Genomic DNA, 72,089 nt, shown 5'->3' with positions numbered 1-72,089 from the left:
GGAATGAACTAAAAAAGTCAGCAACTTTGTCTTGTTTCAGAGCTAAGAAAAAAGGCTTTCAGTTTTTCCCCATTTAATAAATATCAACTTTGAATTTATCATATATGGCTTTTATCATGTTATGTTCCTTCTATAGTTAGTTTTCTTGACAGTTTTTATTATGGGGCAATATTGAATTTTATAGGATGCTTTTTTGGTATCGATTAAAAGGATTATTTTTTTGTCCTTCACTCTGTTAATATAATGCATGATAAATAATGCTTTGTTTATATTGAGCCATCCTTACACCTCTGGGATGAAACTCACTTGATAATAATGATTGACATTTTTAATGTGTTGTTGAATTTGGTTTGTCTGTATTTTGTTAAGGATTTTTGCATCTATGTTTGTCAGGGATGTTGGCCTGTAGTTTTCTTGCTATATTGTGTCTTTGGTTTGGGCATCCCTGTGACAATGTCCTTATAGAAAGCTTTGGAATTACTTCTTTTTTTCCCGTTATATGTTGAAATAGTTTGAATAGATTTGGTATTTGTTTTTTAAATATTGGGCAGAATTAAGCAGTGAAGCCATCAGGTACTGGGCTTTTCTGTGTTAGGAGACTTTTTATTACTATCTTTATGTTGTTAATTGTTATTCATCTGTTCAGGTTTTGGAGTTTTGATAATTCAATGATGGTAGATTGCCTGTGTCTATAAATGTATCCATATTATCTAGATTTTTGAAATTTATAGATGTATAGTTGCTCATAAGAATCTCTTATGATTCTTTGAATTTCTGTGGTATCTGTTGTAGGGTTACCTTTTTTATCTCTATGTTTATCTATTTTGAGTCTTGTTTTTTTTCTTAGTCTGGCTAAAGTTTTGTCAATTTAGTTTATCTTTTCAAAAAACTACCTTTTTAAATTGACCTTTTTAATTTTTAAGGCTCTTTTATTTATTTCTATTCTGATCTTTTTTTCCTTCTACTAATTTTGAGTTTGATTTGTTCTTTCTTTTTTGTTCTTTAAGATTCATTATTATGTTGTTTATTTAAAGTGTTTTTTTTTTTGATATAAGCATTTGTTGCTGTAAACTTTTCTCTTTGCATTGTTTTTGCTATATCCCATAGGCTTTGATATGTTGTGTTTTCATTTTCGTCTGTTTCAAGAATTTGTTTATTGTGATAAAAATGTCCTTCTTAATTTCTTTATGATCCAATCATCATTTGGGAGAATTTGATTCAATCTCCAAGTGTTTGTATAGTTTCCAAAGTTCTGCTTTTATTTATTTGGATCATTCATATTGTCTATCTCTTAAAAATTTGTAGTTATTATCTCTGATAGGTTTGTCTTTTAGTCTTCATACTAAAGATATGAGTGGTTTACATACTGCAATTATAGCATTAGCATATTCTTTATTTGTCTTTGTACTTATTAATATCAGTTAATTTTATATCTTTTGATGATTTTTTGTTGCTATTAATGCCCTTTTAGGATGAAGAACTCTTTTTAATATTTCTTGTAAGATAGATTTGATGTTTAAAAAAATTACACAGCTTTTGTCTGTCTGCGAAAGTTTTTATTTCTCCTTCATGTTTGAAGACTAATTTTGCTGGATACAATATTTTAGGTTGAAAATTTCCTCCCCCTTTCAACACTTTAACTATGTCATACTATTCCATTCTGATCTATAATGTTTCTGCTTAAAGTCTGCTGCCATATGTGTCAGAGCTTCTTTATAAGCATTTGCTTCTTTTCTTTTGCTGTTTTTAGAATTTGTTCCTTTTTTTTTTTGACTTTTGAATTTGATTACTATATGACTTGAGGCAGCCTTATTATAGTTTACTCTTCTAGGTGTTCTTTGACCTTCTTGTAACTGAATATTCATATCTTTCCCTAGATTTGGAAAATTCCGCATTATTATTTGTTTTAAAGTTTCTACCCTGGTCTGTCTCTCCACATTCTCCCTAAGTGTATCTTAAATTTGCCCTTTTGAGGCTATTTTCTAAATCTTACAGATATGCTTTATTTTTAAATTATTTTTTTCTCCTCTGACTATGTAGTTTCATATAATCTGTCTTTGAGCTCACAAATTCTTTCTTCTGCTTTATTAATTTTGCTGTTGAAGGACTCTGATGCATTTTCAGTTTGCATCAATTAAACTTTTTGGTTCTGGAATTTCTGCCTATTTTTTGTTATTATTTATATTTCTTTGTTGAATTTATCTGATAGAATTTCAAATTTATTTTCCATGTTACCTTGCAATTCATTCAATTTCCTTAAGATAGCTATTTTGAATTTCCTGTCTGAAAGTACACATATCTCTGTCACTCCAGGATTGGTCACTGGTTTCTTATTTTGACTGTTTGATATTTCATGTTTTCCTGGGTGTTCTTGGTGCTAGTAGCTGTTTGTCAATGTTTAGACATTAAAGGGTTAGGCATTTATTACCATCTTTGCACTATGGCCTTGTTTGTACATGTACTTCTTGAGAGGCCTTTCTGTGAAATCAAAGAGGATGGAGTTTTGTGACCTAAGTGTCTCATCACTGCCACTGTTTAGCACTAGGGAAAGCAATGCTGTGAATCATGCCGACTCCTAGCTATATATCCTTGGTGGACTTGGGTAAGATAAGAAAAAATTCTCTGGGCGATTGCAAGAGAATTTTTTTTTTTCCCAATCAAAAGGTGTCTCTCTCTGTGGTAAGTTTCTTGAAGTTTGAGTAAATGTTAAGTGAGCACTTATGTGGCCACCACAGCTGACTCTGTAAAGGGGTCCTCTTGAAGCCTTACAGACCAGCATAATCCTATGGATTACAGAAGACCTGTAGCCAGTACTGCCAGGCTGCCAGTGGCATTTATTCAAGGCCCAAGACCCCTTTAATCAGTAGGTGGCAAATTCTGGATCTGTCCACAACTGGATCTGTCCCCTTAGGGCTACAAATTTCCATCTAGCCTCGGTTGGGTCTAGAAATGCCATCCCTAGGAGCAAAAGCCTAGAAATTGAAACTTCAAGATTCTGCTCAGTGCTTTATTTTACTGTGGCTGAGCAGATATCCAAGTTGAAGAATAAAGTGCTCTGTATACTTCCCTCTCCTTCCCCCAAGCAGAAGGAGTCTCTCCTGGAGTTGCACTGCTTGGAATTGGGAAAGGGGTGACATAGGCACTCCTTTGGCCACCGTAGCTGATGTTGCACTGGGTTGTGTGCACACCAAGTGCTCCGCTTTTAAGTCCAGCACAATACCAAGGCTTGCCTAAGGACTGCAGTCACTGTGGTCTGCCACTCAAATATATTCTGGGTCCCAGACAACTTAGCCAGTGGTGAAGCCAGCTGGGACTCAGGTTCCTCACACCGGGGCAAGGAATATTTCTGTGGCCCAGAGCATACCTAAATGCTCTCTCCATGCATGTCAGTAGATTTATTCTCTATGTTATGTTCTGCTGTGAAAGAGCAGCACTGAATTCTAATTCCAAATCCCACATTCACTTTTCTCTCCCTCCCCAAGGCACAAAGAATCTGTCTCTACACAGAGCTGCCTGGAATTAAGGGAGTGGTGATAGGCAATGCAAGGCTGTCTTTCCTACTCTCTTCAGTGCCTTCTTTATTGATATTATGTTCAGGTTAGGTACTGTGATTACTCATTGGACTTTCTGGTTTTTATGAAGGTGCTTTCTTGCATGGATGGTTGTTTAATTTGGTGTCCCTGTGGTGGGGGGACAATCGCTGAAGGCAATCTTGCTCTACTTACCCCCAGAACTGGTAATTTTTAAATTCACCTGAAAGAAAATCCCAGCCCCGATGAGTTCACTAGTAAATTGTATTAAATATTTGAAGAAAAAATAAATAAATAGATAATAAATAAATAAATAATAGACCTGCTAGAGTTTGGATCTGTGTCCCTGACCAAATCTCATGTGAAAATGTAAGCCACAGTGTTAGAGGCAGGACCTGGTGGGAGGTGATTGAATCAGAGGGGCACATTTCTACCTTGGTATTTTGTCATAGTCATGAGTGAGCTCTTATAAGATCTAGTTTAAAAGTGTGTGGCATCTACCCCCTCACCATCCTCCTGCTCCAGCTACGTAAGATATGCCTGTTTCCCCTTCACCATCTGCCATAATTGTAAATTTCCTGAGGCCGTTCCAAAATTGGAAGCTGCTATGCTTCCTGTACAGCCTGCAGAACCATGAGCCAATTAAACCTCTTTTCTTGTAAATTACCCAGTCTCAGGCATTTCCTTAGATCAATGTGAGAATAAACTAATACAAAAACCACAAAGAGATATCATCTCACCCTGCCATTAGAATGGCTATTACCAAAAAACAGAAGAATAACAAATGCTGGCAGGGATGTGAGGAAATAGGAACTCATACACTGTTGGTGGAAATGTAAATTAGTACAGGCATTGTGGAAAACAGTATGAAGATTTCTCTCAAAACTGAAAACAGAACTACCATACAATCTTGCAATCTCACAGCTAGGTATATATCCAAAAGAAAGACAATCAGTATTTTTAAGAGATATGTGCAGTCTGTTTATTGCAGCAGTTCTAATAATAGCCATGATATAAAATCAGTCTATAAACAGATAAATGGATAAAGAAAATGTAGTATTTAAAATGTGTATGGAAAAGTAAAGGGCCTTAGGTTGCCAAACTTTACTATCTAATTTCAATATATATTTGAAAACTCTAAGACTCTAGATCAAGCATTGCCAAAAGACCAAAAGGACCACGTATTATACATTTTAGCTTTTTTGGGTCATATGGTATTTGTTACAGCTAATCAAATTTGTCATTTTAGTGTGAAAACAGTCATAGACAATAAATAATTAAGTGTGTGTGACTATGTTCCAATAAAAAATTATTTACAAAAACTTTCACTGGGCTACGTTTGTCCTGGGAGCCCTAGTTCACTAACAACACACCTGGACAATATGGTCTTGGTGTAGGATAGTTACATAAATCAATGTGATAGAATTGAGTCCTGAAATGTACCCTTGCAGTTATAATAAACTGATTTTTGACAAAGATTCCAAAGTGATTTAATAAGGAAAGCATAGTCTTTTCAACAAACTCTGCTGGGAAAACTGAATATTCATATACAAAAATATCCTTAACCCATATATTATTCCACATGCAGAAAATAACCCAAAATGGATAAGAGAGTTAAAATAACCACAAAATTCCCAGAATAAATTATAGAAGAAAATCTTTGTGACATTGGATTAGGCAAATATTTTAAATATATGATTTTAAAAGCATTATCTTTTAAAAACTGATAAATTTGCATGAAAATTTAAAATATATGATTGCCAAAAGAAAGAAAGAAAAGAAATAATGAAAGGAAGGAATGAGGGAGGGATGGAGGGAGGAAGGGAAGGAAGGAAGGAGGGAAGGGAAGGCAGAGAGAAGGGAGAGGGTGGGTGGAAGGGGGAAGGAAGGAAAGGAGGGAGGAAGTAAAGAGAAGGAAGGAAGGAGGAAAGAAAGGAAGAAAGAAAGAGGGAGGAAGGAAGAAAGGAAGGAAGGAAGGAAGAAAGGAAGGAAGGTAAAGAAAGGTGAAGGAGGAGGAAGGAAGGGAGAGAGGAAGGAAGGAAGGAAAAGAAAAGAGGGAAGGAGGGAGGGGAGAGAAAACAAGCAAAGGCAAGCCACAAACTGGAAGAAAACATTTGAATTTATGCTTGGTCAATCATTTATTTACAAAATATGAAAAAACCTCAAACTCAAGGAGACAAATGATACAACTAAAAATGAGAAAAATATATTAATATTTTACCAAAAATATAATAATAATAATAGCATATGTTCAACATTATTAGCCATTAAGGAACTGCAAATTAAAATCACAATAACATAACACCATATACACAGTGGATGGTCTAATTAAAAACACTGATAACACTAAAGGTTGGTAAGGATGCAGATATACTGGAACCCACTTACACTACTGCTGAGAATATGAAATAGTATAGGTACTCTCATTGTGCTGATATAACAGAAGACCACAGACTGGGTAATTTATAATGAACAAAATTTATTGGCTCACAGTTCTGGAAGCTGGAATGTCCAATATAAAAGTGATGGCAGGTTTGGTGTCTGGTGAGGGCCTGCTCTTCACTTCCAAGATGGTGCTTCGAACACTGTATCCTCCAGAGAAGAGGAATACTGCTCTGCTCATGTAAAAAAAAGTGGAAGAGCCAAGAGAGAGAACCCTCTCCTGAAAGCCCTCTTACTAAGGCATTAAGTCCACTCACGAGACTTGCTATGGTTTGAACATTTGCTGTCTCAAAAATTCATGCCAAGATTTAATTGCCCTTTTAATATTATTAAGAGATGGGGCCATTAAGAGGTGATTAGCCCACAAAGACACTTATTAATTAATGATGTTATCAAAGAAGTGGGTTTGTTACAAATGAGTGAGCTCAAACACTTCCCTATTTCTCTTGCCCTCTCTTTGCCCTCCTGCCTTCCACCATGTGCTGCTACAGCAAGAAAGCTCTCACCAGACGTTGACCCCATAATCTTAAATGTCTCAGTCTTCAGACAGATATTATAAATTACTTGTCTGTGGTGTTGTGTTGAAACAGTAGAAATGAACTAAGGCAATGTGAAGTTTTCATGGCCTAATCACCTGAGGCCCCACCTCTCAAAACCATTACATTGGCAATTATATTTCAGCATGAATTTTGGAGGGGACAAGCATTCAAACCAAGGAAGTTACCTTGGAAATCAGTCTATTAGTTTATCAAAGCATATTCTTACCCCAAAACTCAGTAATTCCATCACTGGTTATCTACCCAATAAATTAATATACCTTTTCACACAGACTTGTATGTGAATGTATGATACATAATATAGTACATAATTCTTGCATTATTTGTAATAATGTACTATTATTGATAACAACCCCAAGCTAAAAGCAATTCAAATGGTGGAAGAATAAACAAAATGTGGTCTGCTAATACACTGGAACACAACTCAACAATAAAACGGAACAATATGAATAAGCTTCAAAACCGTCATGCTAAGGAAAAGGAGCCAGATATGATACACTACATATTACCTAGTTTCATTTTTATAAAATTTCCAGAAAATAAAAATATTGAGACTGAAAGCAGATCAGTGGTTCCCTGGGCCTGGGAGTGAGAGTAATGATTACTGTAAACAGCATAATGAATGTTTCTACATGATAGAAATGTTCTAAAATTGGATTTGAAAGATGTTTACACAACTCTGTAAATTTACTAAAAAATAATTAACTGTATTCTTGTATAGTTGAATTTTATAATTAGTAAAATTTACCTCAATAAAGTTTAAAGAAAAAGAGATCAAAAGCACCAGTTAACCCTTGGCTTACCATCAACCTTGGATACTATTTTAGATTTGAATTTCTTTTTTGAGAAGATTCAATCATTTGAAAGAATTGATAGTTTATGACTTAGTGGTCTTAAATGTCTTCCAAACAAGCAAGAGGCTATTACTTTAATAAAAATAGAATAAAACTCATTTTATCTTCTAATTACCCTAATGATCCATTGAACCCTTTTATAGATCTAACATACAGAATATCGGCATGTTATTTTTCCTAAACTGAAATATTTTGCCATTTTATTATTCTAATAATTATTTTATCATTTCTCACTAATTATTTGCATATTTAAAATATTAAAATAACAGTAAAATTGAACACTTCCACATATGCATCTGTCTAGGCCTCCTCTTCACTGTCTGTCTCACAATCTAACATAACATATCCAGAACTTGACTCGGTATCTCCCTCTCCACAGCTAACCAACATGGTTCTTCCTAAGCATTCTGTATGTCACTGGGTGACACTATCTTCTGCCCAGTTCCACAGCCTGGAAGTTAAGAGACTTCTTAGAATGCTCTTACACCCTCATTTTTCCACATCTAATTGATCAGCAAGTCCTGCAAAATCCATCTCTTAAGTACTGCTATTACCCCTTTTCCTCATTGGTAATCTCCTTTCTTGGAGCCACCATACCCTCTCCTCTGGATTACAGAAATAGCTCTATGACTGAATTTTCAACACAATCCTTTCTCAATACTGTAACTAGAATAATATTCTAAAAATATGGACATAAACCAAATGCAGTGGCTCACACTTGTAATCCCAGCACTTTGGGAGGCCGAGGCGGGCAGATCACCCAAGGTCAGGAGTTCAAGACCAGACTGCCCAACATGGCAAAACTCCTTCTCTACTAAAAATACAAAAATTAGCTAGGTGTGGTGGTGGGCGCCTGTAATCCCAACTACTTGGGATACTAAGGCAGGAGAATCACTTGAACCTGGGAGGTGATGGTTGCAGTGACCCGAGATTGCGCTACTGCTCTCCAGCCTGGATGACAAAAGCGAAATTTTGTTTCAAAAAAAATAAAAGGGCACAATTATATCTCTCTGCTTATAAGTAATCAACTGCTTTCTAGTAAGCTTTCAATAAAATTCAAAAGTTTCAAAATAACATATGGCCTAAAGCATGATTTCCTAACTTATGTGCTTCCTCTGTGGCCACTTTTTCCCTGGCTCTGTGCTCCTGCCTTTTTAGTCACCTCTATGCTGTTTCCTACTGCAGGCTTTTGAATCTGCTGTTTCCTTGGCGTAGAAAGTTTGTCTCCACATCGACCTAACTGCTTTCTTCCAGTCGCCCTTCAGATCTCAGGTAAGATGTCTCTTCCTCAGTCAGATTTTCCCAGGCTAATCTCTCATTTCTTCTATGTGATCTCTTATTACCACTCAACTCGTTTCTGAAGTGCTTTTTGCAATCATGCCTAAATAATTAATTGAATAATGTATTGTTTAATGTCTGTTTCTCCTACTAAAATATAAGCTTCAGGAAGCCTTAAAAATAACTTCCAACTTTCCATGCCTGTGTGCTAGTAATTCAGTGGTGCTATTGGCTGTGATGAGAAGTTGACAAAAAGCTTTACTTCAAGTTGGATGTTGGTATTTGTCCTCAAGAGGTCCAGCTCAGTGGCATCTTTCCCTATGTACTACAGTTTAAGTTACAGACTATATATAAGTTTCTTATGTGTTTGATCAGAAAAAGAGCACAATATAAAAAATATTTCTCTCTATAGTTGAATGCTTAATATTTAAAGTGAATTTCATTGATACCAAATTAAAAATAACAAAAGTGTAGCATTTTTATACCGTGTAAATGCATATTGAAACTGACAATTAGATCAGGAATTTTGAAACATTCTGTATCTATTATAGCTAAAAATGATTAGTTTCCCATAGTAAAAAACAAGATAGATTTGGAGACAGAAAACTTGTCTGTCACCTTCTTAGTACTTCTCATCTGCAAAAGACCTTCATCCCAGGTTGACAGTGACAATGAAATGAGATAACGTTTGAAATCACTTTTTAAACTCTAAAACACTATACAGATGTTGGTTATTGTGTATATGGCTATTAAAAAGAAAGCAAGGGAAAGACATAAACTAATTATATTTTATGTTCCCAAAGGACAAAATCTTGAAATGCACTTTTGAGACTGTCAATATCTTCCATGAGAGTTTTGTTCATAAAAGGACTGAATTAGAAATGCATTATTAATTTCAGAGAAAATATTGTATTCTTATAAATCACATGCATGCTGCAAGTGTAATTGAGCTTGACTTTACAATGTACAAAGTGTGACTGTACACATTTCCAATATCACATATTCAACTATTTTAATTACAAAATGCAAATAAACCTTTATATAACACATTACAATTTTTGCTCACTCATATATATGTTATGTGTGTGTGTGTGTGTGTGTAAAATCATGATCTGTATTGAATAAAGGCATTTTTTTCCCTCTTCAAGACAGAAAAAGGTGCTGATTGGCCTACCTATAAACTTCAGGCTTCAGCTGCCCTGTGGGATATTTAAACTACCTGGTTAATGAGGGAGTAACACCTATTAGTGCAGAACCTAATGTCTATAACTGTTAATATTGACTGCTGCATCAGATTAGAGAATATAGACACAGCTAAATTAATCTCCTAAAGTATGTCCTTTGAGAGCCAGGAAAATATATTCTCCAGTCTACCCCAGGAGTGTAGTTGGGTGATGTGAGTGGAGACGTAAATTTAGAAGTATTATATCCTCCTCCTTGTAAAATGCCTGAACTACTTCATTTTTATGTAAGCAGTGATGCAAGACTAAGGCACTGGTCAGCTCCAATGCATATAGGATCGCTGCCAGAGAGATCTTTATTTTATATACCTGTAACCTGCCTCTGATTCCTTACTTAAGAGGCATCCAGCCATTTTTGTAAATGTTGATGGTAAGCTAACCTTCAGCAGTTATTCTGGGGAAAGAAGATGAAGGTGTGAAATAGCCCAGATGAACTTAATGAATATCTAAACTTCTAGCAGGAATATAGGAGCTGACAGCAGCAAAATTACAGAATCAGAGAAGCCAGAAATATTAAAGTGGAACTGGATGAAATCCTTAGGACCATGATTTTAAAGAGTGGCATGGAATCTTCTGCATATCAAATTAGTCATCAGGTCAAATTGCAAGTGAATTCAGCTCCTATGTAAAACTTCAGAATTCCCACAGAGAGGACTTGGAAGGCAAACGTATCCCTAGTTGAGCAGTCAGAGCACCTGATTCCTGTATAATTACATGGAATGAGAATTTGATACATGACAGTAATTACCTAGCTGAAGGTGCAATTAGCCATTTGTGACCTCATTCTGAGTGGCAACTAATTAACCCTTAATGTCAAAAATGTCAACCTTCATCAAGACACCAAAGAAAAGTACTACATGATCAGCTAATACTTGTTCCAACCTATTAATGGTTGAATCTGTCATTAGAAATGTGAATATTTCATTTTTACATCAGCATTTATGTTAAGATGTGGAGTATGCTCCATTTCTTTGCTTTTGAGGCTGCATTTCCCTTCCTTATATTTGTATGCATAAAATACCTTTATAACATAGGAATATGCTTTCATATGCATAAATAATAATTATCTCTCAGTGAGATGAAATAAAATCAAGGACGTATATTGAGAACTATAACTTGTCAGTGACATGTGATTTCTTATGGCCACAAAAATGCCACAGAATTTGAAAAGATTTGTAACTACACTATCATTATCATCATCAACGCTTCTCAATTATTAGCCTCATTGGAAATTGATTCTGGTACCTTGCTCTTTAAGTGCTAAAGACACATGAAACTTACTCTGAGATTATACCAAAAGGCATAAAATTATCATCTTTTTAAATCACTAAATAATGGCCCACAATTATTATTAGTCTATTCTTTTTTCTTACTACTTTTAGCACTAAAAGAAGATATGAAAAATTACTGATGTATATAAGTTTGCTTCAAATAAGGGAAAATGCTGTACTTCTCTTCACAATCCTATGGTTAGTAAGAATAACCTCAAAGACAATCTCACAATTAGCATGGACCTACAGCCATTTGCTCCTAAATTAATCCACTTATTAAATAAGACCACCATGACAAATATTTGTTTTAAAGATTGAAAACAAAATCTAGTGCTGATTATTTCATTGTTTTGAATTCATCACTAAAGAAATGTTAAACGTGCTGCTGAAATTTTTGTAGGGTTTTGATTCTTCTGCTTACTTGTCAATGTTGTTTTAAGGGAATAAAGTTAATATAGATAATTTTCTTTTTTCTTTTTCTTTTTTTTTTAACAAGTACCAAGCTATTTTCTCAAGCACTTCACAATCTTTTCTTTCTGGAACAGCAGGTGCAAAACAAAGAAAAAGTGCAGAGTGAGTAAAACATCATATTCCTAACTCCTAAGTTTGGTACCTCAGAGTTCTGATCATTTCACCTATGAGTTCCCAACAGGTAACTGTAACTTGTTCAAAATCATACTGATACTTTAAGTTGTTTAAAACTACTCTAAAAATCCATTTAAGACATAAATAAACATAAGAAAAAATACAGATAACTTCAATTTCCTTTAATAAAATCTAAAATAAAGTATTTCTTTGTACTTAGTTTATTGAGAAAGATATAGCATTGCTCTTTCTCTGAAGCAACCGGAGGAAGCCATGCACACATGCTCTGTGTTCAGTTCAAGGTGAGAAATGCCTCTATCAATTCAATAATTTTTCAAACTAAAAAGAAGCAAAGTAACACTAATATATCCTCAAGATCCTGATTTCAATTATTTGGATAAATATCCACAAAAATGAAATTGCTGGATAATATAGTAATTCTATTGAAAAATTTTTAAGGAGCTTCCACAATGTTTTCTGTAGTGACTACAACATTCTGCACTTTACAGAAATACAGCTCATGCGTTCCAACTTCTCCACATCCTCACTTCTGGACAGACTTCACAGATTTTACTTAGTGTAATTCAATCAAAAACCCCAAATAAACTGCTTGGATATGTGCCTGATGTGTGAATTTCTCTCTTGGCTCTAGAGAGAAATTGCTGTTGTTGTTTTCTTACAATGGCCATCCTGACAAATGTGAGGCTATATCGCACAATTTTTGTTTGCATTTCCCTCATGATTCAGGATGTTGAACATTTCCTCATATACTTATTTGCCATTTGCATGTTTTCTCTGGAGAAATGTCTATTCAACTCCTTGAATCATTGTGTAATTGGATTATCAGTTGGTTTTTGGCTATTGATTTGTGTGACTTCTTTATATATTTCATATATTAACCCATTGCCAGATATATGATTTGTAGACATTTCTTTCATTCCATTGGTTGCCTTCTCACTCTGTTCATTGTTTACCTTGATGTGTAGAAGCTTTTGTGGTTTCATATAAATTATAACTTTTGATATCTTTCTGAAAAAGTCACGTATTGCAGCACTAATGGCCAAGAGGAAGAAACAACCTAACTGCCCATCAAGAGATAAGTGGATAAAGAAAATATGGTATATACATATAATGAAATACTATTTAGAATTAAAAAATAAGAAAATTCTGCCATAAGCATCAACAGGAATGAAACTTGAGGACATTATGCTAAATGAAATAAGCCAAAGAAAGACAAATGCTGCATAATTCCATTTATATATGGTATCTAAAATAGCTATATACATAGACTCAAAAAGGCAGAATGGTGATTGCCAGGGGATGGCGAGAGGGGGAAATAGGGAGTTACTAAGAAATGGGCATACATTTCAGTGACACAAGAGGAATAAGTTTTGACATTCTGGTGTACAATGTTATACCTATAGTCAACTATACTGTATTGTGTGCTTAAAAATTAGTTAAGAGGGTAGACTTATGTGTGTTCATACCATGATAAAATACAAACTTTAAGAAAAGAAATAAGATAAAGCTTCTTGTATAGATAGTAAAGCAAGGAGTGAAAACAAAAACCAACTACAACTTTCTGACTAATTAAAAACAAAACAAAACTTTTGCCTGTTAATGAAATACGAAGTCAGGTGATTAGAGGAGATGATGTACTTCCAAAGGGTTATCACATTTGCTCTGATTTTCTATAAGTTTAGATTAAAAGTCAAAAACTATGCAACACAGATGGTAAGCTTAGCAACCAAAGTGGCACATTAATCCAGTGATTTGCAAAGCCTGTTTTAGTTTTCACATCCACACTTCCAAGGCCCACACCAAGCAGGTCTGCTGCTGAGCCACTTACCCTTTCTGCTCCTTTTCACTGGTGATAGGCTGCTCTGGGCTTTGTGAATGAGGGCCAGGCACCACACTCAAGGGAAACACAGCAGTTGGCTCTTATTCCAAATTACAGTTGTTTATTCAAAGCCTTGTACTTCCATGTAACAGTTTGTTGGACAAGAGAGAAATTCACACATCAAACATGTATCTAAGAAGTTGACTTTGTTGGCTTTCTGATTGAATTGCGCTAAGTAAAATCTGTGAAGTCTATCCAGAGTCACACATTTTATGTGTGTGAATATAAGTCATTATTTCGTCCTCAAGGTTTTTGATGTTAGTGCAATCTATCTGGGTGCTTTTAATAATTGTTCACTGAATAAATATTTTAAGAATAAAATATTTCTAAATATCTGGCTCAATACTCAAAAACGCTAGCTTTACATTTTTATTATAGCTAAAATATTTCAATTAGAAAAGGCAAAACTTTGTCACTGGAAAATACAATTTTCCAGATATGTATTAACATTTTTAAGTTAATAGTTTAGCAACCTCTACTCTCTCTTTTAAAAATAATGTTCATTTTTCTTCATGAGATTAAACTTTCAAATTCTGAAAGTATAATTTACACTAGTGTCCCATATATTTTAGTAATCAAGGGAGCTGGATTTGAAATGCAGGTAGCTGCAATTATTTTGTCTACAAATAAGAATAGCTATGTTTTTAAATTTTTCAAAATGTGATGAATAAGAGATATCACTCCTATAATTAAAATGCAGACTTTGTCATATTGTTTTCCTCATGTGGAAAATTCCACAGCAATCTAGGTTTTGTTTTACTGGTAAGACAAAAATCAAAGTATCATAAAGCCATTTACATGCAAAAATCTTAAAGATGCATGTGGATACATATATACCCATTGCTATCTAAGACTTTTTCAACTCTTACCATATAATGGTTGTTATTCAGAAGAGTGAGAATGTTTTCTAATTGTCTTTCAGACTGTCCCTGAGAAACCTTCAAGGAATATGTTAGTTTTAAAGATCATCTGGATGCAGACAGTAGAGAAAGGGGAAAGATATTTCTAAAGGAAAAATGGTGTGTGTGTGTGTGTGTGTGTGTGTGTGTGTGTATCTTTGTGTGTGTGTGTGTTTGTGTGCATATTGGCATGAAAATTGGAATATAGAAAGGGAAACAAGTTTAAGAGAAACAATATGTTTTTCTCAAATCAAGAATATATACAATGTTGGTTTAAACAGGAAATGGTAGTTGGTTTATTTGGTATTAGTTTTGAAAGAATGAGAGGATCATATTAAATTCCTGGGTCATGAAAAATGAAGTAAAACGTATTTCTACTTTAGGATTTTCAAGTCATTATTGATTTATACACTTAGTATCTGTTTCCGCTACCAAATCATGAGCTTTTTTTCTAAGTAACTATGAATGTTGATTGTTATTTTCCACCCAGTGTATAGTACAAAGATACATAAGTTTAGTGGAGAACTATTGCAAGACAGAAGTAAAGGATATCATTTCAGAAAATTAATTCTGTTTCATTTTTGACTTCTATTTTTGCAATAATTTTTATTTATTGCAAAAATAATAATTTTTGCAATAAATCTCATATTTATAGAAAAGTTGCTGTAAATATATAAAGAATTCCCATGTACTATTTACCTAGCTTCCCCAAATATTGGCATCCTATTAAACCACATTACAATAATAAAAACCAAGAGATTAACAATGATACAATACTACCACCAAATCTAAATAAATGTTCAAATTTTGTTGAGTGTTCCATTAATGCCCTTTTTCTAGCTCAGGATCCAATGTAGAATCATGCATCATATTTAATTATCAAGACTCCTTAGTCTCCTTTACTGCAGGGCAATTGTTGGGCCTTATTTTATCTTATGGTCTTAACACACTTCAAGAATAATGGCTGGTAATTTTGGGGAGTGTTCCTCAATCTGAGGTGGCATAGAAAATCCTAAAGAATTCACAAACAAAATCTAGAGCTAATAACCAAGTTAAGCAAGGTTGCAGAATATACATAAATAGACAAAAATCAATTTTATTTTCATACACTGGTGATGAATAATCCAAACCTGAAATTTAGAAAACAATTGTATTTATACTAACATCAAGAAGAATAAAATAATTATAAATAAATTTTAATAAAGAAGTATAAGTCTTGTACACTGAAAACAGGAAAAAATCATTGAAAGAAAGCTCAATTATGAGACCAACAAAGACATAATCCCATGTTCATGATTTGGAGACTGCATTATTGTTAAAGTGGCATATTCAATTACTATTATGATATAAAAAAATTCCATAAATTAAGGAGGTTAGAAGTCCAAAATGATTCTCATCAGGCTAACATTAAGATGCAAACAGGGCAGTATTCTTTTGAAGCCTCCAAGAGATCTTTTGTTTTTCCTTCTTTTCCAACATCTAGAGACTGCCTTCAGTCCTTGGCTTATGGACCTGTCCATCTTCAAATCCAGCGATATCTGGTTGAATCTTTCTCCTATAACATTGCTCTGACACTGACTCTTCTGTCTCCCTTTCTATGTCTAGGATCACTCCTGCTTACAGTGGCCCACCTCAATAATCCAGATAAATCTTCCTATTTAATGCCAGCTGATTAGCAACCTTAATTTCCCTTTGCTGTATAACATAATATGTCCATAGTTTCTAGGGTCCAGGATATGTAAATATTTGGGGAGCTATTATTGCCTACCACAGATGGCAATAATCACAGATCTCCAAATTTATTTAGAGATTTAATGTAATCCCCATTAAGATCTCAGTTGGCTTTTATCAAATTGACAAGCTTATCTTAAAATTCTTATGAAAATAAAAGGGACTCATGATTGCCACAACAATCTTGAAAAGAAAAAACAAAATTGGAAGACTCATGCTTACTGATTTAAAAAGTTACTACAAGGCTGGGCATGGTGGCTTACATCTGTAATCCCAGCACTTTGGGAGGCCGAGGTGGGCAGATCACCTGAGGTCAGGAGCTCAAGACCAGCCTTGCCAATATGGTGAAACCCCATCTCTACTAAAAATACAAAAATTAGCCGGGCATGGTGGCGGACACCTGTAATCCCAGCTACATACTTGGGAGAATTGCTTGACCCAGGAAGGCGAAGGTTGCAGTGAGCTGAGACTCTGCCATTGTACTCCAGCCTGGTTGACAAGAGTGCAACTCCGTCTCAAAAAAAAAAAGTTACTACAAAGCTATAGTAATTATGATTGCATGGTATTGGCATAAGGATAAGAATATAGGTTAAAGAAATAGGATTGAAAATCCAAAAAGAAATTCATACATTTATGGTCAATTGATTTTCAACAAGGATGCCAAGACAATTTAATGGGTGAAAGAATAGTCTTTTCAACAAATGGTGTTGACAGTAGGGCACTGAGCAATAAAAAGACATACAACCCCCAAATTTAAATGTGCAAATGATTTTAACACACATTTTCCCGAAAAAGACATATAAATGGTCAATGGTCACAGCAAAATGGGCTCAACATTATTACTCTTACATGAAATACAAACTGAAAACAAGGGAATAGCACTTTGTTCCCACTTAGGATGGCTCTAATAATATTGCTTTAAAATATCAAGTGTTGTCAAGGATGTAGAGAATTACATTCATGCACTGAGGATGGGAACGTAAAATGAAACATTCATGTTAGAAAACTAAATGTCAAATATATATGTTTTATCTTATGGTTTTAACACACTTCAAGAATAATGGCCAGTTACTTTGTGGCGTATTCCTGAATCTGAAGTCGTATAGAAAATCCTAAATAATTCACAAATAAAATCTAGAGCTAATAAGCAAGTTAAGCAAGGTTGCAGAATATAGGAATTCCTGTATGACTCTCCAATTCTACTTCTAGCTATATATCCAAGAATATAAAACATATGTCTATGCAAAAACTTGTACACAAATGTTCAAAGTAGCATTGTTCACAATAACCAAAATCTGAAAACCACCCTAATGCCCATCAACCGATAATTAAATAAATAAAATGTGTCAAATTCCTACAAGAAAATAACACTTTTGCAATAACAAAGGAAGAAACACTGCTACATTTTAGAATATGAAAGAATCTTGAAAAGCCAGTGATGGAAGACCATGTATTACATGATTTATTTTATATAGAAAGTTCAGAATATGTAAACCTCTAGAGACAGAAAGTTAAAAAGTGGCTGTTTAGGACGAGGGGTGGGAGTGAGGAAAAAGAGTAATGATGGTTGCACAACTCTAATTATACTAAAACCATTATAAAATACACTTTAAGTGCACAAGTTTCATGAAATGTCAATTATATCTTAATAAATATTTTTAAAATAAGTGAATAACAAATCTAAAAGTAATAACATTACAACTAAAAAAAACCCCTGCCAACTCTTATAATGCTCATATTTTTCAGTAAAGAAGAGATCCATTAAGGTTCTTCTGTAATGAGAAATGAAAAGCTCTAACTACAAGTGTTCATAAAATTGTACAGATAGATTTACTCCAAACATAAACAGACATAAGATAATAATAAAAGCTCTGCCAAAGCTGGAGTCAAAGGCAAACCATCAAGTTTACTCTAAAAACATTTTCATGAAATTTTTCAGGGGAAAATATGAGAGCCTCGTTATTATCCTGGTTCTTCAGTCTCTGCCTTCCTATTGTAAATCACTTTGCTATGCATTCTGTCTCCTGTCTCACAGCAGAAGCCTCCATTGCAGCCTGCTTTCTAGTCACTCATTCTCCAGCAAAATTTGCTATATTTCCTACCCTTGTGATATTGCTCAGACATTCTTCCTTTAATGCCCACTCCCATTTCCTTTATCTCCTTAATCATTTTAACAATATATCAGATATATTCCTACCATCTCCTGAAATCATTATCTAAAAATGCCAAACAGCAATCACCTCTTTGTTGATTTTCTATAAAAAATAAAGTGTAGTTTTAATTACATAGTTAATTGTATATAATACCTTTTACATTTACTTAATTTGTAAGGTATTTATCTTGTATCTGAAAAGAATTTTAAACCTTCAAGAACAGTGAGTGTGCCTTAATTTTCTTTTTCATACCCCAATCAAGAGATATACTAATTAAAGCACAAGAATTTGCAAAATGCATAATGCCTGGAAGAATGAAGGACTACCAGTGGTTTAAGTGTGGAAATAATGTCGTTGAAGGCTGATTTATTTATTTGACACTACATTGAAGAGTCACTAATTCTTTACCAAATCATAAAGAGGAATAACCAGCAGAAATTAGATTGAAGCTTAATGTTTTACATGATCTCCTGTTGCATATCAGTGCATCAGATACTCTGATAACCGTAGGCAGAGTGTAACACGTGGCATTGCTATAAACCATAAAAAGTGAGTTTTCAGGGCTGCTACTCATAATTTATTAAGGAAGCTGACCTTTATTATAAATTGTATTTCGGGACTGCATTGGTCTTGATGTTCAAATACTTATCTTGAACATGCAACCATCATCTATAATGTCACAGAAGTTAGTTGTGATCAATTCAACATCTCTCCAATTGTGCTAAGTCACATATGGGTGCAGTGATCCTCATCATCAAATATAGTGCAGGCAATAATGTGACTACAGCTTTTAGCTATGTGATGCTTTCTCAGTTATTGGTAGTTCTGTATTGGGAGTGAGAGAATAGAAGATTAGCAATATGTCAGATGGTTTTATTGCTTGTATATTTAGCAGTCTATAAGAAAATATAAATGTTCAATAATAACACATTATAAGGAAGAACTCTAGCCTACTTATTCTCTTGTGTCTATTATACATTTAGTAAACTTCAAATTGCAACAATGCAGTTTTAAAAATAAAGTATTTGAAAGGCTAAAGAAATCTAATTTTATGATGTCAACAAAACAAGGAAACCTAAGCTATCATAAGATATTTATTTTAAATATAGATATATAAGATCTATATAGAGAGATGTAATATATAAAATCTAAATAGATACAGATATAATAGATACTTATAAATATTAAAGATATTGATATAGATATCTATCTCTATTTATCTGTATCTATCTATTAGATTTTCAAAGGAATAAAGAAGTACCAATCATCTCCTAAAATTCTTGGAAAAAAATTTCTATGACCAAACTGGAACAACTGGTACATTTAAGAAAAAAGACAGGATTTTGGGGAAAAATTATTTTGTTTATAGTATATTTAAAATTTTTATTGTAGGCAACATTGCATGGTGATGAAGACCACAATCTCTGAAGCCATACTACCTTGAATTAATTCTGGCTCTACCACTGAACTTACCTGTGGTAAAAATCTCCTGTTTTAAAATATCCATGTTCCCTTTCTTCCTTTCAGTTGCAGAAACTTGTGACTTTTAGAGAGTCAGGTGGACATCCTGCAGAGTTGAATTCCCAGCCTCTCTTGCAACCAAGTGTGGCCATGTGTCTGAATTCCCATCAGTAGCATATGAGAATCAATGGGTGTTATTTCTAGATTTCCCCTTAAAGAAACATCGCTTTGCTTCTCTCTCTGTTTGCCCCTTATCTTTAGTTAGTAATTGGCAATAACCGATGCAGCTGCACTGGAGCCAGAGGTGGAAGCTTCCTGTTGAGAATGGAATCATTATACTAGTCCTCGTCCCTGGGTGATGACAGAGTGGAGCTTATACCCCTACTATGAACTATAAAACAAGTGGAAAATACACTTCTGTATACTCTAGGAACTGCACTTTTGTTCTCTTTCTGCCAGCAGCTTAACTATGCTTGCACCATAACTAGCATACTATTTCATAGTAATGTGGTGAGAATTAAATTACACATCTGATATGTGTAAAGCACGTAGAGGAGTGCCTGGCAGATACTATAGAATTGTATAGTGCCTGGGAAGGTCCATAGAATTATTTGCTATTACTGCCAATTCTTTTAAACACAAAGCAAGCAGAAAAAACACTCTATTAGGATCTCAAAATGATTTACCTTATTAAATAGAATCCCAATATCATTCATTAAGTATCTATACTTTACTCATATGAGATTTTCAATAGATCCATTTTATTCCTCACCAAAACATAAAAGACAGGGAAAATAAGGTACAATACCTGGAAAAACAGCACTGTATTTAATTTATTTTTATTTCTTTTTTTTCTGATTAGCACATAAAGTAATAGAAAATTAAAAGAAAGAATTACTAATAGTGTAGTCTTGATGAATAGTGCAGTCTTTGAAGGTAATCTTAGTTTCATGTCCCAGCACTGAAACTTACTGCCTGGGCAAATCATTTGAATTTGCTGAATTTCATATTCTCATCAGTAAAATCATATAATAGTAGTTCCTTGCACAGCTGGCATTTTATTGCTTCCTCTCATATTTTTAGTTCTTTCCTCAGTTTTAGCAGCCACACAGTGTGGATTGGATTGACCCTCTCTGTTCCCAACAGTGAGACTGATTGGTCTAATCCAATGTTGTCAATCACTACTCCCTTTCCACAGTGATTAGTACATGGCATATGGCATCTTTTGGTCACTGGTGCATATGTACGCATGCCATGTGTTCAGGAAGGGTCGCATCAGCTGCACACAGTACCAGTGTCTCCTCTTTCCTGAGTGGCTGAGGAGATGAGAGTGCTAGCTGTGGCTTGAAGATATCTCATAAAACTAGTGCTAAGTTAAAATCTGCACAAAAATGGAGTCTAGAGAACCTTATAAAAACAAGCCCAGTGTTCTTTTTGACCCAACTGGACTTTTCAGTAAAGGTAATTGTAAATTACCTTTACAATTTGATCTAGTTTGATCTGGACTTCTTTGCTAGTTTAAAATCAGAGGCATCTTAACTATTTTATTTTTGTGTGTGTATAAATAAAATGTTGGAAACAGTGATTTGAATATTATAAAAACTCAATTACTACTAGATTATACAATGAAAAACAAGAGTAGTAACATTTATATGTCCTAAGATATTTTTAGAATACTGCTATCTTTGAAAGAATGCTCATCGAGTATTTACACAGAATCAAGCTGTTCTATGCTTCTTTTTAAAATTAGCATATGTGCTTTCTAAAATACAATATATTATATTAGTCCTATTATGTGACTTCTAGAAGATGTCGCATACTGACAAGTACCTAGGAAGGGGCTCACTTGAATAGTATTTTTCTATTTTATACGTTAAACACTACTGAATCTTAAACTAACTCTAATTTTAGCTTACCCATTTTTAGCTGTTGCTGGCAGTTATGCGTATCTCAGAAAACACTCTGCCTAAATGTGAAAGGCTTGAAAATGGCCAGTTATGAACTTTGCTTCTGAAATTATTAAAAAATAATTCAAACTGGGTAAGCAAAGCATGGGATAATATTAAATGCATTCCATAAAATAGTGAAATACAGATGAAGAGCAGAGGAGTACTGGGAGAAAGGAAGCATGGCTTTAATTAAAATGGAGCCTCAGGAGTTAAAATGTAGCCATTTCTGAAAAGACAAATCCAGTGGGTGAAGTTTCAATGACGTATAATCATAACCTTTGGCCAAACAGCACACTAGGCGAATGCTTGAATAGGCACATATTTGTGACTTGCAGTTCCCCCTCACGCACAAAGTACATCAGCATCACACAAATTCCTGGCATCACTGAAGTAGTCCCTTAAAAAAAATGCACATACTGTATTGACTGTGCTATTGTTTCCTTTTCTTCTTTGATGAATCAGCCAACTGTGTTGAACATCACAAGCTACTGTGTTAAATCATTGTTGCTTACAGGTAAGAAGTGTCACTATTAGGATCATTTCAGGTGGGAGGAATCCAAGCGCAATACATGAAAATGGCAATATTAGTTTGCTTAATAAGTTAAAAATTATAAATTAAGTAAATGTTGTGAAAGTCAATCATACAGAAAAATATCAGTATGAGTAAATGACACATTATAGAGAAATAAAATGGTACAAGACACTGATACTTTAAAAAAAAATAGAAAGATGGAATTTCTTCACTTTCAATTTGAATGTACTCTTTTCTTGCACAATCAACCACAGCTATGTTTGTTCAGAGCAGTACTAAAAGCATCATGGATTCTGAATTCTCAGTTCACCTCTAGGTCTGTCATTTTCTTGTCCTGCAATAAAAGCTCTCTTAGTTTCAGTATATTCATTGCAAAACAGAGATCTTCCTCTATTAGACTTGCTATGAAGAGTAAGTAAGAAAATGTGAGTGAAATTGTTTGAAATAAAAAGTCACTTATTTCTATGTAAAATGCTCATTTACCACATAGAAAAATAGTCATTAGAGGTATATTGGTTAAGTGAGGGCTGGCTCTAGACACGCCATTTAAATATTGCTGTAGTTTAACATAATAGTTTATTTCTTACTCATATATTAGTCAAGAGTGGGTGCATGAGCTAACAGAACAGCTCCCCTACATGCAAGTATTCAGGATCCATACTCACAGTAGCTCTACTGTGTTCAATTCCTGCTTCCCCAGAAATTCAGGCAAAAGTGGAAGGAGTTGAAAAGCACAAAGATGCTATTTTGAGGGATGTTTAATGCACGAGGTGCTCTTACCCATTGTGAAGTGAAACACCTGTCATATACACCTGGGAGTCTGCTGGATGCCCAGAGAAAAGAGAAATGTGATCTTGATGAACAGCTAGTTGTCTGCCACTGACAGTCCCTCCAGGTGCCAAGTATCTATGTGAACCTTTCTGTCCATAAAATGAACACAACCGGTTCCTTCCCAAAGGAGACTAGCTGAAGTTTCATCTGGTACCTGTGTCCATGTTAAATTCTAGTCTCTGAGTGATTCAGAATCTTCTTCATCAGATCTGTTCATGGTTCCTCTTTGCTTCCCCACCATGTGTAACTGATATGGTTTGGGTGTGTTCCCACCCAAATCTCATCCTGAATTGTAGCTCCCATAATTCCCACATGTTGCTAGAGGGATCCGGTGGGAGATAACTGAATCATTGGGACGGTTTCACCCATACTGTTCTCATGGTGGTGAATAAGTCTCATGAGATCTGATGGTTTTATAAGCAGAAACCTATTGCTTGCTTGCTGCCACCATGTAAGATGTGCTTTTCACCTTCCACCACAATTGTGAGGCCTCCCCAGCCACATGGAACTGTAAGTCCATTAGACCTCTTTTTTTTATAAATTACCCAGTGTGGGGTATGTCTTTATAAGCAGCATGAAAACGGGCTAATACTGCAACATATGTAAAACAAAGGGTGAAATGAGGATAAGAGCAGTAAATACTCTCATTCTGAAAGAGGAAAATCAGAAAAACTTAATAATTACTGGACTTTTACCACAAATGGACCCCTAAAGGGTTCACTGTCCTGATGCCCTTGCCTGGCAACAGGGCAGATTCCTTGTTTAGAATCAGTTCTACTTTTTCATCCATTGGTCTCTTTTGCTCTCTCTCTTTTTCTCATTCTCTCTCAATTTATTCAACTATCACTACTTTGAAGTTGTCTGAGGTTCGAGCGTGAAAGCAACATCTTTATTTTTGCTTATTCCTATGCTTGCTACAGAATTCAGTTCCCATTTTAAACTAAGAGTTCTTAAGTCACCTTTGTTTCTTAAAGCATTTTCCACTTTTCTCTCTTAGCATTTGGGGTCTACTAGTCAATGACTTTCCCAATGACTTAAGGCTCTTTAGTCTCAAGAATATTTCATTCTCTTGAATCTCTGAATGAAAACCTGCCAATTCTTGGCCAAATCTATCTTTTTAACAACACCCTGCCAAAAGTTACAAGTTGCCAATATGTAATAGGCATAATAACCTCCTGAGCTTTTCAGCCCCTTCCTGAGAGGTATACTCTTGAGGAAAACACTGACTTCCTAGTTATTTCTGGCACAATTTTGCCAAATATTATGTTTTGTCATAGCATGATATGAGTCATGTAATTTTAGCCTGATCTATCTATCTATCTATCTATCTATCTATCTATCTATCATCTATCTACAATTAGAACTGTACCTTATTTTAAGTTGTCAATATCATTATAATAATTATAGCTTGCTAACTTCTAACCTTCAGAAAACTCCAAGATTTTAGTGTCTTAATATCATTAGAAGTTTATTTCTTTTTACTTAACAGTCATGGTGAGATTGGAGGCAATAAGAAACCTTCCTGGCAGTAGGGAGAGAGACAGAAGCAGTCTGGACTCAACTTCTCTGAAACAAGCAGTATTTTAAGAATTGGGACAAGAGAAAGATCACAGGCCATCTGCTTTTGCTAGTTGGCTTTACTCAAGGGAAAAGTGAACTTTCTCTTATCTTCATAACAGGAGTTAGTTTTACAAGTTGGAGCAAGGTACCCAGCCATTTCTCTGGAAGGATTGGAGTTAAGTTCCCATTCTCTCATAGAAACTGAGAGAAAGTGACTCTATCTATTTTGATCGTTGCATTTCAAGGGGATGCTCCCCAGGTCCCTGAGAAAAACTGCTAAAAGCTATTAAAAAGATTTATATCTCAAAGGGACAGAGAAATAATCTCTAAGTTTTCTAAAGTAAATGCTTTAAGAAAAGAGAGACCAGGGGCCTTAAGTTAAGACAAAGCCTGCATAAAATTTAGTCAGCCTGAGGATAACTTTAAGGCCCTAATAGATGGTCAGTGAAGCAGAGTAACAGGCTTTCTACCATTTTTAATATAAGACTTTTAAGGTCACCCTGGAAGATCAACAGAAAAGGCAAACAGCCCTGTGACAAACACAAAAGACAAACAGCTCATGTGAGACTGTTTCATCATTTCCATTCACACTTAATTGAATACATATGTACCTACTTTTTTTTTGTTTTGTTTTGTTTTTTTCAACTTTAAAGTCCAGGGGTAAATGAGCAGATCTGTTACATGGATAAATTGTAAGTCACGGAGGTTTTGTGTACAGCTCATTTTGTTACCTAAGTAATAAGCATAGTACCTGATAGGCACTTTTTCAGACCTCACCCTCCACCCTTAAGTAGCCTCTGGTATCTATTGTATCTTCCTTTGTGTCCATATATATTTAATGTTTAGCTCCCACTTATATGTGAGAACATGCAGAATTTGGTTTTCGGTTCCTGCATTAACTTGCATAGGAAAATGGCCTCCAGCTCCATCCATGTTACTGCAAAGAACATGATTTCATTATTGCATATTTAATTGGAGAGTATTTAGGAACTCCTCACACCTAACTGCAGAAGAGGCTGAAAATGTAGCTGTGTGCACAAAAAGCAATAAAATGGGATTTTGATAGCTTTCTCTGCCACCATAAAGAAAATAATAGAACAGTTAAAATGTAGACATATTTTAAAATCTTTCCTCCCTCACATGGAGCAGCAGCCAAGCAGCAGGGGGTAATGAGAATTTAAGCTTGTAAAGACTATTGAGTGAGAGTAAATTTAACCACAATCAATAGGGCATATCAAGACCAGCATGAAGCCTTTATAGGCACTAGACTTCAGGAGGATATTGGGGAAAATCATACATATTTAAGATTAAGTATTCAGGGAAAGAGACCGAGTTTAGGTAATTTATATAGAACGGGATACTATTTTAAACATATTAGGTAACTCTTTCCATTTATAAAATGTCTTGGTGAATACCCAGTTGGGGACAATTCACTAAATCAAAACAAATGTGGTTTTGGGAAGAAAACTCTTCCATAGCCAGTGGGCAGAGGCCACAGGTTTCTGCTGCTTCTGCCAATACTGGACACAGGGGGCCTAGAGCTAATGCCACAACTAACTGGGGATGTTGGATATAGTTGCTGCCACGTCACCCAAACAAAAATTTCATGTTTGCTTCTTTGTGTCACTGCTTCCCAATTCAAAGTATGGAGTGGATGTACCTAATTGATGGAGAGGATCACAGTTTCATACCTTAGTTGCAAAGGAGTCTAGAGAAATGATTATCTGGCAATTTTAAATTTCACGGAAGGTGAATTCTGCCTGAATGTAAAGGATTTCACAAATATGACAAATGTGTCCAGGGGCTGACTTGTCAAGAAAAAATTAAAAGAAAGACAGAATGGCAGTATCAGCACCAGTCCATTAGTCTGGTTACATGAGTTAAAGATGGAAAAGCAATCTGTTAAGAGAAAATAATTTGTATTTGATAAAATGTTTAAGGAAACTGATAGGAATTTACTTTTTATTTAAAATACAGTTATTTTATTTAAAAGGCAAAACTAACTTGACCATCAAATTGACAGTTGCCAAGTTAGTCTTAGATTGTTGAACGAATATGACATAGACACCATTTAGAAAAATCCAAGATGATTTATTTATCTGTAAAATGCAGAAAAACATCAGCATAATCAAATCAATAACCTTCTTTGAGTAAGAGAAGGTATAAGCGTCAGGACTCTTGGGGTCTCTGGAGAGGGCACACAGAAGCACAGGATGCCATCTGTGTCAGTGAATATCATCTTAGACTTTCTGGAAGCTCAAATGCTACTTTTCAGGGGTAGTTTCCTATCCATAAAGATGGGTCAATTCTGGTCACAGACTTGCCTGAATAATGGCCGAATACCTCAGTCCTGTGTAGATGTACTTCATCCGTCTCAGGGTTATGCGATGTTTGATATAATTACTGTAAACAGAAAATCTAGGCCTGAATAAACTTTCTGTCCATCACTTTCAAGCCCTGTGTTAGAATCAGAAGGGTGAGCTATTCAGAACTCCCTGAGCATCATCATGTTATGGGCATTATTTCAACCGTTTAGGCAGTGGAGGGGAAAGCGAGCTGGTAGACAAATGAGCAGTTTTGATAAAGTATGCATTTTAAATAACAAGATAAAGCAGGGTAAGTCATGTACAAACTGATAATAAACATCTAAACGCTAATAAAAGTAAGAATACTGTGCTTTTAGGCAGTGATGTATGTTTATCAAAATATCTTTGCATAGAGAATTCCTACATAAAACATTTAGTTAAATTATAGTGCAGATTGAGCCTAGAGAGATAAATTGACTGGCTCAAGTTGAAAAAAATGAAGATATTATCAGAACTAATACCAGAAATTGGGTCTCCTAATTCCTAACATGGTACAGAATGCACTGTAATGCATGGCACTTGACATACATTCTAAAAATATTAGGATCACAAATCTCAGAAGAGTCATTAAAGTTACATTTAATGTATTTACTTTATAGTACAAAAAGTGGAAATCTGATGGCCTCCATCTGTTAATTAGGACAGTGTTAGTACTGTATCATCCCAAAATAACATTTGTTATTAAGTGGGTGGCATATTTAGGTTCAAAAAATGTCATTCATCTGAACAGAGTAGATAGAAAACATCTGCTTGGATGATTTTTAAAATTATATCAATTTGGATAGTTTTTAGGAAAGACTAGAAATCCTGATGAAAATTCTTTCTTGGTCAAACCACTATCTGAAAATTGATTAAAAAGTAAACCTCCCACAGCCAATTTCTAAGCAATTTTTCAAATATCAAAGAAATGATACATAAAAAATGTTATTATTCCACAGCTCATGATAATCAAGTTTATCTTGGGGACCTCCCACTTCTCCATTAGGCACCCTTTCCCCTGTCTCCTAAATTGTAAATATTCTCAAGTAGCACTAAACTAATCGAGTTCGGTATTATTAACCCTAAAACATAAAAGTCAAAAACATTACCACTCCAGTATTTTTTACATTTTAATAACTGGTGGCTATATAGTAACTAAACAATGGTTTTCTAAATTTGCAATCTGAGACTGAGTGTCATGGAAAATATTTTTGCTTACTAGGTCATATCTTGATCTTTTAAATTATGCAGTCTAACAGCCACCTGCTACATATAAAGCTGTTTCAAATTTGGAAAACAAAGAGAAAGAGTGAGCACAGAGCAGAAATAGAAAAAGAAGTCTTTAAGCAATAAAATACATTTTAATATTTTTCATTTGGATAGACTTTTACATCTTTATTAAATACTTTTGCAAAAAGAATACTATTTGATCCTTGGGAAAGGAATAAGAAAAAAAAACACATAATGCTAAGCAGCGGTATGTGGCGGCATCAGGTAAGAATCATTTTTCTTATTTGATAGCTGATGATACTGAGACTCAAAATAATATTCAAGAAGTCCCTACTGGAAATTTATTACATATTTTATATTGAGTACTTTCACGTATTTCATCAGGGTAAAACTTCAGGAGAATCTTTAATTTAGGCATTAATTTCCCTATTTTATAGAGGCAACAATTGAGGCAAAGGGACAAAGGACTTGATTTAAGAATATACCTGGAGTATTCTTTATTCATTTTCTGTAATCCTCTAGATACCTTCAGATACCATTTCATGGACCTAGAATCATGCAGGTTGCAAGTGAATCAATGAGGATTTTCAAATCTCCTGACACTGTGACCAGTGCTCTTTCTATTACACTTTGTCAAAACATTGATAAATATCCCAGTGGAAAAGGAGATTTAATTAGGCCGCTTGTCTGCAAGAGGCCAAACATCTGGACATTTTAAACCAGCTGGATGGCTCAATGATTTTTAAAAATCTTTACCTCAAGTATGGAAAGCAAGTTTATATCTATTATATATAGAACTGTAACAACAAAACATGTATAACCAGAATAAACAGCAAGGAGCCATTTTTATGTTGTTTTATCTGAGTGCTGAAAAAGATTATATGACTAGGATCTAATATATGATAATTTTAGCCAATGTGTTTAATATGTAAAAATACAAACTAAAGGCTACATAAACATCTATTAAGCAAAATTAGAATTAGTAAATAATAATATAACCTCCAACTCCTACATCATTTGTCTACAATGTAATTTCCTCCAACACTAAAAGAGAAGCCCCTCGCTGTAGACTGAGCCACAAGGACAAAGATGAATAAACAAGGGAAATAAGCTGACTTCGATAAGTAATCCTTCTTAGTTCTCTCAAGGATTGTTTTCTCATTTTACTTTAATGACTACTTAATCAAGATGTATTAATTTTCCCTGAAATGGTCCAAAAAGTCAAGAATGAAATTAAAGCAATTTGAGATCAACTGGAGAATACTTTTAAGGGTAGGGAATCTTAATAAATATGATTGATGAAACGACAAATGCTGTAGCAATTGAGGTAAAGCAGAATTTGAGACCAAGTTAAACAAAATATGCATTTAGAGCTTCCAAAAAACAAATCCTCCACACATGCTAAAGTGTAATTGTCAACACTTGGGTTTATGAAGCCTACTCACTGGGACTCCAGAAAGCCATGTATTTTCCCAACGGATGCGATGAAACCCTCAAAGCATTCTTAAAGTTAAATTAATGTTAATTGTTACATATGTTGCAATTATATAAAATCACACAGAAAGTTAGTAATAGAATACAAATTTTATTACTTTGGAACAATACTAAATATATAACTGTGTCAATATGAATTATTATTGATGAAAAATATATTGAAATTCCAAAAACTCTTGGGTACATCTAGCCAATATCAGGAATGCTATTTTCCATTTCAGGTAGTATTTGTAAGAAAACTGTATTGACTATTTAAGAATAATTTGTACAACAGTCTGTTTGCAATATATTATGATGTCAGAGGAACTAGATCCATTTTTAGGAAACACACTGCCTGAGAGTGCTAAGCTGCTGGGAAATGAAAGCTCTATTGAACATCAGAGTTAGGCAGAGTAACCTGGCAGGAAACACTGTAGACGTCCTGGGCTGAGCCATCCAACAGGCCAGTCGAAAATCCTGGATATATCTCAGGTCCATAACTTCTTATCTAACATTTTCCCAATAAAAAAGACAATTTGTTTTTCCAAAATCCATTTGGTGATACAATCTAATCTGAACTGACGTGAGGTTATGTACAGTTCTTATGTACCCCATGTACTATAATCATTTATTGATGTATTTAAATACAGAGTGTATCTAGACTATACTGGGGGTGTTCTATATTATAAAGCATACAAATTGCATTAGCTTTTCGAAAGCTGAACCATTCTGGTGTGCTAAACATATTGATCCATAAGGTTTTGTAGTAAAGTCCTTTGAAATGAAGTCCTTTCTCAGTGCTTCTGTATTTATGAACACTCTGGCTTTGGATAAGCAGCTTTACTTGCATTTGGCCCAGTTTCCCCACTGTATAATTGGGCCAGTATGGGATATCGTAATACAGGATGTCAGGGGGTGGGGTAAAAGAGATTGTATTAAGTGCATGGGACACATTATGTGCTCATTACATGGTAACAGTTACTACTAACTGAGTTCTAGATGGTCTAGAGGCCAAGAGTCTTATTTTTTCTCCAAAGACAGAACATATTTTCTTGATTGAGACAAACTGTATTTCTTGAACATCTGAGTAGTTCTTGAACTACTTTAGTTGAACACGCAGGCAAGAGGCAAATAAACATTTATACTTTTATTGCCGTAATTAAATAAGAGAGACCAATGCTAACATCTTTCTCGCAGCATTACGGTAGGAAATCTGAAACAAACCAGCATAGACCTGATAGGGCCAGGAGACTAGAGTGGAGGAAGTCCCATTGATTACAGACCTACAGAAAAGGGGTGAGACCAATATTTTGCCTTAAAAAATAACTATTATATATCAGTAGAAAAAGGAAATACGTTACCAGTCACAGCTTGCCTGCATCCCCGGACCTCTCATTTAAAATGAAGGAGTTTTAAAATGGCACCATGCTATCTTTTTCTTTTCTTTCTTTTCGTTTTTTAAGGCTCATTTGGTCTATAGGTTTCTGTGCAGAATAAGTTATTCTATGTTAAATGCTTGCTTTATATATTATTTTAAATTATGCTATGTGGAAATTTAATTGCTAACACAATGAGCACATAAGAACTATACGTATTTAGAAATATTTAAGGAATCAGAATTAGAGAATACACTAAGTATTCCATGCTATAGCTGAAGAGACAACTGGACTCCTCAGAGATATGACAAATTTTTGTCTTGTGGAAAAAGCTTCAATGTCAAATCAAAAAATTAGAGGTGAGCCTTATAGGTTTCTGGAAGTGTACTTACCAGATTTAACCTGCAGTATCTCTGTATTACATATATTCAATGTTACTAGGTAGAATTATAATGAAAAATACTGTTATTCTCTACCAGATTCAAAGGAAAATGAGCTGGTGGTGTGAAAGTGATAAACTGAGGCAGAACCTCTACATAGACTTGCTTCATTCTCCTTATTCCTATGCTTGGGAAAAATCTACTCTGCCTATATGGCTTAATTTTAAAAATTCTTAGATTACATTTCCCCCATCATACCCAGTAATGTTTCTTATGCTAATTCCCATGCAGAGGCTAGACAGAATATAGACAAGAAAACAAACAAACAAAAACAAGAAACTCAGTGTGTCATGTTGGGTGACATGAATAGTGAAATATACAGCTAATGAGAAGGACTGGCTGCAAGTTATTATACTAAGGACTGTTACCAAGCTCAAACATATAGATTTTTCTCATCTGAAATGGGAAATCAACTAAGGATTTGAAGCAAAGCCATAATGAGTTAGGGCAGTAGAAGTGAAAAAGAGAAAGGCAAAGATTAATTTGGAAGACATTAGGGAAACAGAATCAATAGGAGCAAGGGGCTGCCTACATGCAGAGGAAAGCTAAGGCTTGTTCTAGATTATAAGGTTGGATACCTAGAAGAATGTTTATCTTCTTTGAAAAGAATGTAGAAATGAAGAGTAGGTTTATTTAAAAATATGTTGTCAGGGTGTTTTTTTTTCCTTGCTGGATTTTAAATCATTATAAATGAGTGGGCTTCATTTAGTGGACTTTAAAAAAAATCACAAAGAATAATGGTTTTTAAAGGACAGTGGGTAAATCAGAAATCTCTGGGGACCAGGTAACAAAAATACAGAGTCCTATGCCCCAACTTCAGAAATTCTAGTTTAGACGTTTTATGGGGGCCCTGGAAACTTGTATTAAAAACAAAACACAATGAAACAAATTTTACAATGATTCTGACACTCAGCCAGGTATGAGAAACACAGCTAGAATGCCCCTGCCTTTGGTTAGTTAAGGATCTTGAAATTTTAGAGAAACTTTTTAATGAATAAGGATGCTGAATGACATGAACTAAAACTAAAAGCAAAGCTTTCAATGTCAGTAAAAGTTCAGAATGAGAGTATAATTTTGAGAGAAAAATAGATTAATTTTGACACACACAGAGGTCTAATTTAATTTTAAATCATTTTTTATTTTTAATTTGGAAAAAGAATATATTTACTTTTTCATCTTAATTTTTTTGTACTCATAAACGCTCTGTAAATCAACCTAGACTTTTTATTTAAGATTGTACCAATTAGCTGGAGGTAATTTTTCTGCCTTTCTTTCTTTTTTCTTTCTCTTTCTTTATTTTTGCTGCTCCATAAACATATTGAATCATTAATTTGCCATTTTAGTACATTCTATTATTTAACATTTACTGAGTACAAATAGTTTGTTAGGTGCTGACACTGTAGTCATTTCATAGCAGATATAATATGGTTCTTTCATTTCTTATCCATTCTCCAATTAAATCATCCTCATCCCTGCCTTAGTAAACTAACCAATCCTCCTGTGTGTGTTTATTCTTATTATTTTCAGGCCTTGCATTTTATTTATTTTTGCCATAAAAACTTTATAATTAAAAACTTTACAATTAAAAATGATGTAAAATGGAATAAAACAAACTTTTAATTTCTTGGAACATAGATAAAATGTTAGAGAAAAGAGGACAATTAGAAAAGGCATTAGGAACAAATTATATTCATTAAATCCCCTGGCACTATTCCAAAAGGAAATTCTTTTGATAAGAGAAATCAATGTGATTATTATCCAATAATAAAAAATAGTAGGATTTATCCAAGGGTAGTATTAAGTATCACAATGAGTTTGTGCGTAAAGAGCATTAAGATGAAGAATTATTTCTTATGCCCACTGGCTGCATCCATTTAGATATCCAAATTTACCAGTGTCTTTGTTCTGGAAATCAACGAGGATCCTACTAGGCACCATCATCATGGGCTAATGCATAAGAATCTGTGGGACAGGGAACTTGAAAAGGCTCTCAGTTTTCAGTAGAAACTCTGACAGGATCATGACAGAGCAGTTAAATGCATGAAAGTAGAAAATGACCCATACTCACCTCAGAGCTATTTCAAGCTTCCCAAGTATACATCCAAAATTATATCTATTGATCTTTATTTTCAGGGATAGAAGACACTGGTATTCAGGAACTCTTTAGAATGTCTACAGTAACTGTAAACAACATCTAGACAGAATTTTTTTTCCAAATAGAGTTCTTAAAATGGACCACAAGGTCTTTTCACCTCTGACAATAGGGACAAGCAGACAGACACCTTATTACATGGTTGCCACTGGTCATTAGTTTTCACGGTCAGGATGGCCAAGAGGACTGAGTCCAGTCTGAAGGCCAGGTCACAGTCAGGTCTAAATTTAGCATTCTCCGTGGCGTTCCTAATAACCTCAGATCTGTAAGTTAACCCATAGCAGAGTGCCCAACTGAGCATATAAAGCAAAAATCATGGCTATTCCCAGTCTTGAAGTGAAGGCTTGGAGGCTATTTTTTTTTTTTTTTTTTTTTTTTGGCTGAGGGAAGGTCAGGAGTATCCCAAATTGAATCAGGAGAACAGAATAGTATCAGTTCACTAGTTAGACTACAGAATCAGATCTGATGCCTGGCGGAGAAGAAAGGGCAAAAGTTCCAGATGAGGGGAGCTTTTTTATGGTGAGGTGACAGAACTGCAGGAGTGAGTGAGGGAACATTCTTTTCAATTCTGTGAGGAGTTCGCCCCAGTTATCAGTGAGGTCTCCAAAAGCAAGACTTCTCCCAGGAGCTGCATGCATCAGTGGCAGTGGTAAAGGCAAGGGAACTTGTTTTAAAAGTGTGAGGACAGCAGACCTGTAAAACCACCTTAATGGAACAACATGGAGATTGTGTGTGATCACTTATAGATCACTCCCAAGGATCCCTAGACAACCAGCTAGTTTTAATGGGGTAAAGTGGTCTTACATAGCAAGACCATTTGGGCATGAAAAATTACTGACATATTTCATTATTACCTACAGCAAATGAGGCCCAGGATCATTCAGATTACAGAATTTTACATATTTCATCTGATAGCATAATAATGAAAATAATAAACAATTTTCTTGATAATTTTTAAAAACATTTCATTTTGAAGTAGTTTTGGTTTACAGAGATCGTGAAAGGCAGTACAGAGTTCCCACATACTTGTCATGTGGTTTTCCCTGTTGTTAACATCTTACTTAATGGTTATATTTCTTGAAATGAAGACAGTAACAGCATTAATATTAACTAAACTGCACACTCTCTCCAGATTTCATCAGTTTTCCACCAATGTCCTTTTATTGTTCCAGGAGCCAATCTACAATAGCATAGTATTTAGCAGGATTTTTTAAAATTTAAATTTTATTATTATTATTAATATTATACTTTTAAGTTTTGGGGTACACATGCAGAACGTGCAGGCTTATTACATAGGCATACATGTGCTATGGTGGTTTGCTGCATCCATCACCCCATCATCTACATTAGGTATTTCTCCTAACCCCCATCCTCCACTATCCCTCCCCTAGCCCTCCAGCCCCCAACAAGCCCCAGTGTGTGCTGCTCCCCTCCCTGTGTCCATAAGTTCTCATTGTTCAACAGCCACTTATGAGTGAGAACATCCGGTGTTTGGTTTGCTGTTCTTGTATCAGTTTGCTGAGAATGATAGTTTCCAGTTTTATCCATGTCCCTGCAAAGGACATGAACTTATCCATTTTTATGACTGCATAGTATTCCATGGCATGTATGTGCCACATTTTCTTTATCCAGTCTATCACTGATGGGCATTTGGGTTGGTTCCAAGTGTTTGCTATTGTGAACAGTGCTGCAATGAACATACGTGTGCATGGGTCTTTATAATAGAATGAGTTATAATCGTTTGGGTATATACCCAATAATGGCATTACTGGGTCAAATGGTACTTCTGTTTCTAGATCCTTGAGGAATTGCCACACTGTCTTCCACAATGGTTGAATTAATTTACACTCCCACAAACAATGTAAACACATTACTATTTGTCCACATCCTCTCCAGCATCTGCTGTCTCCTGATTTTTTAATGATCACCATTCTAACTGGTAGGTTTGGATTTGCATTCCTCTAATGACCAGTGATGATGAGCTTTTTTTCATATGTTTGTTGGCTACTTAAATGTCTTCTTTTGGGAAGTGTCTGTTCATATCCTTTGCCCACTTTTGGATGGGGTTGTTTGTTTTTTTCTTGTAAATTTGTTTAAGTTCTCCATAGATTCTGGATATTAGCTCTTTGTCAGATGGGCAGATTGTAAATTCTTTTTTCCCATTTTGTTGGTTGCCAGTTCACTCTATTGATAGTTTATTTTGTTGTTGTTTGTTTGTTTGCTGTGCAGAAGCTCTTTAGTTTAATTAGATCCCATTTGTCTATTTTGTCTAGTCATGATTTTTTAAAATTACAAAGTAATTCATATTTTATATCTAGCTAGTGTGAAAGATGTAACCTGACTCTTTAAAGACATTACAGTTTAGTAGGAAAAATAAGCAAAAAAAAAAAAAAAAGTAACTGGAGTATCTTATGATAAATGCTATAAGAGGAGCAGGCCCAGTAGACTGTGGCAGCACACAGGTAAAGCTATGATAGATGATGGAAGTGTCATTTACTCTGAGCTCCCTGGAAGGGTATAAGAGTTAGAAGGAAGTTGACTGAAGGTGGAAGAAGCTGCTCCCAGCAAAGAAAACATATTTTAGGTAAATAAGTCTCTTTAAAATTATCTAACTGTATATACATACAGTTTTAGAAACCTGCTTTTTAATTTTTTTCATGAAACATCTTCTTCAACTTCTTTTAATTATGAAACAATTATTAAATGTGGCATTGGTGGATCTTTGTAAATTCATAGGCTTTGACATTTTCTAGCATAGTTTATCTTATCCATTCTTGGTGCTGATGCAACCCTGTAGTACTGATTGTCAGCTTCCAACTTTAATATATGTTTGTCTATTCTTTTAATGTTAATATTTTATTACAGCCATTTGGAGCTGTAATTGTAAACTCCAAGGAGGCAAAAACCTATTAATGTATATGTCTCCAAGTGACTGATTTAATCCCATATACTGATGATTCTTTAATAAATACTAAGCTATTTCTCCCTTGTTAGATTTCAGAAACAGGTGATTATTATATTTGTGTGTATGATTAAGGTTTATTTTCCTGGAAGAGTAGAGGGAATGGTAGAGGTGGAGAGAGAGAAAAAAAATTGTTTCTCCTTTTTCTTTTGAAGAAGTACTGGGCTAATAATGATAAAATGGAAAAAGGTAGAATCTCAGTTCCTGGAACTATAATTGAATGTTAAATAGAATCACAAAAATTTTAGGTTAGTAAGGTGGAAGACTAATGATACCTTAATTTCTTCTAACTTCCCATTAAAATATCAAGGAAGTTACTCGTGTAATGTTTATAAAGCTGTAAGCTAACTTAGATCTAGAATGATGTAGGTGAACAAAAACACAGATGTATAAACATAGGCATATACTTCATGTCTTCAAATGTAGCCTCAAAATAACTAAAATTCTTTATATGTATTTATTGAAGACTGCTAAGCAAACAGAGAGCATGACATTTTTCATCTCTCTTTCCCTTTGCCTTCACACACCACAACTGTTCTATTACTTTAATAAATTAACTTTCTTAACCTAAAGAATTTCATTCAACTATCGACTGTAAAGCATCTGGTATTTTATCCTACTTGCAATCTAAGATGTTAGCTTTCACAGTTTCATAGATGCTGGCAGAGGATGTGAAACTTTCTCTGGATCAAAGATGAAGAATATTTCATTACTCACAGAAGTAACAATAGCCAGAGTATCAACATATTGTGCCAGTTTCCTGAGTTTCAGTTCCAAAGAATTGAAACAAAGAATTTGAGATTAAAGAAAGAAAACTGGATTGTGTCATAAGAGAGGGACAGTTAACCTAGGGAACTAAAATATTTTATAATGCAGATCTATTCTTGCTCTGGATACAGACATTTATCTTTATTGTACTGGACACTAAGCAAATCTTCCTTTTGCCTGGAGAGAGAGACACTGTCTTTATCTACCAAGGCTAACCACTATCTAAGTGTTATTTCAAAGGTAATTTAAAGCAAAAAAAAAAAAAATACAATCAGTGACTAATTCACACAAAGTGCAAAAACATGAGATGCATGGAGAGTGGTCTTCCCGATACATTAATCCTTGCTCTTGTGCGCCTCTTACTGTTCTCCCCTTCCTTTTTCCTATTAAACCTCAAGCACAGAAGCTCAGTCAGTATACTATCTGGCAAGCCCATGTTGTCTATGAAGATGAAAATGTGTGAAATGTTCAAAGATACTTCCTTTTGTGAATGTTTATGTGTATGTATTCAGAAATATAAATTCTGTGTATATTTGTGCCTTGGAACTCAACAATCTTAGAAAATTTATGCCTGAAAAGCATCAAATCTATCAAAAAAGAATAATATAATTATGGATTTTAAAGCAATATAACCATCCTTAACTAAAAGTGTAACAAAATTGTTTTTATTTAGAACCTCAATTCCATTTTCTCAGAAATTTGAAAATTATATTTCATAATTTTCTTTTAAGCTTTTTAAGGTAGAAAATTTTAATCATATAGGAAAGTACAGTCAGTGATACAATGAACCTACACCCAGCTTGAACAACTATCAATAGGACCAAACGTGCTTCAACTATATTCCAAGCTACTTCTTACAACCCAGATTACTTTGTGAGAAACTTCAGATATCCTAATCATTTCTTCTCTAGATATTTAAACTTGAGAATCACATGTCTATCTCGATTAATCACTGTTATGAACTGATACACACTCATGTCTCTAGCAAGGCATTCAGTACTTAGAAATTTATTTCAAAAATAAGTCTTTTGATGTGTTATTTATTCATTTGATATTCTCTCATATGTTTTCATTCTAAAGTCTTTATTTTTGCCAAATATAGATCTCAGGAAAACAGTAAAACACACAGAATTATGTAAGAATGGCATTGATATTAACACATAGTGCAATGAACATACCTTAGAAGAACATGTAGAACTACCTATTTATGATAAAAACACTGTGTTTTCCCTACTGATGAAAGTACATTTTAGCAAAAATAAGGTCACAGGAAGAATATATGAAAAATGACAAAATTAAAATAACCTAAGGAGAGTTGTGAGAGTAATAAGGATATTTTGGCCTTGATTTGAGAATGGTTCTGTAGAAAAAAAGCCATTTAGAAAATGATGTGCAGTGGGTACTGAGAGAAAGAGTCTTTCATATTCTCTCCTGTGAACAAAGGAAAAATAGATTTCACCTATGCTACTGTAGTAAAAACAGAGAATTTGACATTGCAAAAAAGGAAATACTCAGAAGAATGGAACTAAATAAACATCTGAGAAGTTCAAGGAATTAGGCTATGTACCAAACCCATCTATTCTTGGGGAAAGAAATCTGTCAGAATCCAGGTGTATAGTTGCAGGAGTTAGGTGAAAATGGAACTAAAAATATGTACCTGCAAATGCCAACCAGAACACATGGCTTCATTCTGAATAATTAAAAAATACTCAGATCGTTTTAAACTATGACATACATACACATAAACCAATAATTATTCTATTTTGGGGAAGGGTGTTATTTTTATAGATTAAAATAGAATGTGTTAGGAATCTGTTGATGTCATCAGATGTACGCAGTTAAGTGTGATTCCTGGGAGTGAGAGCAGGGAGGCATATTGAATGAATTCACTGGTGAAAAGATAAAACAAAAGAGAGGACTGCATAAAATGAAAGAAGGAAATAAAACCGTCAATGAAACAGCCTACATTTCTCTCACCTGAAAGAAGATGAGATATTACAAAACCCAACTCCAGTGATGGGTGGTACACAACTGGGCAGCTCATCTAGAAGGCAGTGGAAGAGATGAAGGAATGAAAACCGTGAAGAAAAAAAAGGACAGTTCTGATGTACATGTAATGGTGTCTTAGACTACAAACTATGTGTGTTTCCAAAGGAAAAATAAGAGGAAATAGAATGTAAACAGTTATCAATTATACAATTTAAAAAGGAAATAAATGCTCTCTTAATGCGAAATAATTCAAGTTTAAAAGATAAGAAACATATAAAATATTTTATATGTTGAAGGAACACAACAAAAATAGCTGGGCATGGAGACCCATGACTACAGACTCAGCTACTTGGGAGGCTGATTCTGGGAGATCCCTTGAGCCCAGGAGCTGGAGACCAGCATGGGCAAAAAAATTAAAATAACCTGGTAAAATATATCCTTGAATACAGACACCAAAAGCAATAGCAAGAAAAGCAAAAAAATGGCAAATGGGAACTAATTAAACTTAAGAGCTTCTGCACAGCAATAGAAACTATCAACAGAGTAAACAGACAATCCACAGAATGGGCAAAAATTGTTGCAAACCATGCATCTGACAAAGGTCTAATATCCAACTTCTATAAGGAACTTAAGCACATTTACAAGAAAAAAAATAACCCTATTAAAAAGTCGGCAAAGGATATGTGGGATGCTTTTCAAAAGACATACATTTGGTCAAGAAGCCTAGGGAAAAAAAGCTCAATATCACTGATCATTACAGAAATGCAGATCAAAACTACAATGAGATACTGTTTCACACCAGTCAGAATGGCTGCTATTAAAAAGTTGAAATATAACAGATGCCGGTGAGGTTGCAGAGAAAAGGGAACATTTATAACTGTTGGTAGGAGTGTAAATTAGTTCAGCCATTGTGGAAAGTAGTATGGCAATTTCTCAAAGAGCTAAAAGCAGAACTACCATTCAACCCAGCAATCTCATTACTGGGGATATAAGCAGAGGAATGTAAATCATTCTACCATAAAGACACATGCATGTGAATGTTTATTGTAGCACTGTTCACAATATCAAAGACATGCAATCAACTCAAATGCCCATCAATGACAGATGAAATAAAATGTGGTCCATATACACCAGGGAATACCATGCAGTTATAAAAAGGAATGAGATAATGTCCTTTGTATGGACAAGAATGGAGCTGGAAGCCGTTATCCTTATCAAACTAATGCAAGGACAGAAATCTATATGCCACATATTCTCACTTACAAGTGGGAGCTAAATGATGAGAACTCATGAACACACAGAATGGCATAACAGACACTGGGGTCTACTTGAGGCTGGAGGGTGTATGGAGAAAGAAGAGCAGAAGAGATAACTCTTGGATACTGGGCTTCATACCTGAGGTGATATAATCTGTACAGCAAGCCCCCATGACACAAGTTCACCTATGTAACAAACGTTTACATATTCCCTGAAACTAAAATAAAGGTTTAAAAAATAATAATAAAAACTCAAAAGTTGGAAAAGTAGGTACAGGTAAAAAAAAATCAAATTAATATGGGGAAAACTAAAATAGTTTGCTCTACAATTATTTCCTATAATTTTTTTAAGAATTGATTTTTTTACATTTCTAAAAATACCAATGTAAGTCATATAAACATAAGTTAAAATTTACAGTATGTATTAAGGGATAAAATGAAAAGTTAATTTTCTACATGACTACCTGGTCCCCTTATCCTTGACCTGAAAGTAACCAATAACCAGTAGGTAGTCGTGTATCCCTCATCAAAAATTGTACATACCTCTGTATAAGATGATTAGACAGAACTCATACTTTAATAAATTGTAACATAGCAATTACTATGCACCAAGTGCTGTTCTAAACAATTTTAAATGATCTCAGAAGCTATTATTCTGTATGCACTATTTAACATCTTTTAAAAGTAAATTTACAAATTATATGTTAGTAGTTCTCTTCACTGTATTAGACCATGTAGATTCACATCATTATTTCAACACTTGAATAGTATTTCAGGCTCTCAGATTTTTCTCATCAATATTGTAACACAAAATGGTATTTCTACAGCGAGTTTGACTTCCTCTTTACTGATTTGGATGACCTTTTTTTCCTTCTCTTGTCTGGTTGCTCTGGCTAGCAATTCCAGTACTATGTTGAATAGAAGGGGTAAGAGTAGGTACCCTTGTTTTCTTCCAGTTCTCAGAGGGAATGCTTTCCTCATTCAGTATTATGTTGGCTGTGTATTTGTCATATATGGATTTTATTAATTGATGTATGTCCCTTGTATGCCGATTTTGCTGAGGGTTTTAATCATAAAGGTATGCCAGATTTTGTCAAATGCTTTTTCTGCATCTATTGAGATGATCATGACCAATAACCCAAAAACAAATGCAACAAAAACAATGATAAATTGGTGGGACTTAATTAACCTAAAAAGCTTCTGCACAGCAAAAGAAACAATCAGCAGAGTAAACAGACAGCTCACAGAGTGGGAGAAAATCTTTGCAATCTATACAACAGACAAAGGAGTAATGTCAAGAATCTGCAAGGAACTCAAACAAATTAATAAGAAAAAAACCAAGCAATCTCGTCAAAAAGTGGGCTAAGGGCATGAATGGACAATTCTCAACAGAAGATATACAAATAGCCAACAAACATATGGAAAAATGCTCAACATCACTAATGATCAGGGAAATGCAAATCAAAACCAAAATGTGATACCACCTTACTCCTGTGAGAATGGCAATAATAAAAAAATAATAGATATAGGTGATGATGCGGTAAAAAGGGAACACTTTTATACTGCTGGTGGGAATGTAAACTAGTACAACCACTATAGAAAACAGTGTGGATATTCCTTAAAGAACTAAAAGTAGAACTATGACTTGATCCAGCAATCTCACTCCTGGATATCTACCCAGAGAAAAAGAAGTTATTATATGAAAAAGATACTTGCACATGCATGTTCATAGCAACACAATTTACAATTACAAAAATATAGAACAAGCCCAAATATCCATCAGTCAATGACTGAATAAAGATATTGTGAGATATATATATCTCACTATATATATATACATATATATATGCAATGCTATTCAGCCACCAAAAGGAATGAAATAATAGCGTTCACAGTAAGATGGATGAAATTGGATACCATCATTCTATGTAAAGTAACTCAGGAATGGAAAACCAATCATTGTATATTCTCACACATAGGTGGAAGCTAAGCTATGAGCTATGAGAATTCAAAGGCATCAGAATGATACAATTGACTTTGGGGACTGTGGGGGAAGGGGTATTGAAGGAGTAACGGATAAAAGGCTACAAATTGGGTTCAGTGTATATTCCTTGGGTGATGGGTGCACCAAAATATCACAAATCACCACTAAAAAACTTACTCATGTAACCAAATAATACCTGTTACCCCAAAGCCTATGGAAATAAAAAACTATATATAAAGAAACACAGTTTTAAAAATTCAGTTGAAATGCTTGAAGTTAAAAGTGAAGAGAATTTTTAAAAAATAAATAAAACATGTAACACAAAACCAGAAGCATGTGTTAAACAGAAAACAAATGCAGAAGACAGGTGTTTCAAAGATGACAATACTAATGTTAAAATATTTTTAAATGTATAAAAGCTATAATATGAAAGAGTAAAATTTCTGTATTAAAAATTTGATCCTCTGAATTAAGCAGAAAAACCTATGTATATATTATCATAAGACATGTACATGATACAAAATAATACAAAAACTATAAAAATTGAAGTATGTACAAACTTACATCAGCCTACTACAAGTAAAAAGGAAGTGAGAGTAACAATATAATTACAAAGTAGAATTTAAAATAAAAGTAAATATAAAAAACTTTTCTTAAATATATAACTCAAAGTGAAAATGAAATAATCATAAAATTGTATGACCTGAAAAACACAAAGTCAAAATGTATATTTAAAAACTCTTCAAGCATATTGAGTATAGTTACTAATAACATATATACTTTAAAATTTGCTTAGAGTGTAAATCTTAATTGTTCTCATCATAAGCACAGGAAGGAAAACCATGTGAGGTAATGAACATATTAACTAGCTTGATTGTGGTAATCACTTCACAACATATGCATGTATCAAGATATTACACTACATGCCATAAGTATATACAATTTTTATTTACCAATTATACCTCAATAAAACTGGAGAAAATAAAATACATTAAAATTTCAACTGTATATAATGCCAAAAAGTTCATAAACTGAAAAGACAAAAGACTAGAATAATATTTATAACATATTGCAAGGCTTCAGTCCTCTAATAATAAAGGGTTCCTATGCATCAATAATAAAATATTTAATTTTTTTGATGGTCAAGAACATATGAAAACATATTAAAAGGTTTGCATTTTTGGTAGTAATTAAAAGAAACACAAATTCAAATAACAATGCAATTTATTTATTTTCTGTCACACAGAGGTTAAAAAATGAGAAAAACCCAATTGTAGCAATAATTCGGTGAAACAGACGTGTTAATTCATCACCAATGAATGTTTAAGTTGTTAGAACTTCTCTGAAAGGCAATTTAGCAATGTGTATAAAGAGACGTTATCATGTTTGTGATTTTAATGAGTAATTCTGCATCTGGAAATTTACCTTTAAAAATAATCATTCACATGCTCAAGAATATATGTACATGAATATTCATCGAAGAGTTATTTATAACAGCAAAATACAAGGAAAGAAACTAATTAAAGATTGAGGATGTAAAAATCCATTACATCTATACAATGAAATTTTATATTACCATTAATCCACATATGAATAGACATTTATTGGTAAGAAAATGTTTTATCATAATTTGTTAGGGGAAAAAGCAGGTTATAAAATAGCATGCATGAACTAATTGTTATGACTACATAAATGTATCTGTGTTTGTGAACCAAAAATGATAGAAAAATACATGTAAAATCTTAGGCATAATGGAGAGAAAGAGAATCTGATTAAATATTTAACAATTATTGATAGGCCATCTAAGTATATATATATATGAGCTGTCAATAATTTATATATTTTTTCCTTAAACTTTGCAGAGAAGAAATATACTTCAAATGTCTTGGAAGCATATATATTGTGATGTATAGATAAATAAGAACTGTAGAGCACACATTTTCTGAATGCAATGCAATGAAACATGATATATGATAAACAACTTACTTAACTGAATGCTTATCACTGTACGTGTTCAGTAGCTGTTCTTGGGACACTTTACAAAACAGACAAACTTATTTAGGTTATGATGGCAGTGGCAGGCCGTCCAGAGCTGCTGCTGTCATCATGCCGGCTGCAGTGGGGAGATGAGAGCGGTGGTAGCAAGAGCGCCTGTGGGAGCGGCTGTGGCAGTGGTGGGACCCTGTGCCCGCATCCCCTGTGCCCGCATCCCCTGTGCCCACATCCCCTGTGCCCTGCATCCCCTGTGCCCGCATCCCCTGTGCCCTGCATCCCTTGTGCCCGCATCCCCTGTGCCCGCATCCCCTGTGCCCTGCATCCCCTGTGCCGGCATCCCCTGTGCCCTGCATCCCCTGTGCCCGCATCCCCTGTGCCCTGCATCCCCTGTGCCCACATCCCCTGTGCCCACATCCCCTGTGCCCTGCATCCCCTGTGCCCTGCATCCCTGAGGTGGCTAGCTGCACTGCTCCCATCCCTGCAAGGCTGGGTGGAACTGTGGGTCCCAGGCCCAGAGCCTCCATCATTCAGATCCCTGGCCACAGGTTGCCATCGTCACCTGCTACTGCTTCTGCTGCGGGGAGGGCATGGAGAGGCAGTGGACAGACCCAGAGCCCGACCCTGGGAGTCCCCTGGAGCCTGCCACCCTGGGGGCCTCTGCAGTGGGGCCAGGCTGAGTCACTCGCTGGCAGGGGAGCAGCATGGTTGGGCAGAGAGGAGTCCTCAGGGCTGGGCTCTGGGCTGAGCAGTGCTTGCACAGGGAGTGTGGGGGCCAGACCTAGGGCATGGAGCGAGAACCACGCTTCAGGATCCCGGGGCAGGAAGTGGGAGTGGTGCATGCTTTGGGGACCCTGCCAGCAGTGCAGCCACCAAACCCACCAGACCAAGGGAACCAGATCCCTGCACCTTGACAGTAGGCTCTGCGTGGGGCCACCCGTCCCGGGGGCCGCCTCCCCTATGTCTGTTCTGCATGGGGGTGACTACCAAGCCTGACACTCCTGACAGCTGGGCCTGAGGTCCATAATCCGCTCCTGAAACCGCTCACCAGGGCAGGATCACAGGCCGGGTGAAGGGGAGCCCCAGACTGCCCCTGAGCACCAGGGACACAGCAGGAGCTCGTGACTCTGTCGCTTCTCCCCTGGATGCCAGCCCAGGCCCAGTAAGATGTGGGGCCCTGTCCCATGCTATCCAGGGGTGTGGTCGGGGCTGCCAGTTCCATGGATCCTGTGGGAGCCAGGGGCAAATGGGAGCCCTGATCTTTCAGAGTTGGTGGGGCAGGAGCTTCTTGGGTGCGGCTGCAGCCACCCTGCAACAGCTACAGATCCAGGCATCTCTGCACTCTTGGGGGTCCCAGAAGGCCTCCCTGTGCACTTGAGGGTGCCTGCTCCCACTGCCTGGCTTTTCCCCACTGTAAGTGCCTGCTCCAATCTCAGAACAAGGTTGAGGTGTAAGGGTGCCGCTACAGCCTGGCCTAGTGTGCACATCCTCAGGCAGTGCTCACAGGTCAGCTCCCTAAGCGTTGGCCTCCTCCAGACCTTGGGCACCAAGAAGCACAGGAGGAAAGCTGAGGGGTGATTGAGGACAGCCTTAGTGCTGGCCTGCAAGCACCCCTTGGCATGAACAGTCTGGGCACCATGAACAACAGCAAAAGGAAGACAGGCTCTTGGGCAACAGAAGGTGGGTCACGAGTGAAGCCCCACTTTCAAGCCAGGGCGGGACCGTAAGCCTGAGGGCTGGGCCTTCCAGCCCTAAGGACCAGACATGGAACTTGTAATGTTATTCCCTGGGCCCCCCCATGGCTTCCCACGGAACAATCAGCACACATATCCTCCCCTCTGAGGTCCATAAAAATCTCAGACTTAGCCAGACTTGAAGGGAGGATGGAGAGACTGCAAGAGATGATGAGATGTCCTTTCTGCAGAGAAGAGCCACCCACTCTAGGACTTCCTTATGCTGAGAGCTGCAGAGACAACAGAGGACCTGTCTGCAGAGAGGAGCTTCCAAATCCAGGGTCTCCTCTGCTAGGACCCGAACACTTGGGACACCCTCGCTGCAGAAAGAAGCTACCCACTGTGGGTCTCTTCTGAGCTGCTCTGTCACTCAGTATAGCTCCTCTTCATCTTGCTCACCCTGCAATCATCTGCCTCATTCTTCCTGGTCACAGAACAAAAGTTCAGGACTTGCTGAATGGGGCCGAAACATGCCCTTTTCTTGCCACATTGTGAGCCAAGAGGAGAGAAAAGCTGTGGCCCTCTGGCGAGCCCGGACCCGGGGGGCTCCTGACCCAGGGTTGTGAATCCCTCTTTGGGACCCTGCAGTTCCTGGTGTCTCCACCTTCCAGATACCACTGCATTCCCCAGTGCCTGCCAGGGAAGCTGCTTGAGGTACACCTGGTCCAGCTGCAGCCTTGCAAACAGCTGGCACCCATGCAGGCACCTGAAGCTGCCCACCCCACAGCAGCAGCCATTCTGTATGACTGTGCAGTGGCCAGACACCATGCTCGCTTACACACGCCTGGCCACTCCGCACCTGACTCACAGTCTCCCTTTGAGGTATGGGATCCAGGCTGGTAGTTTGAGCCGAGTACAGCCTACCAGGCTGAATGAGTGGAACCAGCCCAGTAGGCCTGAGAAAAACCTGGGCAAAGGCATCACCGGCCATGCAACACCCTAAAGATTCCGTAACAGTTAGATGCTAGTCTAGCATACTAGTAGGGTAAAAATAGACAATGAAGAAAATAAGAAAAATACATAGTTTGTTAGATGGAGATTAGAACTACAAAGAAAATTAAAACAGAAAAGTTGAGCAGGAGGATATAGTTCTAAATAGGAAGATCAGAGAAGTTTTCACTGAGAAGATATTTGAATAAACATATATCTGAAGGAGGTAGACGGTCATTTTAGGCAGCAAGAATGATAAATATATCATATTTGGAAAAATGCAAGTTACCAAAAATAATTCAAGCATAGTAAGAAAAATGGGATAAAACACTGATTATGGTAAAACCTGAGAGATCTCAAGAAATTAGGGTTTTAAAAGATCTGTGTTCAGACAACTAACAGTTAAAAGAAAGCACCAGCATCATAACATTATTAGATGTTATTGTTAACTCCCAAGGAGCACCCTATACAGGAAAAAGTATATATGTTGTTAAAATATAAGAATTATAATAAAGGAGGAGTTATATCTCAGAAATATTTCATGTTGGTTTCCAGATAAAATAGTAATATTATAGCCAAGACATAAAGTGTGAATAAAAGTTTCTGAAGCAGATAAGGTAGTAATATCTATTCAGACAGAGGATGCTGAATTGTGTGAAAACACGGCAATATGAGAAAGCATCTACGTATCTAACGTCACATGGCAGAACTTACATAAGGTGGATGTCAGGTGGATGTTATTCTACATAACTTAAAATCTATTTAACAATGGTAAAGGAGGGTTTTAAGCAAAGAATCCTATTCATGCCAACTATCAGTTTATACTTTAGGAAGATCTGATATTTGATTGATGAGGAGAGAAAATAAGGAAAAACAGTGTGAAAGAGGCTGTATAAGTGGCTTTGGTGAGGGATGATGATATGACCTGAAGTAGCAACAAAATGAATATCTTAGAAAAGGAAACTCTTATATGTGAAAATGTAAATAACTACAGCCATTATAGAAAATAGTATAGAGGTTTCTTAAAAAGCTAAAATTAGAACTGTCATGTGATTTAGCAATCCTGCTACTGGGTTTTTATTTAAAGGAAAAGAAAACAGTATATCAAACAGATAACTGCACCCCCATATTTATTGTGGCACAATTCACAATAGCTAAGATATGGAATTGACGTAAGTGGCCATGAACAGATGAATAGAAAAAGAAAATTAACAAAAGAATAAGCATTTTCAGGTGTGCTTTGTGTTATTAGATATTACTCATAGTTAATCTTTTCAACCACGCTTACCATTGAATGGTCAATCCTTCCAAGAAGAACCAAGGCACTGCCTTTGAGTAATTATCATATTGTTCACATTCTCTTCAATCCTGAGCAGTCTTGGCCCAGGATGTCCTTACACAGTCGCTGGGAGAATATATTTAAGATGTGTGGAAGCATTCTTCTCCAAATAGGGATATTGTGCAAGAAATGCAAGAATCTCACAAAGGGTAGAAATAGATAACCTCTAATGTCCCTTCCAACTCTCTGATTATATGATAAGCTATCTGTCTTGTAAAACAATAAAAATTTTACTCTTGGGCATGGTTGAAAATATATTTACATATATCACTGCCATGATTTTACAGGAAATAGCAACTGTACAAGCTGTGACCACCTCAACATGCCAAGGGATTTAATATGATATATGACTCGACTCATTGGACTAGACTACTTTATTACATTCCCCAATATCAGCAGGCTGGTGGTCAAGAGCTGAGAGTGTGTAAAACTACTTTAAGCAGAAAACAGTAAAGAAGCAGAAATATGTTAAATATTTTTCTTAAAATGCCGTTTTCTCCTATTTTCTTCTTATCTGCCCTCTGACCTATGCCTGCATTTCCCAATGCTTCCCACCATTGCAAGTCTTATTTCTTTCACCTTAATTTGAATACTTACTAACACTTCCTTTAACTTTTCTTTGTTGTAGAAATTTTCACTCCTACTATGCAAGGCTGTTTTTTATTAATTTTAATGCAATTTTTGTATTTACCAATGATATTCGTACATGGTTTTAGGAAGTCAAATGCAATAAATTTATTTTACAGTAAAATGTAGCAGTTCCTCTATTCCCAAGATGATCCACGTTCCCAAAGTGTAACCACTTTCAGCTCCTTTAGCTGTTTCTTCTGGGGTCTACTTTTATGTTTCTAAATAGCATGTTTACTGAGCTGTTTCTCATCTTTTCCATTTTAGGTATTATCTATTGACTTCCTACTATGGAAAATGATGACATTTCCATCTTCCCCTTCCTCGTCTCCACATACAAATTTTCTATGGTTTATCCTTCAAAATATTTATATCTGTGCTTATGATATCAGTATTAGTAATTACTGCTGACTTTCTTTTATAGTATTTTGCTTGCTTTGGAGGCACAAATTTTTTCATTATTGCATGTAATTATTTTTTATATTAATCCCAAACTCTCAGACATAGGTATAAATCTTGTCTCAATATATAGTAAAACACATCAAGTGCCTCTAAGATACTTCCAAATAGCTGTTTTCAGTCCTCTGTACCCTCAATTTAGAAAATTATTGGTGCTTCTGATTCTTGTGTTTTCTGGCATTTAGTAGTGTGACCAAGCTTGCTTTTAAGTCTCCCCTACTTCTGACCCCATCTTCCACTTACTCCTACTGACTGCCTTCATTTCTGGCTTCCACAGTTTTGTTGTTGTCATCTCTCCTTTCCTTTTTCCAAGCTCTTTTTGATTTAAACCTTTAAAAAATCCTATTTAAGTGAAAATCTTAAGATTTATGCTTTTTGAGTTTTTCTTTTTTGGAGGGGATTTATTGTACCTTAGGTTTTGGGGTACATGTGCAGATCATGCAGGATTGTTGCATAGGTACATACATGGCAATGTGGTTTGTTGCCTCCATCCCCCTGTCACCTATATCTGGCATTTCTCCCCATATTATCCTGCCCCAGTCTCCCCATCTCCCCACTGTGCCTCCCCTGGACCCCACCAACAGACCCCAGTGTGTGATGTTCCCATCCCTGTGTCCATGTGTTCTCATTGTTCAACACCCACCTGTGAGTGAGAACATGCTGTGTTTGATTTTCTGTTCTTGTGTCAGTTTGCTGGGAATGATGGTTTCCAGATGCATCCATGTCCCTGCAAAGGACACAAACTCATTGTTTTTTATGGCTCCATAGTATTCCATGTTATATATGTACCACATTTTCCTTGTCCAGTCTACCATTGATGGGCATTTGGTTGGTTCCAGGTCATTGCTATTGTAAACAGTGCCACAATGAACATATGTGTGCATGTGTCTTTATAACAGAATGATTTATGATTTTTTGGATATATACCCAGTAATAGAATTTCTGGGTCAAATGGAATTTCTATTTCTAGATCCTTGAGGAATTGCCACACTGTCTTCCACAATGGTTGAACAAATTTACACTCCCACCAACAGTGTAAAAGTGTTCCTATTTATCCACATCTTCTCAAGCATCCGTTGTCTCCAGATTTTTTAATGGTCACCATTCTAACTGGAGTGAGATGTTATCTCAATGTGGCTTTGATTTGCATTTCTCTAATAACCAGTGATGATGAGCATTTTTTCATATGTTTGTTGGCCTCATGTATGTCTTCTTTTGAAAAGTGCCTGTTCATATCCTTTGCCCACTTTTGGATGGGTTTGTTTGATTTTTTCTTGTAAATCTGTTTTAGTTCTTTTTAGATTCTGGATATCAGCCCTTTGTCAGATGGGTAGATTGCAAAAATTTTTTCTAATTCTGTTGGTTGCCAGTACACTCTCATGACTGTGATTGTTTCTTTTGCTGTACAGAAGCTCTGGAGTTTCATTAGGTCCCATTTGTCTATTTTGGCTTTGTTGCCAATTCTTTTGGTGTTTTAGTCATGAAGTCCTTGACTATGCCTATGTCCTGGATGGTTTTGCCTAGGTTTTCTTCCAGGGTTTTTAGGGGTTAGGTCTTATGTTTAAGTCTTTAATCCATCTAGAGTTAATTTTAGTATAAGGTGTCATGAAGGGGTCCAGTTCCCACTTTCTATACATGGCTAGTCAGTTTTCCAACACCATTTATTAAATAGGGAATCCTTTCCCCATTGTTTTTTTTGGTCCAGTTTGTCAAAGATCAGATGATTGTAGATGTGTGCTGTTGCCTCCAAGGCCTCTGTTGTGTTCCATCAGTCTATATCTCTGTTTTGGTACCAGTACCATGCTGTTTTGATTACTGTAGCCTTGTAGTATAGTTTGAAGACTGGCAGCATGATGCCACCAGCTTTGTTCTTTTTGCTTAGGATTGTCTTGGCTATACAGGTTCTTTTTTGGTTCCATATGAAGTTTAAGGTGGTTTTTTCTAGTTCTGTGAAGGTCATTGGTAGCCTCATGGGGATAGCATTGAATCTTTAGATTACTTTGGGCAGTATGGCCATTTTCACAATATTGATTCTTCCTAACCATGAGCATGGAATGTTTCTCCAACTGTTTGTGTCTTCTTTTATTTCCTTAAGCAGTGGTTTGTAGTTCTCCTGGAAGAGGTCCTTTACATCCTTTGTTAGTTGTATTTCTAGGTATTTTGCTCTCTTTGTAGCAATTGTGAATGGGATTTCACTCATGATTTGGCTCTCTGTTAGTCTGTTATTGGTGTATAGGAATGCTTGTGATTTCTGCACATTAATTTTGTATCCTGAGACCCTTTATTTTTGATTAAGTTGCTTATCAGTTTAAGGAGATTTTGGGCTGAGATGATAGGATCTTCTAAACATACAATCATGTCGTCTCTAAATAGAGACAATTTGACTTCCTCCTTTCCTAATTGAATACCCTTTATTTTTTTTTTCTTGCCTAATTCCTCTGTCTAGAACTTCCAATACTATATTGAATAGGAGTGGTGAGAGAAGTCATCCTTGTCTAGTGCCAGATTTCAAAGGGAATGCTTCCAGTTTTTGCCCATTCAGTATAATATTGGCTGTGAGTTTGTTGTAAATAGCTTTTATTATTTTGAGATATGTTCCTTTGATACCTCATTTATTGAGAGTTTTTAGCATAAAGCGCTGTTGACTTTTGTCAAAGGCCTTCTCTGCACCTATTGAGATAATCATGTAGTTTTTGTCTTTGTTTCTGTTTATATGGTGAATTACATTTACAGACTTGTGTATGTTGAACCAGTCTTGCATTCCCAGGATGAAGCCTACTTGATCGTGGTGGATAAACTTTTTGATGTGCTGTTGCAATTGGTTTGCCAGTATTTTATTGAAGATTCATCATGGATATTGGCCTGAAGTTCCCTTTTTTTGTTGAGTTTCTGACAGGTTTTGCTATCAGGATGATGCTGATAGCAAATGATTTGGGAAGGATTCTTTCTTTTTGTATTGTTTGGAATAGTTTCAGAAGGAATGGTACCAACTCCTCTTTGTACATCTGGTAGAATTCAGCTGTGAACCCATCTGGACCTGGACTTTTTTTGGTTGGTAGGCTATTAATTGCTTCCTCAAATTCAGCCCTTGTTATTGGTCTGTTCAAGGTTTCAATTTCTTCCTGGTTTAGGCTTGGGAGGGTGCAAGTGTCCAGGAATTTTCCATTTCTTCCAGGTTTACTGTTTTATGTGCATAGAGTTGTTTGTAGTAATTTCTGATGATAGTTTGTATTTCTGTGGAATCAGTGGTGATGTCCCCTGTATTGTTTTTTATTGCATCTATTTCATTATTCTCTTTTCTTTTTTATTAATCTGGTTAGCAGTCTATTTTGTTGCTCTTTTCAAAAAGCCAGATCCTGGATTTATTGATTTTTTGAAGGCTTTTTTTGTGTCTCTATCTCCTTCCGTTCTGCTCTGATCTTAGTTATTTCTTGTCTTCTGCTAGCTTTTGAGATTTTTTGATCTTTTTCCTCTAGCTCTTTCAAATTTGATGATAGGGTGTCAATTTTAGATCTTTCCTCACTTCTCATGTGGAATTTATTGCTATAAATTTCCCTCTAAACACTTCTTTAAATGTGTCCCAGAGATTCTGGTACATTTTGTCTTTATTCTTATTGGTTTCAAAGAATATTTTTATTTCTGCCTTCATTTCATTGTTTGTCCAGTCAACATTCAGGAGCCAGTTGTTCAGTTTCCATGAAGTTGTGCAGTTCTGAGTTAGTTTCTTAATCCTGAGTTCTAATTTTATTGCCCTGTGGTCTGAAAACAGTTAGTTATGATTCCTGTTCTTTTGCATTGGCTGAAGAGTGAGTTACTTCCAATTATGTGTTCAGTTTTGGAGTAGGTGCAATGTGGTGCTGAGAAGAATGTATATTCTGTGGATTTGGGGTGGAGATTTCTGTAGATGTCTATTAGGTCTGCTTGGTCCAGATCTGAGTTCAAGTCATAGATATCCTTGTTAATTTTCTGTCTAGCTGCTCTGCCTAATATTGACAGTGGAGTGTTAAAGTCTCCCACTATTATTGTGTGGGAGTCTAAGTCTCTTTGTATGTCATTAAGAACTTGCATTATGTATCTGGGTGCTCCTGTATTGGGTGTGTATTTATTTAGGATCATTGGCTCTTCTTGATGCATTGATCTTTTTACCATTGTGAATGCCCGTCTTTGTCTCTTTTGATCCATTTTATTAGAGACTAGGATTGCAACTCCTGCTTTTTTTGTTCTCCATTTGCTTGATAAATCTTCCTTCATCCCTTTATTTTTAGTCTGTGTGTGGCCTTGCAAGTGAGATGGGTTTCCTGAATACAACTCACTGATGGGTCTTGACTTTTTATCCAATTTGCCAGTCTGTGTCTTTTGATTGGGGCATTTAGCCCAATTATATTTGGGATTAATATTGTTATGTGTGAATTTGATCCTGCCGTTTTGATGCTAGCTGGATATTTGGCCGGTTGGTTGACGCATTTTCTTCATTGTGTCAGTGGTCTTTACCGAGTGGTACATTTTTGGAGTGGCTGGTACTGGTTGTTCCTTTCCTTGTTTAGTGCTCCTTTCAGGAGCTCTCGTAAGGCAGGCCTGGTGGTGATGAAATCTCTCAGCAATTGCTTGTTTGTAAAAGATTTTATTTCTTCTTCACTTATGAAGCTTAGTTTGACTGGACATGAAATTCTAGATTGAAAATTCTTTTCTTTAAGGATGTTGAATATTGGCCCCCACTCTCTTCTGGCTTATAGGATTTCTGCTGAGAGATCCACTCTGAGTCTGATGGGCTTCCTTTTGTGGGTAACCCAACCTTTCTCTCTGGCTGCCCTTAGCATTTTTTCCTTCATTTCAATCCTGGTGAATCTGACGATTATGTACCTTGGGGTTGCTCTTCTTGAGGAATATCTTTGTGGTGTTCTCTGTATTTCCTGGACTTGAATGTTGGCCTGCCTTGCTAGGTTGGGGAAGTTCTCCTGGATAATATCCTGAAGAGTGTTTTCCAGCGTGTATTCGTTTTCTCCATCACATTCAGGTACCCTATCAAACGCAGATTAGGCCTTTTTACATAATCCCATATTTTTTGGAGGCTTTTCATTTTTTTTCACTGTTTTTTCTCTAATCTTGCCTTCTCATTTTATTTCATTGATTTGACCTTCAATCTCTGATATCCTTTCTTCTGCTTGGTCGATTCGGCTTTTGAAACTTGTGTATGCTTCATGAAGTTCTCGTGCTGTGTTTTTCAGCTCCATTACGTCATTTATATTCTTCTCTAAGCTGTTTACTCTAGTTAGCATTTCATCTAACCTTTCTTCAAGGTTCTTAGTTTCTTTGTGTTGGGTTAGCACGTGTTCTTTTAGCTCTAAGAAGTTTGTTATTACCCACCTTCTGAAGCCTGTTTCTGTCAATTCATCAGATTCATTCTCCATCCAGCTTTGTTCCCTAGCTGGTGTGGAATTGTGATCCCTTAGAGGAGAGGAGACGTTCTGGTTTTTAGTGTTTTTATCCTTTTTGCACTGGTTTCTTCCCATCTTCATGGCTTTATCTACCTGTGGTCTTTGTAGTTGGTGACTTTTGGATCAGGTCTCTGAGTGGACAGCCTTTTTGTTGATGTTGAAGCTATTTCTTGAACTCCCAACCTCAGGTGATCCACCCGCCTTGGCCTCCAAAGTGCTTGGATTACAGGCGTGAGCCACCACGCCTGGTCAAAGCTATTTCTTTCTGTTTCTTAGTTTTCCTTCTAACAGGCCTCTCTGCTGTAGGACTGCCGGAGGTCCAATCCAGATCCTGCTTGCCTTGGGATCACCTGCAGTGGCTGCAGAACAGTAAGGGTTGCTGCTGGTTTTGTCTTCTGTTATCTTTGTCCCAGAAGGGTAGCTGCCAGATTGGCTTAAGCTCTCCTTTATGACCTGTCTCTTTGGATATACAGGGGTTGGGGAGCTGCTTGAGGAGACAGTCTGTCCCTTATAGAACCTCAAGTGCTGTGCTGGGAGCTCCGTTGCTCCATGCAGAGTTTCTGGGCAGGTACATTTAAGTCTGCTGTAGCAGAACTTATAACCGTTTCTTTTCCTAGGTGCTCTATCCTAGGAAGGTTGGGCTTTATTTATAAGTTCCTGACATGCTGCGGCCTTTTTTCATAGATGCCCTGCTCTGCCCAGAGATAGTCTAGTCACAGTCTGCCAGCAGAGGTGTTGCTAAGCTGCCACGGGCTCTGCCCACCTGCTGTGTGAACTTCCTTGAGGCAGTTAGTACTGCCTTGGTAGTGGTAGATGCCCTTCCCCCCACAGAGCTGAACCGTCCCAGGTCCAGCTGTTCTTGCTGCAAAATTCTCAGTCCAGAGTGCTTCTGATTGCTTGTTTTGTGGGGCTGGTAACCACCGAGCTAGATTGCCTGGCTCCCTGTATCAGCCCCCTCCCTTTCAGTTGAATGGGCCAGTTGAAGCAGCCACCCAGATTTGTGTGAGTTTCTGTGCACCAACCCATGGCATCAGCTGAAGCAGCCATGCTGGAAACTCATGGTGCTTTTCGGCCTGGGAATCTCCTGGTCTGTGGGCAGTGAAAACTCGTTTGGAAATGCAGTGATCACTCACCCTCTGCTTTGTTCTTTCTGGGAACTGCACTCCAGAGCCGTTCCTATTCAGCCATCTTGGATTCCACCAAGTTTTTCTTTAATTGCAAATTTCCTACCCAGTACAGGGCATGCATGGTTCATGGAATAATTGGACATTTTTCTCTGACAAGACTTTTATTTGGCATATTTTGATAACCCCCATTTTCTTACAGCAAAATTTCATTTATTGTTTCTTGATTTTTCATGAGCCTAGGCTAATAGAGTAGGTAAAAACAAAAGTGAATTGGTTTTAGTCCCATAATAATTAAAAATTTTATTTTCAAGAAGATGGATGAAATTCAGCATCATAAAAGTATAGTATCAGGTAATATCATATGGTACTCACTCTGTTTCATGTACTGCTTTATATGGATTAATTAATTCACTTGATCTTCTTAGGAATGCTAAGACCTTAATGTTTTCATTCACTTGTTTTTTTCTGTGTAAATAAAAAAAGGTGATTGTTTAGTGTCATTAATAATAGAACTCTAACATAGTATTCACAGTTTTACATTTAATTTCCAACATTCACAATTTTCCTTCCTCTGAGAAGCTGGGGATCTGATTTTTTCATGTTTTTGTCAACTTCATCCTCTACCCTGAACCATTAAATATAGCACCCTAACACTCTACCATTATCCATCATTGAAAGATTTGGTAGCTAATTTTATTTGCTAACTTGTCTCAAGAGATGAATATGTTAAAATGTCTGATTATCCAATAAATAGTTTATTTAAAATACATTAGTTTTTTTAAAAAATGCACAAACTATTGGTATAGATATTGGATATCTTGGATGAGAAATAGTATGTTATCTATGCTATTTTAATTATTATTTTTCTCTTCTGTGAAAGAGAACACTAGAGTGAGGTGGTTCAAGTCTTGGCACTACAATTTTTTATAATCTAGAGCAATTTATGTAGGCCCTCTCTTTCAGTTTGCTCATCTGTAATAGAGGGTTAGTAACTCCTACCTCATAGTGTTGTAGTAGGATACAAGAAGCTAATCTCACATGGCTAGCATTTGAAACAGTAATTTCCATGCATAGAACATGTTGGTGATTATGCAACCTATTGACAAGCCTCATAGCAACTCTGAAAGGAAGGCATTATTTTGCATTTCTTACAGATAAAGACACTGGGCCTGAAGGAGAGTTTGCACCATTCCCCAACTCAATGGTTCCTAGAGTAACAGTCTTTGGAGTATTCCCAAAGTATCACAGGAATTGAAAAAGACATTATTTGCAAAAGAAAAGTATTTTCTCATAATGATCCAAGTTGAGGAAGGTACAAAAAAATTATGGGCTTTCATGTTTAGCAGCTTTCTAGCCTTTATGTTTTCAGCAGATATTCTGAAAAACATATAGCTTTAGAGAGTAAGAATGATTGATATAAAAATTGTATTATTAAAAATTATCTTGCAACACTATGCACAATAGCCAAGATGTGAGAACAACCTAAATTTCTATAAACAGATGAGTGCATAAAGAAAATGTGATTTATACATACAATGAAATATTATTCAGCTTTAAAAAAGAAAGAAATTCTGCCATATGGGACAACATACTCTAGTCTTGAGGATATCATGTTAAGCAAAATGAGCCAGTCACAGAAAGATAAATACTACATGATTTCACTTAAATCAGGCATCTAAAATAGTCAAATTTATAGAATCGAAGAATGGAATGGTGATCGATAGGGCCTGGTAGAGGGAGAAATGAGAAGTTACTAATCAAAGGGGATAAAGTTTAAGTTAAACAAGATGAATATACCCTAGTGATCTAGAGTTTATTTATTGTCAGCAGTATAGTCAACAATAGTGTTGACTATTGTTGTATATGATTGTACATTTAAAAATTTATTAATAGGCTCATTCTCACGTTAAGCATTCTTACAAGAACAAAATAATTTTCAACTATAAATGCTTAAGAGTATTTTCTGAAATTTAAATACTATTTTTTTTAGTCATAGCAAGACATGCCTAAATATATATTATGTGACTACAGGTCATGTCTGAATTCATCTAGTTTCTCTAGTCTCTCTTCACCTCACATTTTGCTAATCATTCTTGCACATGTATTCTAGCCACTAGAACTTAGCATGTTGTGCTAGCTTCCACACAGCTTTAACACATACTTCTCCCTAAACTAGGATATGTCCCCTCCCATTCTTAATTTAGCAAATATCTGAAGATCTTACAGATCCTTCAGGTCTGAAGTTTTTTCTGATTTGCTTTGGAAGTTTGAACTCTCAGATTTAGTTAAGCCCCCATCATAAACTCCCATGTTACCTATATGTCTGCTTTATAATACACTGCCTGTTTGATACTGGTTATCTGATCATGTGTAGAAATTTTCCTTTTTCTGCCAATCTATAATTTCCATTACTACGGCAAATATCTCTCTGTCCTTTCCCCTCTATACGTCTATATTCATCCCCACTGCTTAATATTGTACCTTTCCCATAAGTAGATACCAAAAAGTGCTTGTTAACTAATGACCAATTACTTTGTAAAATTTGTTCCTTCTAGTGCCTAGCCATTTTCCAAATATGGAAGACTCCCTCCGTTTTTTTTAGATTATAGGCATGATGAAGTGAGAGTAATTCAGCAAAAGAAAATTGTCTACCTCTACCTGCTCTCCAATATATTTTAATAATAAGTCTCCTGGAAAATTTGCCTGTCATAAATCTAGGTAAAGAAGTCAATGTGTTCTTTCTGAAATTATTTTGATCTGCTCTCTAAGATTCTTGAAGTAGAGGAAGAATAGAGAGGAAAAGAAATCACATTTTTATATTAACATGGCTGAGAGTTGTACCCTGAAAAAGTTCTTCAAAGTTCCAAGTAGTTCTTTTGTAACAAAAACCCACTAGGCAAATGACCTCTTTTGCTGTGTGCTGGTCTGACTACATAAGAACAAATTTTTTACTTACTAATGCTTAAGGGAAAAAGTCATCCTTACTTGGCTTTCATCATTAACCAATTGTCACTATTCTACAGTCTTGTAAACAAGCAGATGAGACAACCGGGATTCATTTTAGAGATCATTAGAAAAGAGCTGAGATGGACTTAGTGAAAATTTAAAAGTCAGTACTTAATCAAGACAACACATGCCAAAAGATAGACCAGTATTTTCATCTGACAAACAAAACATCAGCTCCAGGATCATTATTGTAAAACAGAGTTGATGCTACAATTCCCAGCACACTCAGATGAAAATTTGCCACTAAAGTCTCATTTGATTTCCTTATCAGACAATTAGTATATTATTAAAAATTCACGGCAGGGTCAATCTCCTGTTGATTTGCATAATTAAGTTATCTTTTCCGTTAAATTAAGAGAGTGTTGTACTCATTTCTAGGACAGATTTTTTTAGGATGAAAAAGATTTTTTTTCATATCATAAACCAAAATATCCATGGCTATATTCTTTTCTTTTTCCCTTTTAATCTTTCATAAAGTTCAAGCTGTCAGATTCTGGCAAGAGATACCCAGTTCTTTCTATTCCCTTTTCTATTCTCTCACTCTCTTGTGCTCTCTCAGAAATATCTATAATAAAGTTTTTTTTTTAAATACATGCTAAAAGCATACTTAGTGCTTCCCCCAAACCACAATTACTTTTTCACCAACCTAATACTGGGCTGTTTGTCACCAAGGGAAATGAATAAATGTTGATAAAACTTCATGAGGTTTATAAGGCTGTTTTAGATAAGAGGGTGAAAAGTGTTTTCCAATTGTATTTAAAACCCTTGAGTCCATAATGTTTGGCCAAAGCCTTCTTCTTTCAGTTTTTTGTTAATACTTTTATAAGTAAAAAACAGTTTCTTGTGGGAATCTGACACTTCTTATTTGGATTTTAGCCAAACACAGGTAATTCAGAAATATAAACCAATTTTTTGAAGTTAAATTTAGTGATTATAGAATAGTTTGTTTTAGTTTATTATTTTTACTTATTATTCAGTATCTACTGAGAGCCAGGCAATATGAAAGATGGTGAGGCCAATACATTTACTGCCTAGTGAGTAAATCAGATTATATATTTAATATAGAGAACCTGGAAGCCCAGATGTGCACCTCTTGGGGACAGTAAGATGAGATGGCACATTTGCAGGGAATGACTGTTAGTTCTGTGTTAGTAAGTAGACCATTTTATTTTTACATCTGAGTTGTCCAAATCACCTTCAATTCACCTCCAGTAAAGAAAATGATACAAGGAAAATAGTTAACAACAGTATTCTATGTTTAACATAATTTCTATTTACATCTATAGCTCTGCTAAACTATAAGAAAAGAAGTCACATATTTTCAACACTCAGCACAGAGTAGGCATGCAATTAGTTTTGCATAAGGAAAGAAGAAGGGAATGGAGGGAGATAATATGTTTTTGATTTCAATATTAGTCACCTTTTGGAAACTCAAAGTTCTCATATAAATTACTTTTAATTATTTGAAGTGAAAAATGTTTGTTTAATGTTAGTCAATTAACTAATAAGGACTAGAGTAAAATTACATTTGTTTGTTTTTCAATATAATATGCTTCCTTCGTTAGTAAATATTTGATTCATCTCCAGAAATAATATTCTAAAATTAACACATACTTTCCTAATCAAAGTCTAGTCCCCAATAGCCATCACTAACATGTCTTGTTAGAATGACTGTAAATAATTATGGCTGATGGTTCTCTAGGTTTTTTTTTTTTTTTTTTTTTTTTTTTTTTTTTTTTTTTTTTTTTTTTTTTTTTTTTTTTTTTTTTTTTTTTTTTTTTTCAGAATCCCTGTGAACCAAACATTTTTTCAGGGTTGCTTAGAAGACAACACATGGCAAACTTCTGCTTATTTCAGTTCTTTATATGTATGCTTCCACTTTTAACTTAAAAGCTGAAAGTTGCTCAATTTGATACAGATTCTCAATGCAAATCAGTAATAACAGACCAAAAATATTAAGACAAAGTCCAATAATTATCCGAAGTTTATAAAATATTAAGAAAGAAGTACATATGGAAGGGATAGCAGAGAATTAAAAGGGAGGTGACAAGCAACCGTGATAGGAATAAATAACAAAGAATTCTGAACATCATTGTTAAAAATGCTTCATTATTACTTAAAATTGGTCATTTCTGTCCTTTCACATTTTCATTACATGAAAGATTTTCCACAAGATAAAATAAGGACAGAAAGAATTTTTGATAAAATGTCAGGGCACACACACCTTAAAGGTGCTCTTGGAAGAAGGCTCATTTGAAAAGGCAGAAAGTAAATGATTGACACTCTGCATAAGGGCTTTGAAAGTCAAGGCTTTGACATGTCATTTGTTAGAAACCCTATTATAATAACTGACAGCCATACCCAGCAGATGCACCATAGAGATGTTGTGCCAATTTCTTTTCTAAAAAACATTAAATATTGTGAATTTTAATATGAAATATTCGGCAGCAGAAACCAGTACTGCTGCTTCTTGTTGACAAGGTAAAGACTAAGCATCATGAAGAAAATTTTAAAAGGTATAAAGGTTATAAGTAATGAAAATCATATCAAAGAGTTACAAGAGCTCCACAAAGCAAGATGATTTGAAAAGTGGACAGAATGAAAGATTTAAAAGCACAGAGGCTCCTTTAATGTGTAAGAACTTCTTTTTGAGGGACAAACCTTGAAACCAGCATTTAGAATTTACATAAGACTACTAACTAATGCAAAACGTTTTTTGACACAAGATCAGGAATGTCTAAGGAATGGACACACGTTAAATATTTCCAACTCACTGCTTAAAATCAGGGATTTGCTTATTATACAAACACAGGGAGGTAGCAACTGATAAATCATATTTAATCTCTCCCCTACTTACTGAGGTAAGAAAAATGAACAATGAAGACATGAGACTAGACTAAATTTTTGGAAAGAAGAATTGGGCAGCCACATTGGTCACCCCTCACATTTCTAAAACTCTATGCTTACATAATTTGCATAGCTTTGAACAGGAACGATTTGAGAAAACAGTATTGCCGAGCTTTCGTGTGGGCACAGGTAGGGCCTTGAACAGATGAGTCAGATGAGGGCTGCTATTCTCCCACATGTTCTAGGCACAGCTATAATGTCAACCCTGTTAGAAAACGCCTGGTGTTCCCTTCCTTGCTCTGCGTAGAGCACGAAGAACAGCATTTGGCACCCTATAAGTGCTCAATTAATTTACGTTAAATGAATATAGTACTTTGTTCAGAAATGATATTGCTGCCTTCTATGGCATAATTCAGTGATACTTTTATCAGTTTGGAAACTGAGTCACATAGTGACTGGGTGGGTGCTGGAATGCATCCGTATAATGCATCCTGTAGAACCTTCCATATACGATCTCTTTTTCTGTATCTGAAAGGCTTCCCCATCTTATATCTTGGCTTATATATTGGAACATAAACATCTTATTTAATATTATTCTCTATTTGCTAATATCAATGCATGGAATGAGTGTTTGTCAGATCAGTCCGTTTTTGTTTCCTAAGACCACACCAATGTCTAAAGGTAGAAAGAATTCTTGTCCATATGAGAGAAGCCGGCAATTTAAATTGATCCCATGGATATCAGGAGGAGGGAGTTTTCTAACGATGACGGTTAGCCTCTGATCTAACTGCAAAGCCTTTTAAAATGTCTCATTGTGATTTTCACCAAATGGCTTATGGAAGCCATTATGCTCAGTGTAAAAATCCGTAGGAATTGGCACCTGAAATGCAAGCCTAGAAGGCATGTCTGCTATTGATTAATGAATGAATTAATTAATTCAAAGAGCCTGTGTTCTTTACCAAAGACGTATGTATCTCTGGCTCAAAGTTGGGGTGGGGGAACAGAGTATAAATGTCTAAAATCATAAGAATTTGTAATAAAATCCAACCTTACTTTTTTCTGCAGAATCTAACCTATAAAGACAAAAGATAACCTCTTTGCTTTTAGAAGTGTTAGAGGTGATTTTGAGAACTTTATTAGCAGACCTTGCGCTCCTCCCATCTGCAAGTAACTTCTCGATTAGGGAATTACCTTACAATATCCCTAATTAATGTTAATTTATGCCCGTTTAGTGACCATAAAAATGTGTCACCAAATTTTAATTGCATGGGGAGGGTAGATGGATGAAAGTACTAAAGAATTAGTGTGTCATTTACTAAAGAGACCTTTAGGAACAATAAAGACCATCTGCCCTGCCAATCTTCGTTCCCTAGAGACAACACTGTACCTTAAAATCCAATGATAAATAAAATTTTCCACCATAGCTGTGAGGGTAAATGTTGCCCTTCTTCATTATTTGTGTCAAACCAGCATAGATGGAACTTTAAGAAAGACAGCTTGTTGCAAATGCTGACTGTTCATTTTAAAATTAAGTTTTACTGGTAGCAAAGCATTTTTATAGAACAAAGGTGACATCTATTATCCACTTAGGTCTCAAGAGTATATTTTTCATAGGTTGTTAATTAAATAGTTCAGAAGGCAGTTTTTGAAATGTATCAGGTGAATTCTTTATTTATGTATGCCCCAGATTCCCTATATTCATGTACTTAAATGAGAATTTCGTGTCAGTAGGATTTTGCAGACTACAGCAATGCTATTTCTAGATATAACCTAAACTTTCCTTTAACACTGCTACCTTCACTAGCAACATACTTCAATATATAACACCTGCTGTGCCAAATTTTAAGGAGACTTAGCAGGCAACAAAATGCATGTTTGTTGATTTCTTAGAGCCCGGTACAGGATATGGGTTCAATAAATCTTTGTCGAGTGAGTGAATGAATGAATGAGTTCAACCGTTTGCCAACATGGTCTCTATTCTTCTAAGTATGGCATATTTTTCCTTCCCATTTACCACTATGTGCAAGAGGAAAAATCAATGTATATGTTCAAAATAATGATAACCATGCCCAAGACTTTGGCACAAAATCCTACTGGCTTATTTCAGGTTAATAATGAAATTGCAAATATCTTTGGTACTGTCACCCCCCAAAGCCCCCCACTCCCCCATTTTAGAAGGATTCCAGGAGACTCAGAGTCTCATCTGACAACAGTTATGCAAAAGAAACCACCTGTGGTCCATAGCCTACTTTGCCCAGGTAGACTTTTTCTAAAGCACACTTTCTCATGCCTTTCAGACCACGGTAACAAGCTGCAGAGACTCCTCAGGCGGTAGGCTATGGCAGTGAGGCAGTGAACCTTTCCTGAGTAACATCAAGAACAAACATCAAACATCTCTGTCCCCATCCAGGATGACTATAGCCACTATTAGCAAACCCTTGAGCCCCTAGATCTTGTGATTTAGCCTTGAGATGCAGAAGTGTCCTTCCAATGAACAGGAAAGCACTGAAGCAGTTCTTGTTTGGTTACATCGAGGTCTGGTTACAGCCTCAGAGCAGCTGGTCAGGAAAGAGACACTCATAGATCCTCAACCAGGCATGAAGACCCAGAGAAAGAGGACAGGGGCCAGGGCAGCAAGGAGACCAAATTTTTCTGAGGAGGGATTCTGCCAAGAGTGATACAGAATGATGTAACATTAAAAACATCAGGTTGAAAGGGTATGCATGATATCAGCACAATTTTGTTAAAAGTAATATATATGTTATACTCGAGCGATTTAGAAGGAAAGCGCCACACTCTGAGTTCCAGTTGAGAATTCTTTACTGCTGTCACTCAAAACCTCTCAGCCCTGAGGAAGGGGCTTGATTCCTTTTCATATCTTGCTTAAGAAAGGGGAGGGGAAGCCTAGCTGAAGCAGAATTTACAGAGGCAGAACAAGCAAGCTAGATAAGGAGGCTGGTAACCAGGAGGCAGGAGGTTCCCATGATTGTTGATTACTAAGGAGAGTATACACAAGCAGTTCCCATGATTGCTGGTTACCAAGGGGGGTATTCAGTACTTACCAATCAATCAATCAAGGGGGTATTCACAATAGCAAGTGGGCTTGCCAGCAAGATATGGTTACAATGGTTATATGCCTCGATAGTTCTAAGCACAGCATGACCCAGCACAGGAGCATGACCTAGGTATGCACTCAAGGGAGAAATGGCGATACAGGTGAGGCGGAGGTTAAGATGGAGTCTGTCTGGCTCTCGGGAAGATGGAGTCTGTCAGGCTAACACAGGGTAGGTTAGCACATACATATTTTTTATTTAACTTACCTGTTTATATAGATAAATAACACAATTCTATAATTGAATATATATTTATATAAACATAAATCTATCTAAATTTCATCAAATACAAGGATATGAAAAATATTCTTTCTATATGGATATGTCATATTTGTCAGAAAAGGAAAAGAAAACCACTTAACCACGTTTTCCTAGTAAAGTTTCAGAAAATACAAATATTTTAAATGATACCTCTAGGAAAAAGGATACTACATTTTACTCTATAGTTGCTTTATATCATTTCCTTTGGATACACCAAAATTTATCACATCAACATCTATATGTATTTACATTTATATTATTGAATTCTACCCTAGTTTGGAAGACTTTCTTTAAAACTTCAAGCAGTGCTTGTATAAGCCTATTATTTGGAATGCTATTCACACCGATAACACTACTCAAATGGGAGCACATTTCTTATGAAGACTAAGGGCAAATTCTGCTATTTTCCCCAAGTCTTCAACACCCAATGTCACTTACTTGAACTATTTGACATCTGGGCATTCATAAAATGTGCTTTTCCAACCACTACATTCTATAGGCTGGCACCATTAAATTTGTATAGAAATGTGATTAGAAGTATTATCCTTAATTTATAAAAAGTTTTATTTTTCTTGAGAGTTAAAATTACAAAATAGTATAACTTAGCCCCAGGAAGTTTAAGGCCATTAGTCCAGTGTGTTGGCTCCCAGGCGGTAGTAGGGCTGAAATGGAATGACAGAGGCAGAAAATGAAAACGTTGAAACAAACAAACAAACAAAAAAAACCCAAGGTAATCTCAAAAATAGAAAAGGAAAAGAAAACAAAAAAAAAGATTTTCTTCCACTTTTTAACCAAATTCCCTTGGGTAGATGGAGTCTTTAATGCTTTAGAAGGTCTTAGGAAGGAAGAAAGGTTATCTCGCTAGCATCAGGAATGCTATCCTGGGGATTCTATTACAGAGGGAGTGAAAAGGAAGCCTAGATTATCTATCCATCCAGCTCAGGGTCACCTCTGTCTGTGATATTTCTCATGACGGGGCTGAAAGCTAAATACATGGCACTTCAGACTATTTTCATTAGTTAAGGACAAAAATGGACTTTGTAGTTAAATCAACTTCACACTTAACTGAGTATCAGGAATATTTAGAGGACATTTCATTGACTGTCTTCTTTCCTAAAACATATTCTCTTTTTGTCCATAAAGAAGTGTTTATCTGTATTCCGTATGCTTACTTTCATTCATTTTTCCCCCCAGCACAAGGTCAAACAACATATTGTTTCTCATGAAAATGAAATGGTCCCTTTTCATACATGCAGGGTATAATTAAAATATATCAAGATATGTGGCAGTGAACTTTAAGACACTCAAACACTGACTGCCAAGTAACAGCTCTAATCAACCTGTGAAGAGACTGACAAGTAGAATTTCACAGTTGCCGGCATGCAGAGATTGTGCCAAGATATATGTGTGAATATATGTAGTAAAGGAGAAATAGGGAATCTGAACTGCGGAGCTGAGATATCCAGCCAACTCTGTTACTTCACTCAAATTTTATATGGCTGTTAAAGGATTATTTAGGCACTTGGTGGCTAACAATAACATTGTTTATCACATAGAGTCATTAAGGATATGTTGATAAAATTATTGCACAAAATGGCTGGATAAGCACTAAAGATATTTTATCAATAGCTGTAAAATCTCTGGAATGTACTTTCTGGTTTGCTTGGAATGAAAGGAAATACCACTAAGCATATGATGCTGGGGAAATTTGACCTGAGATAAGAAAATGTAAGAAAAATAAAATGAAAGGACCTATTCAAGTGTAAGAAATAAAATAAAGGTACATCTATATAAACACAGGTTTTCACCTAGTCATGTATTTCATTCTTTATGGGGCAAAAAATAGATGAAGGAAAATCAAGAGGCAGTGCAATAGAAAACCTTAATTGATTAGGATGCCAACAGCAAAAAGAGACAAGTGGAAGAATCAGTTAAAGATTAGAGTTATGCTATTGCAAGCAAAACAATCTTAAATGATGTGGCACCAGCAGATATTAGAAAATAAAATAGGAACAGCTGAGAGCCTGTTGTTAAGGGAAGTTTATTTGGCAAGCTGTTCTGTACTTTCTGATTGATCTGTTTACTGACAAACTGATTCTGATTTACTCACCAAATCACGGTGTTAGAACCCTCAGTGTCTCTCTATCTCTCTGTCTCTCTCTCTCTCTCGCTCACACACACACACACACACACTCTCACACACACTCACACACACACACACACACACACACACACATTTACATACATACAAAACCTAGTCAGAATTAAATACTATTTTGCCCTTCAAGGTATTGTTAGGGAGTGGAGAATATTATCTCCAGAAAATAAAAATGAAGAGAAAGTAGTAATGTAATAAAAATGTACAAGGTCTCTATATTTTATAAATAAAACTTTGAAAGTGTTAGAAAATTCATTTAAATTACTATAATAATTTCGATTCTTGAGCATGTATATGGTGGACATATGAGATTGCCCCAAATGTTAATTTTATCAATAAATTTTAGCATGCATTTGCCATTATGTGTAAAAAAGAAGAGATTTCCTGATAATGAACAAATTTTAATAACACAAAGCGCTTGACTTAGAAGGAGCATGGAAAGCTTTTATTGTTCTTGACAATCTTACAGCAATTTAATGTATATAAGAAAACAAAATATCACTCCTTCTATTACTGTCAAACATCAGCCTAAGAAGCCTGTTTTTCTTTTTGTATTTTTTTTTCTTTTACTAACTCTTTCTGGAAAAAGTGCTAATATGTTTACATTTCAAAGATTTTTTTTTTCTTGCTGGGAGTCAGGCCAGTAAAAGGAAAGCAAAATGGTGAGAGAAGCAAACGGTGACTTAGGCAGAATCAGACACTGCTAGGAATCAAACTTTATTTCCCGTATGCCTACTAAGTACCATCAGAAGAGATACAATTAATAAAATCACTGTCTAGGTTCTCAAAAGCCTAAAGTCCAGTAAAAGGAGGAGAAAAGTATATAAATGTATATATGTTAAAAATGTAAAATAAACTAAAAAATAGATACAGAATGTGTTTTGAAAGATAACATTGATTTCAATTGGTAGAGATTTGAAGAAGAAAATCATAAGCACGAAGAAAGAATAGGCTGTATGAAGCATGAGAAAGTATTGGGTAAGAGTTGGCAGTCTAATTGACTAAAACATTGGAATATATACATATATTTTTATGTACGGAAGAGGGAAAAGAAGACAGACAGGTTGGAAACTCCTACAGAAAACTTGATCATATTGAGGACTCTCATAATACACATACACATAATTTTTTACTTTTTCATACTCCCCTGACTCTTTTTAATCTTCTTATTGAGTTGTTCTGATATTTCCTGAGTTTTATCCTTCACCCAACATTCAAGATGTTCTCTATGTCACATAGACTAATTTTCTTCATGTGTGGTGTCATCAACATACATCCTGATAACTCTCAAATATGTTTCTCTAGTTTGAATGACTAAACTCCACTCTTGAGATCTAAATCCATGTTTCCAACTACTAATAGGTGACTCATCTCAAATACTGCCCCTCAAATGCCCCAAAATTAACATGTTGCAACTTGCTTCTTCTCTAGATTTAGTAAGCGATACTATCACTTTTCTGTTATGAAAGTGGGTACCTCATTAAACATACTCTTTGTACAATGAAGGAAATTGAGCTACTAAAAAATTTATTAAAAGAATTCAAAAAACATAGGGGACCATCTTCTAAGCTTTGGAACACCCTTTTCTTTTCACAGGGGATGAAACCAGCAGCCACTTGACCCACGGGCAGCTGGTCTATGTGCTAAGCAGCAGTCTGCAAGGAAGGCTGGTGCAAAGCTCTGAACAAGAGGGAAAAATAATGACCAGGCCAGTGAAATAATTTCAGGAAATAAAACTTGAAATGTTAAAAAAGTATTGAGAAAATGACTCAGAAGTCAGAGAGAAGTACATTAGCAGAAGTCATTAGCAGAAGTATAAAGGGACAAAGAGTGAAAGGAGAGTGGTTGACTGGCATAGAGGAGCAGTCCAGTGCATCTCTATGCAATTCCTGTGGCCCACTATATATCTCTAAACCTAGCAAATGCCTGGTGTTCAGTAGGTACTCCATGGACTTGAGTGGACTTTCTCATTTAGAAAGAGATTATGTGGCCCCTATCTGACTTTTCAAGCATAAGACTCTGAGAAAAGAAGGAAGCATAGAAGGAACGGATACTGGATAAGACCTTAGAAGTAACTGGGTCTAAATTAGTGTGAAAATTAAAAGGATAAATATAAGAGAAAAATTTGGAGATAGACTCTTCAATACTTACTCGATACAGATAAAGGCAACATAAAAGATGGCTTCAGGTGACTGGACTTGAATATTCTGAGTTAAGACTAAATCTTCAGTAACATGAAGTTTGGAGGAGGAGCTGGTTGGAGATGATATGGATGAGTCTGGTTTTATAAACTGGGGTTGGAGAGAAGATAGGGAATATTTCTCATGAAGGAATGAAGTATTAGTTGAGTATATTAATAGTATTCTTCATGATATTTCATATTAAATACAATATAGAGTATGCTAATGGATACTATTAAGAATATATATTTTTTATTTAATGATGTGTTAAAACTATTTATTTCTTTTCATATCATTTTCTGTAAGCTATCAAACAGAGAATCTGGTATTATTTGTGGCACAAATTGAAATATTGCTATAAATTACATCTCGTGGTTTTATTGTATCTGGTAAATGTCGCAGTTTTCTGATTGACTCCTATATGTCCTATCATTTAGCTGTAATTTCTTATTGAGAAGATATTATCAATCCTACATTCTTTCATCTTAGTCAATCACCAAAATTAGTAGTACTTATTTTCTAAAATGAATCATAGAAGTCATTTTATAATCTGCTAAAATAAACACATTAAATTTTAACTGATTTGTTATCACATTAGAAATGTTTTCTGTAATCATGATTCCTAATCATTCTATCAAGGATTTTCTTTTCTCACATGTAACCAAGGGCTTCCTAATTTGACTGCCATTTTTATGATACTGTTGTCTGTAAGTACTATTACTTGCTGTGATCATCAGTATATAATATATGATTACATGCTTTACATTTCTGAGATTTACTATGATAAATAATAATTCTGTTAGGCCATTGGTTCTTTGGCATCCCACACATTTCTGAAATTAGCCTATTTCCATCACATTTGCAAATGATTCTTGGTTAGAAATTATGACATAAGTTTCCCCTTGGGCTTTAGTTTTGTTTTCTATGTAATGAGGCAATGGGACTAGGTGATCTTTAGGATTTCTTCACAACTAATGTTAGTTAATTCTTGACTCTTTTCTAAGAGATATGGTGTGTTTTGTCTAATGCCAAGGTTGCATAATTACTGTATTTTCCTGGCTCATTATGTCATGTTTTAGTATTAATAGATTAAGTATCAAGGCAGTTTGAGTAAATGACAGCACTGTGACCTACAGCACATGTTCAAAAACATTTTTCTTACAGGTATTTTTATTTCTTTTTTTCTCATTTCTGATTTTGACACATATTGAAGGAAATGCAAATAATAAAAAGGGTAGGTAGAAAAGAGCAGGAGTAGCAGCACTGCTCTCACCCAATAATGCTGTCCCTTATGAAAATGTCATAGATAGACAATAATTCTATTTTTTTCTTGGATTTTCATCTATTATTGATTGAAGAGCAAATCATTTAATTTTGCTGTCAACTCTTGCCCTATTGAATGATTCATGTTGTAGAAAGAATGGCCTGCTCTTCATGGATGCTTCGTATATTTGCTGTATTTTTCTTTATGCACCATTGTTAAATAGCTCATTCATACCAGTTGAAATGTCATTATTCACCATCAGAAAATGATGCTTCAACTATTGTATAAGGTTATTGGGGGTTATATTAATAATCCAACTGAAAAAACAAGTAACTCAACTCTTTATTTTCAATCAACATGATAGAATGCTTTTAGATTTATTTAAAAGCCATTGCATAGCCAATCTTTGCCATTTTGTTTCCCTTCCATTTTCCAAAATAATACATTTTTCATTGGTGTTAGATCCCACCTTTGGGCAAAATAATAGCATGTCAAAATTTCTATTTAGTAATGACTACTCTTCTGGATTACGGGGTGAGACTAGAAAGAGGGAAAATGAGAAAGAAGAGCGAGGTGAGAGAGGAAATTAGAGGTAAGATAAAATTAAGGTGAGACAACAATATTTAAGCATATTTAAAATGATGCAGATGCTATGTAAACACAGTGAGGTGAAAAAAAAATCAATTTTTAAGGTAATTCCAGATTTCTGGTTTAAGTGGCTGGATGGTGGTGTCATTCATTCAGATTGACAATATCAGAGAAGAAATAAATGATGGCAGTTTTGATACAGTGTAAAGAGTTTAAGTGTGAATATAATGGGTTTGTTTATATTCACTGAGTTTGGTGAACCTATAAGGAAATTGAATGAA

The sequence above is a fragment of the Cebus imitator genome, unplaced genomic scaffold (genome assembly GCF_001604975.1).
Source record: "Cebus imitator isolate Cc_AM_T3 unplaced genomic scaffold, Cebus_imitator-1.0 Scaffold453, whole genome shotgun sequence".
Lineage (NCBI taxonomy): Eukaryota > Metazoa > Chordata > Mammalia > Primates > Cebidae > Cebus > Cebus imitator.
Note: the sequence above shows the minus strand (reverse complement) of the source record.